The sequence below is a fragment of the Mus caroli genome, unplaced genomic scaffold, assembly GCF_978045245.1.
Source record: "Mus caroli unplaced genomic scaffold, Mus_caroli_1 scaffold_5, whole genome shotgun sequence".
Lineage (NCBI taxonomy): Eukaryota > Metazoa > Chordata > Mammalia > Rodentia > Muridae > Mus > Mus caroli.
The window spans coordinates 23731369-23803457 of NW_028227260.1; positions in this window are offsets into that span (position 1 = coordinate 23731369).

The following is a 72089-nucleotide window of genomic DNA, read 5'->3' on the forward strand; positions in this document are numbered from 1 at the left end:
AGGAAGCACAAAAATCCCTTAAAGAATTGCAGGAGAACACTGCTAAACAGGCAGAAGACATTAAAGAGGAAGTACAAAAATCCCTTAAAGAATTGCAGGAGAACACTGCTAAACAGGTAGAAGACATTAAAGAGGAAGCACAAAATAAAGCCATTAAAGAATTGCAGGAGAACACTGCTAAACAGGTAGAAGACATTAAAGAGGAAGCACAAAAATCCATTAAAGAATTGCAGGAAAACCAGACCAAACAGGGGATGGAATTGAATAAAACCATCCAAGACCTAAAAAGGGAAGTAGAAACAATGAAGAAAACACAAATTGAGGCAACAATGGAGATAGAAACACTAGGAAAGAAATCTGGAACCATAGATACGAGCATCAGCAACAGAATACAAGAGATGGAAGAGAGAATCTCAGGTGCAGAAGACTCCATAGAGAACATCGCCACGACAAAGAAAATACAAAATCCAAAAAGATCCTAACTCAAAATATCCAGGAAATCCAGGACAAAATGAGAAGACCAAACCTACGGATAATAGGAGTAGATGAGAATGAAGATTTTCAACTCAAAGGACCAGCAAATATATTCAGCAAAATTATAGAAGAAAACTTCCCAAACCTAAAGAAAGAGATGCCCAAGAACATACAAGAAGTTTACAGAACTCCAAATAGACTGGACCAGAAAAGAAATTCCTTCTGACACATAATAATCAGGACAACAAATGAACTAAATAAAGGTAGAATACTAAAAGCAGTAAGGTAAAAAGGTCAAGTAACATAAAGGCAAGCCTATCAGAATTACACCGGATTTTTCACCAGAGACTATGAAAGCCAGAAGGGCCTGGACAGATGTTATACAGAAACTAAGAGAACACAATTTCCAGCCCAGGCTACTATACCCAGCCAAACTCTCAATTACCATAGATGGAGAAACCAAAGTATTCCACGATAAAACCAAATTCACACATTATCTTTCCACGAATCCAGCACTTCAAAGGATAATAACAGAAAAAAAACAATACAAGGACAGAAACCATGTCATAGAAAAAGCAAGAAGGTAATCCCTCAACAAACCTAAAAGAAGACAGCCACAAAAACAGAACACCAACTCTAACAACAAAAACAAAAGGAAGCAACAATTACTTCTCCCTAATATCTCTTAATATCAATGGACTCAACTCCCCAATAAAAAGACATAGACTAACAGGCTGGCTACAGAAACAGGACCCAACATTTTGCTGCTTACAGGAAACTCATCTCAGAGAAAAAGATAGACACTACCTCAGAATGAAAGGCTGGAAAACAATTTTCCAAGCAAATAGTAGGAAGAAACAAGCTGGAGTAGCCATTATAATATCTGATAAGATTGACTTCCAAACCAAAGTCATCAAAAAAGACAAGGAAGGGCACTTCATTCTCATCAAAGGTAAAAGCCTCCAAGAGGAACTATCAATTCTGAATATATATGCGCCAAATACAAGGGCAGCCTCATTCATTAAAGATACTTTAGTAAAGCTCAAAGCACACATTGCACCTCACACAATAATAGTGGGAGACTTCAACACACCACTTTCACCAATGGACAGATCATGGAAACAGAAACTAAACAGGGACACAGTGAAACTAACAGAGGTTATGAAACAAATGGATCTGACAGATATCTACAGAACATTTTATCCTAAAACGAAAGGATATACCTTCTTCTCAGCACCTCACGGTACCTTCTCCAAAATTGACCACATAATTGGTCACAAAACAAGCCTCAATATATACAAAAATATTGAAATTGTCCCATGCACCCTATCAGATCACCATGGACTAAGACTGATCTTCAATAACAAAATAAATAATAGAAAGCCAACACACACATGGAAACTAAACAACACTCTTCTCAATGATACCTTGGTAAAGGAAGGAATAAAGAAAGAAATTAAGGACTTTCTGGAGTTTAATGAAAATGAAGCCACAACATACCCAAACTTATGGGACACACTGAAAGCATTTCTAAGAGGAAAACTCATAGCTCTGAGTGCCTCCAAAAAGAAACTAGAGACAGCACACATTAGCAGCTTGACAACACACCTAAAAGCTCTAGAATGAAAGGAAGCAAATTCACCCAAGAGGAGTAGACAGCAAGAAATAATCAAACTCAGGGGTGAATTCAACCAAGTGGAAACAAGAAGAACTATTCAAAGAATCAACCAATCGAGGAGCTGGTTCTTTGAGAAAATCAACAAGATAGATAAACCCTTAGCCAGACTCACTAGAGGGCATGGGGAAAGTACCCTAATTAACAAAATCAGAAATGAAAAGGGAGACATAACAAGAGACCCTGAAGAAATCCAAAACATCTTCAGATCATTCTACAAAAGGCTATACTCAACAAAACTGGATATTCTGGATGAAATGGACAAGTTTCTAGACAGATACCAGGTACCAAAGTTAAATCAAGATCAGGTTAATGATCTAAACAGTCCCATATCCCCTAAAGAAATAGAAGCAGTCATTAATAGTCTCCCAACTAAAAAAAGCCCAGGACCAGATGGATTTAGTGCAGAGTTCTATCAAACCTTCAAAGAAGAACTAATCCCAGTTCTTCACAAACTATTCCACAAAATAGAATCAGAAGGTACTCTACCCAACTCATTCTATGAAGCCACAATTACTCTGATACCTAAACCACATAAAGACCCAACAAAGATAGAAAACTTCAGAACAATTTCCCTTATGAATATTGATGCAAAAATCCTCAATAAAGTTCTCGCTAACCGAATTCAAGAACACATCAAAACAATCATCCATCCTGACCAAGTAGGATTCATCCCAGGGATGCAAGGATGGTTCAATATACGAAAATCCATCAATGTAATCCATTATATAAACAAACTCAAAGACAAAAACCACATGATCATCTCATTAGATGCTGAAAAAGCATTTGACAAAATCCAACACCCATTCATGATAAAAGTCTTGGAAAGATCAGAAATTCAAGGCCCATACCTAACCATGATAAAAGCAATCTACAGCAAACCAGTAGCCAACATCAAAGTAAATGGTGAGAAGCTTGAAGCAATCCCACTAAAATCAGGGACTAGACAAGGCTGCCCACTCTCTCCCTACCTATTCAACATTGTACTTGAAGTCCTAGCCAGAGCAATTAGACAACAAAAGGAGATCAAGGGGATACAAATCGGAAAAGAAAAAGTCAAAATATCTCTTTTTGCAGATGATATGATAGTATACATAAGTGACCCTAAAAATTCCCCCAGAGAACTCCTAAGCCTGATAAATAGCTTCGGTGAAGTAGCTGGATATAAAATTAACTCAAGCAAGTCAATGGCCTTTCTGTACACAAAGGATAAACAGGCTGAGAAAGAGATTAGGGAAACAACACCCTTCTCAATAGTCACAAACAATATAAAATACCTTGGCGTGACTCTAAATAAGGAAGTGAAAGATCTGTATGAGAAGAACTTCAAGTCCCTGAAGAAAGAAATTAAAGAAGATCTCAGAAGATGGAAAGATCTCCCATGCTCATGGATTGGCAGGATCAACATTGTAAAAATGGCTATCTTGCCAAAAGCAATCTACAGATTCAATGCAATCCCCATCAAAATTCCAACTCAATTCTTCAACGAATTAGAAAGGGCAATCTGCAAATTCATCTGGAACAACAAAATACCTAGGATATCAAAAACTCTTCTCAAGGATAAAAGAACCTCTGGAGGAATCACCATGCCTGACCTAAAGCTGTACTACAGAGCAATTGTGATAAAAACTGCATGGTACTGGTATAACGACAGACAAGTAGACCAATGGAACAGAATTGAAGACCCTGAGATCAACCCACATACCTATGGTCACTTGATCTTTGACAAGGGAGCAAAAACCATCCAGTGGAAAAAAGACAGCATTTTCAACAAATGGTGCTGGCACAACTGGTTGTTATCATGTAGAAGAATGTGAATTGATCCATTCCTATCTCCTTCTACTAAGGTCAAATCTAAGTGGATTAAGCAACTCCTCATAAAACCAGAGACACTGAAACTTATTGAGGAGAAAATAGGGAAAACCCTCGAAGATATGGGTACAGGGGAAAAATTCCTGAATAGAACAGCAAAGGCTTGCGCTGTAAGATCGAGAATCGATAAATGGGACCTCATAAGGTTGCAAAGCTATTGCAAGGCAAAAGACACCGTCAATAAGACAAAAAGACCACCAACAGATTGGGAAAGGATCTTTACCTATCCTAAATCAGATAGGGGACTAATATCCAATATATATAAGGAACTCAAGAAGGTGGACTCCAGAAAATCAAATAACCCCGTTAAAAAATGGGGCTCAGAACTGAACAAAGAATTCTCACCTGAGGAATACCGAATGGCAGAGAAGCACCTGAAAAAATGTTCAACATCCTTAATCATCAGGGAAATGCAAATCAAAACAACCCTGAGATTCCACCTCACACCAGTCAGAATGGCTAAGATCAAAAATTCAGGTGACTGCAGATGCTAGCGAGGATGTGGAGAAAGAGGAACACTCCTTCATTGTTGGTGGGATTGCAAGCTGGTACAACCACTCTGGAAATCAGTTTGGCGGGTCCTCAGAAAATTGGACATAATACTACCAGAGGATCCAGCAATACCTCTCCTGGGCATATATCCTGAAGATGTTCCAACCGGTAAGAAGGACACATGCTCCACTATGTTCATAGCAGCCTTATTTATAAAAGCCAGAAGCTGGAAAGTACCCAGATGCCCCTCAACAGAGGAATGGATACAGAAAATGTACATTTACACAATTGAATACTACTCAGCTATTAAAAGGAATGAATTTATGAAATTCCTAGGCAAATGGATGGATCTGGAGGGCATCATTCTGAGTGAGGTAACATATTCACAAAGGAACTCACACAATATGTACTCACTGATAAGTGGATATTAGCCCAAAAACTTAGGATACCCAAGATATAAGATACAATTTGTTAAACGCATGAAACTCAAGAAGAACGAAGACCAAAGTGTGGACACTGTGCTCCTTCTTGGAATTGGGAACAATACACCCATGGAAAGAGTTACAGAGATAAAGTTTGGAGCTGTGATGAAAGGATGGACCATCTAAAGACTGCCATATCCAGGGATCCATCCCATAATCAGCTTCCAAACGCTGACACCATTGCATACACTAGCAAGATTTTGCTGAAAGGACCCAGATATAGCTGTCTCTTGTGAGACAATGCCGGGGCCTAGCAAACACAGAAGTGGATACTCACAGTCAGCTATTGGATGGATCACAGGGCCCCCAATGGAGGAGCTAGAGAAAGTACCCAAGGAGCTAAAGGGAACTGCAACCCCATAGGTGGATCATTATTATGAACTAACCAGTACCCCAGAGCTCTTGTCTCTAGCTGCATTTGTATCAAAAGATGGCCTAGTAGACCATCACTGGAAAGAGAGGCCCATTGGACTTGCCAACTTTATATGCCCCAGTATAGGGGAATGCCAGGGCCAAGGGGTGGGGGTGTGTGGGTGGAAGACTGGGGGGGAGTGTATTGGGGACTTTTTGGATAGCATTGCAAATGTAATTGAGGAAATTACCTAATTAAAAAAAATAAAACTATATGCATTTTGCAAAAAAAAAAAAAAATTCTTAAATTTTGTGGGTTGTATCCTAGGTATCCTGTACTTCCTGGCTAAAATCCATTTATCAGAAATACATACCATGCATGACTTTTTGGGCCTGGGCTATCTCATTAATTTCTCTATTACTTAATTAATTAATAATTCCATTTATTTGCCTGCAATATTCATGATGTTTTCACTTTTAATAGCTAAATAGCATTTCATTGTGTAGATGCATCACATTTTCTTTATCCATTCTTCAGTTGTGGGAAAGAAATTGTGGTACATTGACACAATGAAATACTGTTCAAACTCTTTCTATGAAGTTGTATTTAAGAGTAGCTTGCTACCTAGTGTGTTTCCATAAGGCTTTTGGTAAGTCCTTACCTTTGGTTAAGGGAGCCACTATTCAATTGACTCCATCCCCCCACTTCCCCTTAATCCCTTAACTCCCAGCAATAACATGTTTTGTTTTATTTCACATGTGTTCTACTTTCCCTACAAATTATTTTTTTACATTGGATTGTGAGGCTGTAGTATTTGATAGGGATTCTTACATGATTTTCTTCAGTTTATTTCTCTCCTTCACACCCAATTTCCTCCATAATTCTGTGACTTACCCACTTAAGCATTTCTGTTTCCAAATTCCATGTTTGTACTTTCATTTGTCCTATATTCACTTATTTTCATTTACCCACCAAAGTCCCCCTTCTAGTTTCCTGGATTGCAATGGTGCTCTAATTTAAGCACACAAAACAAAAGACTTGAAGCTCGGATCTGCAAATGAGAGACAAGATATAGTGTTAGTCTTTCTCGGCCTGAGTTACTTCACCAAGTATATTTTTCCAAGTGCCTAATTTTTCAATATTTCATTTTTGTTTATAGCTGAGTAATATTCCATTGTGTGTATATGTATGTATATGTATATATATATTTTTTTCTTTCTCTGTTGATAGATACCTATGTTCCACTTTCTAGCTATTTTTAATAAAGCAACATTGAACATGGATATGTGTCTTTGTAATAAGATATTAAGCCAAATATATATATATATATATATATATATATATATATATATATATATATATATATATATCAGGGATAGTATAACTGGGTCACATGGATGTACTATTTCCAGTTTCTAATATATATTTAAGCTGATTACCAAAGTGCTTACACTAGTTTACAACACAGGCAACAATGTATAAAAATTCCCATTTTACCACATCTGTGCTAACATTTGTTGTGATTTGTGTTCTTGAAGATAGTCATTCTGACTGCCTGAGGAGGAATATTAAATTAATTTTAATTTGCATTTTCCTTATGGCTAGGGAAACTGGGGACTTCAAAAAATGTCACCCAGGCTGTTTGTGCACTCTCTCTCTCTCTCTCTCTCTCTCTCTCTCTCTCTCTCTCTCTCTCTCTCTCTCTCTCCCTCTTCTTTTCCTCTTTTTTAAAATAAATATATTTATCTGCTTTATATCCTGATAGGAGCCCCCTCTCCTCCCAGTCCACCCTCACATAGCCCCTCCTCCATTCTCCCTCTGAGCCCACCCTCCCTCCCCCTCCCTCCCTGGCACCTCAAGTCACTGAAGGGCTAGGCACATCCTGTCCCATTGAGGCCAGACAAGGTGGCCCAAGTAAGGGAGCAGGATACACAGGCAGACAACAGAGTCATGGGCAACCCCAACTCCAGTTGTTCGGGGACCCAGATGAAGACCAAGTTGCATTTCTGCCTGCATCATATGTGCCTTGCGCCTAGGTACAGCTAATATTTGCTCTTTGATTGGTGAATCAGGTTTTTGTTTAATTGATTTGTTTATGACTTTAAATTCCAATTGCAGATCTCTCCCTCTTCCTCTTTCACACAGTCTGTCCCACCATTCCCCCTCCCTCTCTCCCCTGCCAAAGTAGACCCCACTACCACCACTATCCCCCTACCCTTGCACATCAAGTCTCTGCTGGACTAGCCACATCCTTGCCCACTGAGGCCATACAAGACAGTTCATCTGGGGAACAGATTCTATAGACAGGTAACAAGTTTAGGGACCGCCCCTGCTCTGGTTGTTGGGAGACCCAATGAAGACCAAGCTGCATATCTGCTACATATGTGTGCAGGATCTAGGTGCAGCCCATATATGTTCTTTGATTGGTGGTTCAGTTTCTAAAGGTCCATAAAGTATCTAGGTTAGTTGACTCTGTTGGTCCTCTTCTAGAGATCCTAGTCCCTCCTGGTCCCTCAATGCTTTCTCCCCCTCTTTCACAAGACTCACCAAGAGCTCCATCTAATATTTGGCTGTGAGTCTCTGTATCACTTTTCATTGGCTGCTGCGTGGAGCCTCTCAGAGGACAGGTATGCTAGGTTCATGTTTGCATCCATAGCAGAGTATCATCAATAGTGTCAGGAGTTTTTGCACTGGGATGGGTCTTAATTTGGGCCAGTCCCTCAGTCTCGGCTCTATCTTTGTCCCTGCATTTTTAGTAGGCAGGACACATTTTGGGCAGAAAGTTTTGTGGGTGGGTTGCTGTCTTTATCCCTCCACTGGGAGTCCTGCCTGGGTATAGGAGGTGTCTAATTCATGTTCCATTTCTCCTACTGCTAGGAGTCTCAGCTAGAATCGCTGTCATAGATATTCACTTATAATGCCCATTTTGAGTTGAATTAATTTGCTGAGGCTTAGTTGATTTGTTCTAAGGGGAGGGAGTCATTCTGCAGTCTACATATTATTACTCTTCAAGAACAATACCACTAAATCATCTATCCAGTCCAGGATTTGAACATTTTACAAGTAAGTAATAAATATTTAAAAGACATGTTTACCTTAATTTAAGCTGTGTATACAATATATAGATCTACCAAAATATCACAAGGAAGAATAAAAAGTAACATAAATGAAAAGTAAATTTAGAATGATATCTGTTTCACAAAACTAAAACAATTGGTTCTTAAAGTTCATTGTGTATGAACATAATACAGAGACTTTAGTAAATTGCAGATAGGAATCACCATGTGCAATAGTATAGCCACCATAAATGAGTCAGCTGAGGATACATTTTCTTGAGTAAATGTGTATTTTGTTGACTCAAAATATGGAGCCTAACATCACTGAGAGAAGAGGTATACCTGAATATGCTTCTAAATATGAACACATTTAATGGGAAAGCTGAAGTAATTCAACATGTGCACCACTTTCATCTATTACAAGGACTATGAAAAAATATTTTGCAGGACAAGGCTTTTAACTTGTATTTCATTTATCAAAAGCAATGATCTGTAAATTAGATAAGATTTGCATGACATTTGCACTCTATCATTTAGAAAAATGCACCTTGGAGCTGGATTAGAATCAATGATGTGTTCTAGAGTTGTATAGTAAAAGATCAGGATAAAATAGGACATACAAAGATTAGGTCATCTCTATAGCTAATTTAGTTTCCATTTTTTATCTATTAACCTGTCAGTTTAGGAATAATAAACATTGTCTGGTGAGATATATGACTTCCAATGGAGTTTTCAGTATTCCCCTGAGACCTGAGACATTCTCTAGTATTTATGTTTTGTACTCAGTTGAGATAAAATCAAGACAAAAAAAAAAAAAAAAGAAGATTCCATGCCACCTAAAATTTGCTACAAAAATATATTCTGTAACATAATAAGGTCAATTTTATGCAAATTTCCTTTAGTTTTAAAATGTTTTGAGGTATTATTACTGGTAGATTAATAAGAAAATGGATGTTTTCAAATCCTTGGGAAAATAAAAGGGTTAAATATGATTTTGTAGTATAAAGATACTTAGAAATTTTGACTAACTTGGGATTTTTGTGACAGAATAAATTTAGAAGAAAAATCTGTGTTATTTTATTTTTAATTAATTATTTTTTTACACTTCAAATTTTATTCCCATCCCCCACATCTACTCTCCAACTGTTCCACATCCCATATCTCCTCCCCACTCCCCTGTCTCCACATGGATGTCCCCACCTCCCACCTCACCAGACCTCAAACACCCTGGGGCCTCCAATCTCTAGAGGGTTGGGTGAATATCTGAATGAACACAAACTCGGCAGTCCTCTGTTGTATATGTGTTGGGGACCTCATATCAGCTGGTGTATGCTGCCTGTTTGGTGGTCTAGTGTCTGAGAGATCTCGGGGGTCCAGGTTATTTGAAACTGCTGGTTCTCCTACGAGGTTAGTCCCTCTCCTTAGCTTCTTCCATCTTTTATATAATTCAACAATGGGGTCAGCTGCTTCTGTCCATTGGTTGGGTGCAAATATCAGTGTGTGTGTGTGTGTGTGTGTGTGTGTGTGTGTTTGGGGATGGGTTATGGATGCCTATGCCATGGATGGTCCATAGGTAGAGCTCTAATGACCACTTTGTGTAGTGTCTTTTCTCTTTCCACATTTATATGAGTTCCAGGGACTGAACTTCCATCACCAGAGTTTCCCCTTTACCCCTGATCCATCTCACTAATCCAGAATCAGAAACTTTAAGTGTAACTTGTACCTCATATGATGGATAGGAAGTCTGCCATTCCTCATGAACCTAATAACTGTTGGATAGATTTGAGGAATTTATCAAAAAGTAAAAATGCATTAGTAATTTGAATTTGATTACAGATACCTGCAATTCATAATAGAGAAGAATAACAATGATTAGTCAAAATAGTAAAGTAGATAGAAGAAAAAATTTGAATTTAATAGCTCTCTTCCAGCAAGGTTCTTCTGCTTAAAACTAGTAAATACTCTATATAAAAGGAATCTAGAAATATTAAGGTCTAACTAATCTTAAGAACTTTTTATGACCATTCTATGAAAATAGATGTTGAGAAATTATAGGCATACTATTATACATATGTGATAATGGTTGAAACTTGAAGTCAAATAGCATTATAGAATCTTATATTTGTCACAAATACATTAGTAGTTACTAAAGAGGTATAATATTTGGCTTAAGGAAAAGACCTTTCTTAATGGCTTATTCCTTACTTCATACTGACTTCTGCTCTTCACTAGGAATGAAAACAAATTTCAGTTCATCACATGGTGCTACAGCTTAAATACACCTCTACATAAAGCAAAGTGGGCTTTGTATTTCTTTATTGTTTGGTTGTCTGTTTTGTTGGTTGATTGGCTATATAGCTTTGTTGCTAAGAAAGGACCAAAGAATCTGAAGGAGCTTGCACCCCATAGGAGGAACAACAATATGAAACAACCAGTACTCTCAGAGCTCCCAGGGACTAAACCACTAATCAAAGAATACACATGGAGGGACCCATGACTCCAGTCGCATATGTATCAGAGGATGGCCTTGTTAGACATCAATGGGAAGAAAGACCCTCTGTCCTGAGAAGACTGGAAGCCCCGGTGTAGAGGAGTGCCAGGACAGGGAAGCTGAGTGGGTGACTTGGTGCAGGGGGAAGGGAAATGGGTTTTCAGAGGGGAAGCCAGGAAAGGGGATAACATTTGAAATGTAAATAAAGAAAATATCTAATTAAAAAAAAAGAGCTCATTGGTTTTGATCTTTTGGGTTCAAAGGATTCGCCTGCCTCAGCCCTGCAAGTAGGCTGTATTTTGTTTCATGCCATTATAGCTGGTAGGAGTTTTTCTTTCCTCTTATTTTTTCCATCACTTTAAAAGGTATATTTTTCATAGTGGGACATTTTAACTTAGACACATTCTCTTAGAAATCACTGCATTGACCTTGTACTCTCTGAAATTGATTTGGCTTGCCCCCTGTGCAGGTAACACAAAGGGTAGTCAATAGGCATCCTCCCTTCCATTTGAAAGTTTTATTGCTTAGTGCTAACAAATATATTGATTAAAAAAAACACTGTTTGGAGTTTAGATAAAGTCAAGTCTCCTCTAGAAAATTGGTTAGATTGAGTATCTGTCTTAGAAATTGTGAAATCTTTCCAAAGTACAGATAGTCATGGGTGGACTATCTTAACACAGTCAAATTGCTTTCTCCAACACACACACAAACACACACACACAAACACACACACAGACTGACAGATAGAGATATATCTCAACTACTTTCACTCTGACTTTGTATATAGATGTTTCTTTGAATTTATTTAAAAATAAAATTATTGGTGTTTCCTCTAACTTCTACTCTGATATTCCTTGTTTCTCTGAAGTCAATTGCCTCATCTTTAGTGTCACTCTAAGACATCCACTAACTAAAGTTCCATAATTCCAATTAGTTTACATGAATAAATACTTTCCCTTGTTATGTAGTAGATGCACTCTATCCTTTTGATTTTTGTATATTTACAATTGCAAAGCTCAGTATTTTCAGAATTTAAGGACATCATTTAATAAGAGAAGGATCACTTGATTACAAGTACCATGCAACAATGTAACAATTAGCAACAATTAGATGGCCAAGATAACTACTAAGTGACTACTAACAGGTGGCATATATAGTGTGTATGTGGTATACACTTATGTCTCAGATGAGACAAAGGAGGACAACATGAAACTTATTCACTGCACACAGAATGCCACTTTGTGATGTATGAGTTACTTTCTTCTGTAATTTTGCATTTATTGTTCAGGCCAAAGGAGAGTGAAACCATCCATGGAATTGCAGCAACTGCTCTAATATCTCCTTTCCTTACAATTCATCTTATGTTCTATTCTGTTGTTGATGTTTTTTTTTCAATCAATGTGGGAGGCAGATCGTTCCTCCTATTGTAAATTGTCCTCAGACTCATTACGATTTTTTTTTCGCTTTTTAGTTTTGGTTTCATTTTTATTTCCATGTTTTGAAATAGAGTCTTAAGAACCCTATCCTTAAATTTAAAATATAGATAAGAAACTGAGTTTGAAAACACATATACAAGGAAAATTATGTAGTGAAGAGTTAATAATTAGGAATACATGTGTATATACATGCACAGTTTTGCAAAGGATAACAACTATTTTTTTTAAAGAGGCCATGAATTTAAAGTAGAGTAAGGAAGGTGGTATGGGAGGTATTAAGGGGATCAAATAGAGGAAAATTTTTGCAATCAAATTATAATCTCAAAATTAAATAAGAAACTACTGGATTTTGTGATTTTCCTGCCTTTATATCCCAAGTGCTAGAATTACAACATGCATGCTAATGCCTAGCTATGCACACATACACACTGCTTTGGTTTTGTTTATTTGTTTGGTTGGTTGGCTTTGTTTTAGCTTTTCAAGAATGCTTCCCTTTGTAGCCCTGACTGTCTTAGAACTCACTCTGTAGACCAGGCTGGACTCAAACTCAGAGATCTGCATCCCTTTGCCTCCTGATTGTTGGGATAAAAGATGTGTCAACATTCCTGTCTGCAATTTCTTTTAAAAACACATTTCTGGTGTGTGTGTGTGTGTGTGTGTGTGTGTGTGTGTGTGTGTGTCTGTGTCTGTGTGTCTGTGTGTCTGTGTATGTCATGTATGAGAGTCCAAGGCTTGTGTGTAGGTATCAGAGGACAGCTTTTTGGAGTTGGTTCACTCCTTTCTATCGATTGGTCTTAGGGTCATCAGGCTTTGCAGCAAGTATCTTTTTTTTTTTTTTCATTTTTTTTAATTAGGTATTTTCCTCATTTACATTTCCAATGCTATCCCAAAAGTCCCCCATACCCTCCTCCCCCGACCCCACTACCCACCCACTCCCACTTTTTGGCCCTGGCTTTCCCCTGTACTGGGACATATAAAATTTGCAAGTCCAATGGACCTCTCTTTCCAGTGATGGCCAACTAGGCCATCTTTTGATACATATGCAGCTAGAGTCAAGAGCTCTGGGGTAAGTATCTTAACCCACTGATCCACTCTGATGGCTCTGTGATTTCTTTCTCTTTTTTTCCTGTTTGTTCTTTTTTTCTTTCATCAATTTGTTTATTCACTTTATATTCTGATCAAGGCCCCTGTCCCTGACTTCTTGTTCTGTGATCTGTGATTTCTTGATATACAATTCTTTAAGTATTTTGATGCTATGTCACAAACTATCTGAAGCATTTGGAACTGCTGACTGACTGGATCTATATGTGTTAGGAAGTTTTCTTGCTCTGTCCATTTCTAAGACATGGTATTATTGTTTTTTGTTCTACATCTCTAATTGCTTTTCCTTTTAATCTGTTGTTTTTAAAGTGATTGTCCCCATTTCTCTGTAGATGGGAACACTTAATATTCAGTTCATACCTTTGGAATTACTGCTTGGAACTAATTACCCGGTTGAATTCTGCCTCATACCCTTGCATTATCATCTCTATATCTGTAGACTGCATTTATCCTCTCATCATAGATCAACTTCCATAATAAAAATAATATATTGAACATTTCTCTAAATGTCTTTTAGATACTTGGTTACCTGCTTGCTTTTCCCAGAACATAGTATTTAGTTCTAATAAGAATGGAAAAATTCATTGAGTTTGTTCATATACTATTAAATGGCTCACACATATAAAGTGTTATTTTTTGTTTTCTCACATATACATTTTTGTTTAGATCTCATTTTCAAGTTCTTGCAACTTATCTGTTCTTACCTATTTCTATTTCTCCACAGTTCATGTTATGACTGTGAATTTAAATAACTATTTCTCTGTACCTGTGTACATACCATTTCCATTCATTAATTTATATGCTTTCCAAATTACAATCACCTTGTCTTGTCTCCCATGTGCATCAGAACATATTTGCACAAATAGAACTGGTTACATACTACTGTTAGATTTTATTGACTCATAAGATGTACTCATATGCTTGCACTTATTCAACTAAATGCTAAACCATTTTGCCAAGTAGATTACTTCTTGACCCACGACTCAGAAACAGTAATTGTGATGGGATGTCCATCTCAGTAAAAATAATCATGCAGAACGAAGAAGCTAAGAAGCAGCACAGAGCAATATAGTTAGAGAAGAGTTATATAGACTACCTTTAAAGAGAAATAAGGAAATATTTGAGTTTTTCAGTAAGTACATCAGTGTTCCAAAATTGTGCTTGGTCTACAATGGAGAGTACTTTGAAGGACTGTGACCCTGATTCATTTTATCCCCAAAGTTAATAGCTCTATGTAGAACCATGAATACTCACAGAGATAATGTAAATCAAGCACACAACATATACTTACATATTTAAAGGTATCTTCCAGTGGATTGTGTTTCTAGATGAATTATCACTACATGGAAGAGTAAAAGAGAATATGAATTTTCTTAGTTTTGCTGTGAATTTCTCTTTATACTAAACTATTTAGAGGAATAAAATCTAACAAACAAGAGAAGTTACTATTAACCAGATGTTCTTATCAAGTAACCCAGATATTTGCAGAAGTCAGACTGGCTTTTGACTAGTGTAGTTGTCAAGCATTTCATCATTCTCTGGATTTCAGTGCCTTCAAGATTCCTGCTATCTTGAACACTTCTTTTTCTGGTGAGCCTGACACTGAACACTGACAGTCATAAATTCAACTATTTCTTCATAATTAAGCTTTCTATAATTTTGGATTATCTGATTTCTTTCTTGCTTCCTTTACTCCCAGAAAATCCCACTTACATTACAGGTAAAGAAGCAAATTATTTCATCATTATCATGGGGGCAGTTAGAGACTGTATAAATAAATAGATCATTCTTTCTAAACTACGATAATTCTTTTCTCAGGATACTGTCACAAATAATTAAATATGTTTTTTACAGTGTTCTATGCTTCTTTTCATTGATGATCCAGAAAATCATATATCACAATCACCATTGCATGCATGAGTAAATCAATATTGAGAAAAAAGTGTGTAATTTGTGTCTCACAGCTTTATGTCAAAATTTTATTGTGATCATTTTGCCATAAACATCAAGAAGATGGGGATATATTCATCAAATACACATGTTTGAATTTAGAAAATGAAAGATCGGATGATGGAGTCTAGATCTTATCCTGAAGCCTGTAATGGTATAGAGAGGAATGATGTGTGTGTGTGTGTGTGTGTGTGTGTGTGTGTGTGTGTGTGTGTGTGTGTATGTGTGTGTGTAAGAAGTAAATTTTATTTATCAAGATGAAAGTGTCACTAGTTGTATATACAGTTGTAAGTGATTAAGTTTCGATTTTTTCCACACATGGATGTAAGGAATTATATCATCTCAGGACCACCAAACCAAGTTCTCAACACAAAAGAGATTGATTTGGCCCAGAAGTACAGAGGACAGAGAGTAAAAGAAACATAAGAGGTAGAAAAAAGAGGGAGATGGAAAAAGTGAACAAAGGAAAAATTGTCAGGGATATTTGTCCAAGAGGGGCAAAGGACTTTCTCTCCCTAGACAGGAGAAAGACATGGCATATAGAGAAATGGAAGTTATTTTCTCTCCAGTAACTGTCTAAGGCAGGACCAGCCAGAAACACACAGGGTGCACGAGCAGTAGAGCAGCTGGGACAGGGTCCTTCCATCCTTGATCTGCACCCAGGAGCTGGAGTTGCCCCACATCCCTCTGTGCATGGGTCCTGCCAGGGAAGAGCTGGTCTCCCAGGAGTGCTGTCACAGGCTTACAGGCCCATTGGAGGGAAAAGCTCAAAACAGAGACAACAAGACAAACTAGCACCAGAGATAACCAGATGGCAAAAGGCAAGAGCAAGAACCTTACCAACTGAAACCAAGGCTACGTGGCATCATTAGAACCCAATTCTCCCACAACAGCAAGTCCTGGATACCCCAAACACTGGAAAAGCAAGATTTGAATTCAAAATCACACTCAAGATGCTGATAGAGGACTTTAGGAAGGATATAAATAACTCCCTTAAAGAAATAAAGGAGAACACAGGTAAACAGAAACCATTAAAGAGGAAACAAACAAACAAACAAACAAACAAAAATCCCTTAAAGAATTACCGGAAAACTCAACCAAACAAGTGAAGGAATTGAACAAAACCATCCAGGATCTAAAAATGAAAGTAGAAAAAATAAAGAAATCACAATGGGAGACAACTCTGGAGATAGAATACCTAGGAAAGAGGTCAGGAGTTATAGATGTGAGCATGCCCTACAGAATATACGGAATAGAAGAGAAATTCTCAGGTGCAGAAGAAACCATAGAAAACATTGACACAACAATAAAAGAAAATGAAAAATGCAAAAAGCTCCTAACCTAAAATATCCAGGAAATCCAGGACACAATGAGAAGACCAAACCTAAGGATAATAGGTATAGAAGAGAGTGAATTCTCCCAAGTTAAAGGGCCAGAAAATATTTTCAACAAAATGATAGATGAAAACTTCCCTAACCTAAAGAAAGAGATGCCTATGAATATACAAGAAACCTACAGAACTCCAAATAGACTGGACCAGAAAAGAAATTCCTTGACAAAGTATCAATCTGAATATCATTACTCGCAATAACAAATTCGAACTGTCTAATTGTATTTTAAAAAGAAAGTAACATTTATGAGTGGATGATTTATAAAAACTTGATTTAAAATTTCTGCCATCATGTGACTTCTGAAGGACAGTATTAAAATAAGATGGAATTATTTCTATCATAGAATAACATAATTGAAAAAAACATACGGTAATTTTAATAGTTAGTGTATTCGTGTTCTGTGAAAACTCACCTAATATACACATACAAGATAAAGGCTTATGTTTTTGAAGTTAATACTTAATTAGGATGCACTTGAATTCATTGATTACACTACCTTCATGTCTATTGTATAATCTCTGAATTGAATATGATACAGAATGAAAAAGTTTGAAAGAGGTGGTAATATCTATTTTAACCAGAATTGGGTACAATGCATTGTAGTTAAAATTAAGATATAACTGATCAGTGCTCAGAAATTTTAATATATTTCTTCTTCATAACATTATATGATACTATAAAGCTAACCCACATGGTGATATATTTATACAAATATATTGAAATATTAATATTGGAATTTCACTAATAAAATGCTTAACAGGCTGAAAAATTACATGTATAGAATTTTGGAATTTAATGAGAAGAAAACTGAAAACAGCTAAGAGCTCACTGTATTTAAATGATATGTTGCAGATCAAATGATAAGTATATTGCAAGAATATATTCTTAGAGCTTAAAATGACTTTAAAGATAATCCATACAAATTTTTTCATTTACAGATAGAAAATGGAAAGCCAGTGAAGTTATTTGATTTGCCCCAGGCCCCAAGGCCTTTGGCTGGCAGAACTTCTACAAGAACATCACTTTCTTTTATTCAGTTTACTCCTGTTTTCAGATGATCAACATTTTTCATTTTAAAGCTCACTAATTTCATTGTAATTGATGTAGCATTAATAACTGTGTTTGTTTTATATATATGACAATTAGGAGTCATTTCTATTTCTATTTTTCTAGTACCACTCTCTATGTATTTTGTACCTATATCAGTTGAATCCATACAAGATCTCTGAGTATAAATAAAATTAGTTAATATATTCGATCAAAGATGGGGTTTGAAGTATTATAGATACAAGGGTAATTCCATTGATGAGTATCCAGGAGATTTTATGAATGAATGTATACAATACTGTTTTAATGATATATTATATATTTTATTCTATTTATCCTCTTATTTTTAATTCTATTAATAATTTCATACATGTACATTACACATTTAAGTCATTATCAGCACAATTCTCATTTCCCTGAAACCTTTTGTCTCAAAAAGTGCTTCTTTTATGTTTATGTCTTCATTGTTTGACTCAATGAGTTTAATTAAGAAGAAATTATCAATATGTATATGATAGAATAAAATGTATATTCATATTCTTAAGATGAAATGGTGATAGTATTTTTATGCAGCTATGGTATATTCTAATCTTATGTTCTAATAGCCCCTGATCGTTATTTATTATTTCATCCATTAACATACAATGACATACTTCACATTTCCATTGTCACCAACATAATACTGCCACTTTCCTCACATTCTGGATGGATGGGTGTTGTATTTTATTTTGAATTTTCTACTTCTCTATCAGGCCCTAAAGGTTTTTCTTTTCTCTTCTTCTCTTTTTTTTTCAAATTTCTTCAGATAAAAGGAGTGATGAGCTTATATGGTATCATTTTTTTTCCCTAGAAGCAAGAAAGGATGTAATCTTTGTGGCAAAAATATCTTGGGATCAGTGTAAGGAGGCATAATGCAAAACCAGTGAAAATCGCTGATGAGATAAGGAATCAAAACATTTCCGAACAGCTAGAATGAGAGGTTAAACAGAGAAGAGAGATACAGCTAATTAATAATGCCCTTTTGATTTGGTATCGAGTTAGGAACCTTTTTTGCTTAACTTTGCACATTCAAAATATAAGGGATATAAAACACTGGAATGTTTTCAAGTGTTACTTTAATGGAAACAATGACTGTAGTTGCATAAATTTATGGAGCTAAGATTTTAGCATTGATTTTAAAATGATTTATTGAGTGAATTTCAAAATTAGCATTTCAATGTTTATAAGTACTCATTTGTATAGTCAGGATCATGACATTTCACATAGTCCTATTGATTTTCTTTCATTTCTTTCCAATTTAAAATAATCATGTCATCTGTGAAAACATTCTCTGTAGGCAGAAATTGGTTTTGGATGCTTCAGTAGATGGATAAGGGAAGTATTCAGTTGTGGCAATTTGTTACCAAGTTAGTGCGTTGAGTGGCTTTATTTAGGGGAACTTATAAAATCCAGGCGATATCAAGTATAGACAGATGAACATGATTATCTTTATGAGCAAGCACTGAAGAAGTGCATTGCTTTAGAAGAACATAATGACAATGATACATTTTCTGACAGTTGGTACTTCTTAAAATTTCTTTTTTACTTTATACTTATAATCTAAGCAATTTCAGTGCTAAAATACTTCTTATTCCTGGGATAAGCTATTCTCGCTGCCTTTCCTTTCTTTGGTATCCTTCTCCAATGTGTACAAATGTAAATGTAACCTGCTGATTCCATTTCCTATTGCTTGTGAGTATATGTATTTAGGGATGGCCAGTTGGGTTTGGGTAAACTGTCAGGGGGTTCGTTTTTGGAGAAGACTGAATTGTCTTTTCTCAACAGTCATTACCTGTGTACTTCCTGATCTATGATGGGGCCTTGAGAAACAGTCCTTACAGCTCAGAAGTTTGCAAATGAAAAACAGCAAAAAGAAACATGCAACCACAACCAAGTTCTGACAGCTTATTTTCTACATAACATTTGTTTAATAAAAAAGTTGAAAATCCTATAACTTACAGTTAAATTTCCCATAAACTTGAATTCAGATTACAAAAATATGCAAATGCTTTTAATCTCATGAAAGGACAAAATATTAATGAAAATTCAAAACCATAACTGCATCTCTGGGACTTTAAACCAGATGTTGAATTGATATTAGAATCTATCTTGTTAATAAGCACCAACATAATTTTACACATAACAGATTACTTGCAGAACAAGCTCTATTTTACTTTGGGTAAAATGAATGATGCATGAAATACCTATGCTAATGAAATGATTTTCAGCTACATTTAATGAGAATATTTTTGCTTTTATGAGTTAGCTCTATTAGAAATATCTGGTACCTTAGATTTAGTTAAATATCATTTTTCTGATAGTTTCTGGAATTTAGGAGAAAGAAATGTTTTCTTTATGTAACAAAATATAAAAGAAGTCTCAAAAATGTCTTTACAAATGTGCTTTAAATGACTGGCTAGTATCTTACTAAATTTCTAGAATTAGATGATTTCATTTTCATTCTTTAAGACAGCAGCTCTTCCCCACCTACTTTCAATGACATAGATTTTCTTGTCCTTTCCTCTCCCATTTGACATTTTAAAGGGCAACATGGGATGCCTAGCAACAAAGCAGATCAGACCTTTTATTTCACACACCCACAGCTAACCAAAATAAAATGTAACTTTGAAGAGTGCAGGGACATAAACAAGTCCAGCAAGTGGCTATCTAAGGGTAATGCCTTACAACTTTTCCCTGGACCCTGTCTACATAGTTTGTTCTGACCACCTTGAGCTTGTTAGGATGACAGTTATCTCACCATTAACCACAGTTATCTCACCATTAACCATGTACTCTGTAGGAAGGCGGTTTAGCTTTTTCTGTCAGCTTAGTTTACTGAGAGAATATTGCCACAGTACTAATAATATGGAAGCATGACTTCAATATTTGTTGTACAAGAGAAGGGAACCTGTTAATATTTGCAATAATATTCTGCCAGAACCTGACAAATACTGAGGCAGATGCTCACAGCCAACCATTGGATTTTCAATGGGTATCCAATGAAAGAGTTTGAGAAAGGACTGAAGGAGCTTAAGGGGTTTGTAACCCTATAGGAAGAACAACAATATCAACCAAGCAGACCCCCAGAGCTCCAAGGTACTAAACCACCAACCAAGGAATACACATGGAGGGCCTCATGGCTCCAGCCACATATGTAGCAAAGGATGGTCTAATGCTATGCTCTCCGGTCGAGTCAAGTCTGGACAAGCTGAGAGGCTTAAAAGTCACTCATGAGGCAAAAGAGTTTCAAGGAAGCTCTCCTCCTGGAGTCTAGCGTTCCCTACCCATACAGTAATTTTTCATTCCCGCATTCCATTCCCGTGTTAGTCTAGTGTATGGATTCACGTGCTCTCTTTCAGTATCATCCTATTATAAGTGTCTTTTAAGATTGAATTCTGACATAGCTAAAGCCATCCACCAGTGTTCCAACAGTCCTAGTTTGTCCTTAGCAAGACCTTGGGCTTGGAATTCAGTACTGCCCCTAGTATTACACTATCACTTAGAATAAAAGTTAGGTCACTGCCCTTCACAGGAATTTACAATGGTTTAGGAAGTAGATCGGGCTGTGGTTTTAGAGTTTTGCATTATTCATGAGATGGTTAGCTAGAATGGAACTCCCTAGTTAGAACCATGACTTGGGTGTGAAAGCCCTTGCCCTAGGAATGAAAAGTTCTCACACCTGGCTTCTAAAACTATAGCTGACCTTAGATAGAGCTGACTTTGTCTCAATTATTTTATTGACCAGTTCCTTCTGATCTTTGAGTTTTCATTCCTCTGTTCTGTGTAAGAATCATTAAGCATCCGGTTACCTCATTTGTACCTTGTGGGTATGTCACCCAACTTCTTTATTGTCTTCTGTATAAAAAGTCTGATGCTCGATTCGAACATTACACTCAGATTCCACACGAACTCTCCTGTGTGTGTCTGTTTGTCACTTATTCATCCATGCTTTGTCCACCCGCATCAAGAGACCCGTTCCACGCAGACACAGGGACCCAGAGGGTCTACGACAGTCTTGTCAGGCATCAATGGGAGGAGAGGCCCTTGGTCCTGTGAAGGCTCCATGCCCCATTGTAGGGGAATGCTAGGGGCTGGAAGGCAGGAGTGGGTGGGTAGATGGGGGAATACCCTCAAAGAAGCAGGGGGAGAGGGAGGGGGTGGGATAGGGAGTGTCGGGGAAAACTGGAAAGGAGATAACACTTGAAATGTAAATAAAGAAAATATCCAAGGGGAAAAAAAAGAAAACAACATGAGATGATCATCCCTCTCCTCAGAATCTGGCAGGGTCTTCTTCATTACAATGACTCGATAATTTACTTATCAATATTCAAAATCCTGCTTCTTCCTGTATTCAAAGATCTTCTTGCCACTAGGTTTGTTATTCTACTTTTATAAGTGTAGAAAAAAATCCTTAACTCAAAGCCCTCATCATTAACTAAGAAATTTTACTTACATGAAAATTAACAGTGTTGTTACTCTAACATTAAGTAATATGTTTATGTAGGAAAATGTAATTTTTGCTTGTATATTTAGTTCCAAAATGAAATATTGATATGCTTACTGAATTCTGTAAGTAGCTATTCATCATCAGAAACTATACATTTATTTCAAATATATGATTTATACTGGTGGCAAAGTAGTACACAGCTTCATTTCAACTCTATACCTAAGGCTAAGAGCATTGTGAAATTTGGGGGTTGAAAGATTATTACGAGCTAGAAGATCAGGGATTTTGCTATGCCATTATGTTTGCTAGGAATGTCAGAATTAGCATGCATGATGTCCTACCAACATGACTGCCTAAACATAAGCCAAATAAGGACAATACTATATATACAGCCTTGGTTGAGATCATTCCTCTAAATCTGGGCTATTAGCATGACTTTCTTACATGAGTCTGATATCATGAAGTTGGGAAGATAAAATGTAAATCAGGTAAAATACATGAAGAGAACCATACAGTTTCTTAATTAGTAGTAGTTATATAATATTATCTGTCTTCCTACTGTATACATGTATCATCTTGTTTGTAATTGCCAAAACAATGAAACTATTGTCTAATTCACAAAGGCATGCAAATTTTAAATAAATTAACAGAAGAGATTAAAATATTATATTTTTTGAAATTATAATATAATTACATAGTTGCCCTTCTCTTTCTTTCTTTAAGCAACTTTTGTATATACCTCCCAAATCTAAAATTTATGGGCTTTTTCTTCATCAATTGTTGATACATGCATGTATGTGTGGGTGTGCGCACACACACACACACACACATATGTATATATATATATTTTTTTTTTTCCGAAACACATGAATACAAACTGTTTAGTTAGTATAATGTTACTTGGATTTAGGGTAGTGTTATATAGATGTATCTGTTGGATAAGACACATCATAATCTGTATTTTGATCAGGTGTTTTTCTATGATACTCTCTGTCTTTTGCAAAAATTCTTCTATGACTCTATTAAGATTCTTTTATGAAGGACAATAGCTAGGCTTACCAGGAAAAGATGACTAGTGAATGAATATTTCTTACTTTTAAATGAACATCTATAAAAATTTCGATTTTAATAGTTTATTCCTGTCTGCCCTATCGAATTATTAGTATTATATTGACGTTTGAGTCAATAAAGGTAAGTGTAAATGCCAAATTAATATATGATTATGAAAGTCCAATAATTCTTTTCCAAACTATGAGAAAAACATAATTGCCAGAATGTTTCACATTAAAAATACAGTACAGGTTCCTGTCAGTGCCAGCCCCATGCCACCACGGGCACAAACTTGGCAGACAGTTCCACACTCCCCAGAGGACTCTCCACATCCAAGCACCCTAGCAAACCCAGGATCTTAGGATCACTGGTGAGTAGAACTCAACGTCTGTTCAAAAACTACTGCCAGAAGGAACAGGGACACAGAAAACACATAAGACCAGAGGCTGGGGTTCATTCTGGTCAGGGCCAGACCCACACAACCTTAGATATGAACTCAGCAGATGATCCCATGGTCCTCAGAGGACTATCTACTCTACAGCTGCCCTAGCACACTCAGGATCTTAGGATCACTGAGGAAAGTCGGCCCCCAGAGAACGCTCTGACCCCAGGAATCAGGTAAGAGCACCATCTTGTATCCTGAGTCTCTCAGAGACCAGTCCACACAGGAGTGCACTAAGGCCTCCGAAGCAACAGAGTTTCTTGGACAGGGTTTCTTCTGACCTTCATCCTCAGCCAGGAGGCAGAGCTGAGACCCAGACATTTGGGCAACTTCCCTACAAGAGGAGAGCTTGCCTGCAGAGACTGCTCTGACCACTGGGAGTCAGGAGAGAGTTGGTCTCCCAGGACTGCTGACAGAGGCTAACAGAATCACAGGAGGAACAAGATCCAGCCAGAGACATCTAGAACATCTAACACCAGAGATTACAAGAGAGCAAAAGGCAAACAGTAGAATATTACTAACAAAAACAAAGACCACTCAGGAACATAAGAACCTAGTACGCCCACCACAGTGGTTCCTGGATACCCCAAAACACCCAAAAAGCAAGATGCAGATTTAAAATCATATCTCATGATGCTGGTAGAGGATTTTAAGAAAGGCATTAATAACTCACTTAAAGAAATACAGGAGAACACTGCTAAAGCAGTAAAATTTCTTAAAGGGGAAGCACAAAAGTCCCTCAAAGAGTTACAGGAAAACACTGCTAAACAGGTAAAAGTCCTTAAAGAGGAAACACAACAATTCCTTAAAGAATTAAAGGAAAACACAACCAACCAGGTGATGGAATTGAACAAAATCATCCAAGATATAAAATTGGATGTACAAACATGAAGAAAACTGAAAGGGAGAAAACTCTGGAGATAGAAATCCTAGGAAAGAAATCAGGAACCATAGATGTGAGCATCAGCAACAGAACAAAAAAGATGGAAGAGAGAATCTCAGATGTAGAAGATTCCATAAAGAACATGGACAAAACAATCAAAGAAAATGCAAAATGCAAAAAGATCCTAACTCAAAAAAATCCAGGAAATCCAGGACACAATGAGAAGACCAAACCTACGGATAATAGGAGTAGATGAGAATGAAGATTTTCAACTTAAAGGGCCAGCAAATATTTTCAACAAAATTATAGAAGAAAACTTCCCTACCCTAAAGAAAGAGATGCCCATGAACATACAAGAAGCCTGCAGAACTCCAAATAGACTGGACCAGAAAAAAGTTCCTCCCAACACTTAATAATCAGAATAACAAATGCACTAAATAAAGATAGAATATTAAAAGCAGTAAGGGGAAAAGGTCAAGTAACATATAAAGGCAGACTTATTAGATTTACACCAGACTTCTCACCAGAGACTATGGAAGCCAGATGATCCTGGACAGACATTATATGACGATAAGATAACACAAATGCTATCCCTGGCTACTATACCCAGCAAAACTCTCAATTACCATAGATGGAGAAACCAAAGTGTTCCATGACAAAACCAAATTCGCACAATATCTTTCCATGAATCCAGCCCTTCAAAGGATAATAATGGAAATACAAGGACGGAAACTACACTCTAGAAAAAGCAAGAAAGTAATCCTATAACAAACCTAAAAGAAGACAGCCACAAGAACAGAATCCTAACTCTAACAATAAAAATAACAGGAAGCAACAATTACTTTTCCTTAATATCTCTTAATATCAATGGACACAGTTCCCCAATAAAAAGACATAGACTAACAGACTGGCTACACAAACATGACCCAACATTCTGCTGCTTACAGGAAACCCATCTCAGGGAAAAAGATGGATACTACCTCAGAATGAAAGGCTGGAAAACAATTTTCCAAGCAAATGGTCTGAAGAAACAAGCTCGAGTAGCCATTCTAATATCGAACAAAATCGACTTCTAACCCAAAGTTATCAAAAAAGACAAGGAGGGACACTTCATACTCATCAAAGGTAAAATCTTCAAAGATGACCCCTCAATTCTGAATATCTAAGCTCCAAATGCAAGGTCAGCCACATTCATTAAGGAAACTTTAGTAAAGCTCAAAGCACACATTGTACCTCACACTATAATAGTGAAAGACTTCAACACCACATTCTCATCAATGGACAGATCCTGGAATCAGAAACTAAACAGAGACACATTGAAACTAACAGAAGTTATGAAACAAATGGATTTAATATCTAGAGGACATTTTATCTTAAAACAAAAGGATATACATTCTCAGCACCTTATGGTACCTTCTCCAAAACTGAACATATAATTGGTCACAAAACATGCCTCAGCAGATACAAAAATATTGAAATTATCCCATGCATCATCTCAGATCACCAACAACTAAGGCTGATCTTCAATAAAAGCATAAATCATAGAAAGCCAACATTCACATGAAAGCTGAACAACACTCTACTCAATAATACCTTGGCCAAGGAAGAAGTAAAGAAAGAAATTAAGACTTTTTAGATTTCAATGAAAACGAAGCCACAACATACCCAAATTTATGGGACACAATGAAAGCAGTCCTAAGAGGAAAACCAATTATTCTGAGTGCCTCCAAAAAGAAACTAGAGGGAGCATACACTTGTAGCTTTACAGCACAACTAAAAGCTTTAGAACAAAGGGAAGCAAATTCACCCAAAAGAAGTAGACAGCAGGAAATAAATAAACTCAGGGCTGAAATCCATCCAGTGAAAACAAAAAGAACTATTCAAAGAATCAACCAAACCAAAAGCTGGTTCTTTGAGAAAATCAACAAATTAGATTAACCTTTAGCCAGACAAACAAGAAGGCACATGGACAGTATCATAATTATCAAAATGAGAAATAGTAAAGGAGATAGAACAACAGAAGCTGAGGAAATCCAAAGCATCAAAAGATCGTACTACAAAAGGCTATACTCAACAAACTGGAAAACCTGGATGAAATGTACAATTTCCTAGACAGATAAAAGGTACCAAAGTTAAATCAGAACCAGATTAAAGATCTAAACATTCCCATTTCCCCTAAAGAAATAGAAGCAGTCATTAATCTCCCAAACAAAAGAAATGGTTTTAATGCAGAGTTCTATCAGAACTTCAAAGACCTAATTCCAATTCTCCTCAAAATATTCCACAAAATAGAAACAGAAAGTACTCTGCCCAATTCATTCTTTGAAGGCACAATTACTATGATACCTAAACCACATAAATACCCAACAAAGATAAAGACCTTCAGACTAATTTCCCTTATGAATATCGTTGCAAATATACACAATAAAATTCTCGCAAACCGAATCTTAGAACACATCAAAACGATCATCCATCATGATCCAGTAGGCTTCATCCCAGGAATGCAGGCATGGTTTAATATATGGAAATCCATCAATGTAATCTACTATATAAATAAATCAAAGACAAAAACCACATGATCATCTCATTAGATGCTGAGAATGCATTTGACAAAATCCAAGATTCCTTCATGAAAAAAGTCTTGGAAAGATCAGTAATTCAAGGCCCATTACTAAACATAATAGAAGCAATATACAGAAAACCAGTAACCAACATCAAAATAAATGGAGAGAAATTTGAAACAATCCCACTAAAATCAGTGACCAGACCAGGCTGCTCACTCTCCCTACCTATTCAATATAGTATTTGAAGTCCTAGCCAGAGCAATTCGACAACAAAAGAAGATCAACTGGATACAAATTGGAAAGGAAGAAGTCAAAATATCACTATTTGCAGATGATATAATATTATATAGAAGTTACCTTAAAATTCCACCAGAGAACTCCTAAACCTGATAAACAGCTTCAGTCCAGTAGCTGGATATAAAATTAACTCAACAAATCAATGGCCTTTCTCTAAACAAACAATAAACAGGCTGAGAAAGAAATTAGGGAAACAACACCCTTTAAAATAGTCACAAATAGTATCAAATATCTTGGTGTGACTCTAACTAAGGAAGTGGAAGATCTGTATGATAAGAGCTTCAATCTCTGAAAAAAAAATGATGAAGACCCCAGAAGATGGAAAGATGTCTCATGCTCTTCGTTTGGCTGGATTAATATAGTCAAAATGGCTATCTTGTCAAAAGCAATCTACAGATTCAATGCCATCCCCACCAAAATAACAATTCAATTCTTTACAGAGTTAGAAAGGGAAATTTGCAAATTCATCTAAAATAACAAGAAACCTAGGATGGCAAAAACTATTCTCAACAATAAAAGTACCTTTGGTAGAATCACCATGCCTAACCTCACTCAAGCTGTACTACAGAGCAATTGTGATAAAAACTGCATAGTACTGGTACAGCGACAGACAGATAGATCAATGGAATAGAATTGAAGACCCAGAGTTGAACTCACGCACCAATGGTCACTTGATCTTTGACAAAGGAGCTAAAACTATCCAGTGGAAAAATGCAAATTATCATGTAGAAGAATGTGAATTGATCTATTCTTATCTCCTTGTAAAAAGCTCTAGTCTGAGCAGATTAAGGAACTCCACATAATTTCAGAGACACTAAAACTTATAGAGGAGAAAGTATGGAAAAGCCTCGAAAATATAGGCAAAGGGGAAAAAAATCCCTGAACAGAACAGCAATGGCTTGTGCTGTAAGATCAAGAAGTGACAAATGCGACCTCATAAAATGGCAAAGATTTTGTAAGGCAAAAGACACTGTCAATAAGATGAAAATGCCACCAACAGATTGGGAAAGGGTCTTTACCAATCCTAAATGCTAAAAGGCACTATTATCTAATATATACAAAGAAGTCAAGAAGGTGGACTTTGGAAAATCAAATAACCCCTTTAAAAAATGGGGTACTGAGCTAAACAAAGAATTCTCAACGAGGAATACTGAATGGATAAGAAGCACCTGAAAAAATGTTCAACATCCTTAATCATGAGGGAAATGCAAATCAAAACAACCATGAGATTCCACCTCACACCAGTCAGAATGGCTAAGGTAAAAAATTCAGGTGACAGCAGATGCTGGCGAGGATGTGGAGAAAGAGGAACACTCATCCATTGCTGGTGGGATTGGAAATCATTCTGGAGGTTCCTCAAAAAATTGAACATAGTACCACCAGAAGATGTAGCAATTCCTCTCCTGGACATATACCTAAAAATGTTCCAACTTGTAATAAGGTCACATGCTCCACTATGTTCATAGCAGCCTTATTTATAATAGCCAGAAGCTGGAAAGAACCCAGATGTCCCTCAACAGAGGAATGGATAAAAAAAATATGGTATATTTACACAATGGAGTACTACTCAGCTATTAAAAACAATGAATTTATGAAATTCTTAGGAAAATTGATGGATCTGGAGGATATCATCCTAAGTGAGGTAACCCAATCAGAAAAGAACACACATGATATGTACTCACTGATAAGTGGATATTAACCCAGAAACTGAGACTACCCAACATAAAATTTGCAAAACACATGAAAGTCAAGAAGGAAGACCAAAGTGTGGATACTTCGAATTTTCTTAGAATGGGGAACAAAATACCCATGGAAGGAGTTACAGAGACAAAGTCCGGAGCTGAGAAGGAATGAAGGACCACCCAGCGACTGCCCCACCCGGGAATCCATCCCATAAACAACCACCAAACCCCGACACTACTGCATATGCCAGCAATCTTTTGCTGAAAGGACCCTGATATAGCTGTCTTGTTAGGCTATGCCAGTACCTGGCAAATACCGAGGTGGATGCTCATAGTAGTCTATTGGCTGGAACACAGGGTCCCCATTGGAGGAGCTAGAGAAAGTACCTACTGAGCTAAAGGAGTCTGCAGCCCTACAGGAGGAATAACAATATGAACTATCCAGTACCTCTTAGAGCTTGTGTCTCTAGCTGCATATGTAGCTGAAGATGACCTAGTTGGCCATCAATGTGAGGAGAGGCCCTTTGTCTTGTGATGGTTATGTGCCACAATACAGGGGAATGCCAGGGCCAGGAAGCAGGAGTGGGCAGGTTGCAGAGGAGGGCATGGGGGAGGGTATAGGGGTCTTTCAGATAGCATTTGGACTATAAATGAAGAAAATATCTAATAACAAAAAGAAAATTAAATTCAAACTTATACAAGTCACTTGATTGAAGAATTAAATTGATTTTGGGAAATTTGGTGTGTAAGAACCATCAACCCTGGAAATACTAAAGTTTGTATTTAAGAAAAAAATAAACTTCAAAACAAAATAAATAATTAAATAATTAAATAAGCAAGCAAACAAGCCCAGGGCAAGATTGACTTAGTGCAGAATTCTATGAGACCTTCAAAGAAGATCTGATACCAATATTCCTCAAACTATTCCACAAAATAGTAGCACTATTTAACTGGTTCTATTATGCCACAATTACTCTGATACTTAAACTACAGAAGGACCCAACCAAACAAGAGAACTTCAGACCAATTTCATTTATGAATATCAATATAAAAATACTCAATAAAATTCTTGCTAATTTTGGACCCTGAAAGGCAGTCTGTGTTTCTGCTGGAGTTAGGGTTACTCTGAAAACTCAGTAGTACATTCTACAAGGGACTGAACCTTTAGCTAGACTCCCAGATGTTAGGCTCCTGACACTACAAGCCCTCACCTCCATAATCCCCTGGCTTGTCATCCAGGCAATGTCCCAAGGTCCTGGTATTCTGGCTGGACTCTACCCCTATAGTTACCTGGCTACAGCCAGGTATTCCCCACTCCACTTTTACCTGGTAATAGTACTATAAAGAGGGTTGTTTGGCCCCCTCCTCTCTCTTTCTTCTCTTGCTTTCTCTCTAGCCCTCTTGTTCCCTCTCCCCCACCCCACCCCCGCCTTCTCCCCTGTCCTTCCTCTACTTCTTTACTCTTCTCTGTCTCTGTCTCTGTCTCTCTGTCTCTCTGTCTCTCTGTCTCTCTGTCTCTGTCTGTCTGTCTGTCTGTCTGTCTGTCTGTCTGTCTCCCTTCCTGCTTTTCTATAATAAAGGTCTAAAACCATGGGTGGACAGGCTCTGCTCATCAAGATCTGCCATGCTGGAGCAATGTAATAAGCCTTATCCTAAAGAGCCACATCTAATCTCATCTAATATCCAGCAGGAAGGCCTCCCAGCATTTCCAGCCACCAGAACAGACCAAGTACTCTCGCCCACACAGAAACCACCCAGTGCCTTTTCCCCCTGCCCTATCTCCCTTCTGCCTCTGGGCTGCTGGAGCCACCCCTGGGTCCTCCACTTAGTTCGTTCTCAACTCTTTTCCAGTGGTGTCTGGGATGTCCAAGACTGAAAATCCTGAGACTGTGCTTCCTCAAACCCCAAGAGCAGTGCCGCGCGGCCTAACACGACCCTATGTCCATCTCACACTGGTTCTTTGGGATCCTATTGCAGTCTTATGTGTCTGCTGGTCCAGTGTTCCTGAGCTCTGGAGAGACACTGGTCATATCTCCCACCCCATTTATTCCCACATGTCCAGCGCCCAACATGCAGAATGAATCCAAGAACATATCAAAACCATCACTTGCTAAGATCAAGTAGGCTTCAACCCATGGATGCAAGATTTATTCAATATATGAAAATCCATTAACATAATCCACTATATAAACAAACTCAAAGGAAAAAAACCCACATGATCATTTCCTTAGATGCAGAAAAAGCATTTGACAAAATATAACAGCCCTTCATGTTAAAAGTATTGTAAAGATCAGGAATTCAAGGCCCATACCTAGACATAATAAAAGCAATTAACAACAAACCATAATAATTCTAAATCATTTATGTAACCATTTCACCTTGAAGGAGAAAGAAACCAATCTTTTGCCATTTAGTATAGACAGCCTTTTTTCCCACAAAAGAGAAAAACAAAATAATTTACCAGGAAAATATTTGTGTTTAAAATTAATATGTGGCAGTAGATGAAGCTAAAAATTGTACTGGCATTCTGTCTCACTGAACTGACATGATGAGTAATGTTACTTTACCTTAGCAGTCTTCTTGTCATAACCGTATAATAAAGTGAGAAATGCATGCTTATTGAGGGACATTCTATAATATCTTTAACCATTACACATGAAAATTGTCACAATCATGGAGAACAAGAGAAATCCAAGAAATATCAGAACTATGAGGAATCTAAAGATGAACAACAACTAAGTCATAATTTGACCCTGGGATATCAGAAGGGCTTAATAAGTACAATAAGTCTAAATTAAGCACAGATTTCTTTCAGAACACCAAACTTTGTTTATTGATCACAACATATTTACCATACCAATGAGAGAAAGTATAGGTTCAAAAGCAACTGTTAAATATCTTTGTTATTTAGCTTTAAATCTAAAACTATTGTGCAATATATAGTTTACTTAAAATATCAAATTAATTAGCAAATATGTGAACTAATGATGTTATCATCAGCCAGGATACACATTAAGTAAAAATTATGCTGAAATAAAAGTTCAACATAAAGAAATATATGCACCCATCTTACTTTCATATAGACATGCAATTTATAGAATTAGGTAGGACATTGATAACTTTTGCAAATGTCATAATGTAGCATATTTCAAATCAAGTCAGTATGTAAGTGACAATAGAGTTGACTAGTGATTTATCAATGATATGTATTGCTACAAAAGTATGCATTCTTGAAAAAGAGGAAAATATAAGTATAAAACATTCATATAAATTGATTTTAAAGATAATAGAAAAAGAAGACAGCCACCTATACAAACAAAAGAAACCTATCAGATTAGCTACTGAAAGGCTAAATAAGAAAATAAGGAGCCTGTTCTTCCTGTCTCTCCTGAGAGGTTCTGCCTGTTTCTGACAAATACAGAAGTAGATGCTCACAGCAATCCATTGGACTGAGCATAGGGTCCCCAATGGATGAACTAGAGAAAGGATCTAAGGAGCTGTAGGGGTTTGCAGCCCCATAGGTGGAACAACAATATGAACTAACCAGTAAAACCCAGATCTCCCAGAGACTAAAGCACCAACCAAAGTGTACACATGGGAGGACTCATGCATCTAGCTGCATATGTAGCAGAGAATGGCCTAGTTGGGCATCAGCAGGAGAGGAGACCCTTGGTCCTGTGAAGGCTCTGTGCCCCAATGTGGGGGAATGCCAGGGCCAGGAAGTGGGAGTGGGTGGGTTCGTGAGCAGGGAGAGGGGGAAGTAGAGGGGTGTTTTTTGGAGGGGAATCCAGGACAGGAGATAACATTTGAATAAAGTATCCAATAAAAAAAAAGAAAAGAAAAGAAAAGAAGAGAAAAGGAAAGAAGGCACTAAACTTAATCCTTAAAATTACATATATACAAATGCTCAGTATGTTAAAACTTTAAGGAGATTTAAACATAATGACCACTTGTTAGTTTGCGGAATACTGTTGTCAGATCTTAACTTCTAAACATTGTTCCCCAATTACGGATAGTGGAGTCCATTGGATGGTTTCTCCTTTTCCAGCTATAGCAGGCAAAAAAATAAAATAAAGTAAAATAAAATAAAATAAAATAAAAATGAACTTGCAAGTCCATTCTCAAGAAATACAAACAAAAAGAAAACAAATATTCACTAAATATCCCCCTCACTGTTTTTAAAAATCAAACCTATGCAGGTAGGGATAAAAAGAACTAGTGAGAAAAACTCTGCATTTCCCAATCATCTGTAATGATTTTATATTTGTATGCAATGAGCTTTAGTCACATTTACCCCCTATAACCCTGTTCCCCTCCATGAACTCTCTCTCTCTCTCTTTTTTTTTTTTTTATCAAACTATGGCCCCTCATATCCTTGTTCCTTTTTCTTTCTTGCAAAGGAGCAGAGATTGTGCAAATGACCAGAGCTATGATGTTCAGGTTTACATTAGCCACATTTTATTCAGAAGAAAACACTGAACACCATTCCTTCAGATCAGGTACTTCCCATATTCTCCTGCAATACTCACTGGTATTTGGACATGGTCACTTATACTCAGCTTCTTGGCCAGTTATGAATCTCTGCTTTTACCAGTGCCTGCTTGTTGCAAGAACCTTCTCTGACCAACACTGAGAGATGAACTAGTCCATGAGTCTAAGCATAAATATGTATAATGCAGTTTAACTGCACATCCATTTAGTAAAACATTGGTAGTAAGTCCCCCATAGTGCTTATGACCTCTTTATCCACAAACTTTTGAGTTTATCTACCATATAATGCATGTATTTCCTATTATAGAGTGGCCCTCAATCCAATCAGGAAGTGTTCAACTACTCACAGAACATTAATATACCTCTTGCAACAGTTAACATATCTTGGCATGCATTTGAGAGTTACATCTTTTAAGGTTCAGAGCTGGGTGCAATTGCTGATAATTGTCCTATTGTGACAGTCTGCAGAGCTCCTTCTGGTACCAGGAAAGCTTGACAGCAGAGAGAAAGCTTCTAGCTCAATTCAAACTTGATTTCACTGTATCCTGAATACAAAATGTGGGATATCTTCATCAATAGGGGAGAGTACTTCCAATCAAGATCCTATTTTATAAAAACTATGCCTTTAGTATGCTTATAAAGTTGTAGGTTCTTTTATCACGTTCTCATGATCAGTTATTATTTTCAATATTAAGATAAGTGTACAAAATGAATGTTGGAAATACTGAAGTCAAATTTAGGAAAGTGCTTCTCACAGAAGCATAGGGTAACTGTTTAGAAAATTACTTCGTGTTTATTCAAGAGATGAACAAAAATTTCTTTCTGAAATGTCATTTGAATTAGTATAATGAAACAGGTGGGCAGTTTTCATCAACTTGACACAAACTAAAAACATCAAGAAAGATGAACACTCAATTGAGAATTACTTTCATCAAAAAAGTTTGTGGGAATGTTGTGATATGTCTTATTAGTTGTTGTTTGTTTTAGAAGGGCCCACCAACTTGCAAGCACTGCCATCCCTAGGCAGGTGGGCCTCTGCTGTCAAAAAAAAAAAAAAAAAAGGTATCTAAGCAATCCAGGGAGAGCAAGCTAATAATCACCATTCCTCCATGCCTTCTGCTTCAATTTCTTCCTTGAACTCCTGTTCTGATTTGTCTTGATGATGGACTGTAATGTGGAAGTGTAAGATACAATAAGCCATTTCTTCCCTCGGATTGATTTTGGTCAATGTTTATCACAGAAACTGGAACAAAAGCTAGGACACTAGGGTAGGGAAATCACAATGACTCTGGAACATTCTGTGGAGCCAGAAAGTAAGGGAATGAACAAATTATGGGGGTTAGCAAAAGGATACGAGGCCTCCATAGAAAGCTCACACAGAATGCAGAAAATTTCAAAGGAACATTATTTAAAGTAAAAAGATAGTACATAGCAGAAAAAAAAATATGCTTTCAAGAGTTAGTTACAGAAGGCATTAGTGAGAGTTCTCCACTCTTTCATGGGGTTTAAAACAAGTGTTTGCTTGCTCTAAGGAATGTCGTATGGCCAGTTCTCTGTTTGACAGTGAGTTTGGAGGGAGGACAGTACAGAAGAGGATGGTTTAGGGAAATATGGTTAATTAAAGTAACAGAAAACTTATAAGTACATACAAAAACACACAAGAATGCATTCTAGAGTATATTATATATACATTACATAAAGAATATATATGTACTGAAGTTATTTCTCCTGGGTTGATAATTCCCGAAAGAGCAATAGTGTATTAACTAAAATCCCAACAGCATGCAGAAGACAACTTCTTTTGAGTTGATCAGGGGAGTCCATCAGATCCTCAAAACAAGATAGGTCATATTGTATCCTTTGTTATCTCCCAGAAGTTGAAGGTAAGTCCCTATTGTTGAAGATAATACTCACTTTTGACATATAATGTGGAAGATGTAAGCTGGCTTATTTGGGAAATCTTTCTCCTTGAAATATAGTTTTCCTATTACTCTAAGGTCCTATTAGACCTGCCAAGGTAGGAAAGTATTCAATAGTCTTACTCAGCTTTGATGGCTATGGAACACAATAATGAGCTACATGAAATTGACATCTTGGGGGTGCAAACAGCTGTCTAATTGGGTTTAGTGTCCACTCAATCCAACAGAAATCAGGCCTGGTACTGGAAACCTAGCCTGTGCTACTAAAGCTATTGTTATCCTTTAACCTACTACTTTCAATTTCTAAACTAGTATAATTCCTAACTGCATTCTAAATGTTTATCCTCATACTCACAAATAAGTGAAACTCTCACCCTTCATTAAAAGAAGGTTTATTGGGGGGGGTTTATTTTATTTTATTTTATTTTATTTTATTTTTTCAACAAGGATAGTTGTAGAACATCACAACTGGCAAAAATGCAGAAAATAATTGTCCATGGGATTCTCAGAGGCATATTATATCAACTATCCAACACATACACAAATATTTAGGGGATAGTGTTTAAAAGAAATCAAAAAGAGTGTATGAGACAGAGGACTAGACAGCTGCTATAAGATTGTGTTTTCTTTATAACACAGGTATGCTATAGGCATGAAATCTCAAGAATATTGCTATCTAATTAAGACCTGAACAATGATAACGCCATGTTGCATTCCTGTGTGGATGGGATGGATGGGATCCCATGTAGGTCCAAACCAAATTATAGGCAATTAATGACTGTATTGCATAGCGATGGAGAATAAGTCTTACCCAGGTATGAACACCATAATTGGTTATCCAATCCCAACCATCCAGTCTATACATATCTGTGTATATCTGTTTACAGTAAACAGCTTCTGGAGATTTGTATTTGCTTCTTGTCATGCTATTTTATCACAGCAATATGTATAAAGTAGGACAGTATTTATTTTTTCAGGTGTCCCAATGACATGCCAATTTCATTCATGGATAGTTTTCTACAAAGTAGTCAGATACATCCTTAAACGAGCAAACTCTGGTTTTTTTTAAGGCACAGGATACAGTATTCAAAAATACCCTCAGCACTAGATTGAAACAGCTAGGAAGATGAACTCTGGGATATGCTCTGCCAGTTAAAAGCAACAGGTGACAGTAAAAACCATGATTCTTGGAAACTGAAACAACAAGAAGGTCCACAGTGCATTAACCTTTATTTGAATTTCAAATACATTAACGAGATAAATATAATTTTTTACTAGAATAAAATCAAAATAATATGACTTAAGTGGGTAGAATTTTGACTATGTAATAATTGATCTTAGACTACTTAAATAATTCTTAAGCCATCAAAGATTTGTGTTTACTGCAAGGATTGGAAATGTGTGATGTAAAGTTTCCCATATAGTGCCAAACAAGTAAGGAATTACGTGATTACTGATTTTTTTTTAAATTTTTCACCTATTTTTGTTTAGACATCATGTATACTTAAGTAGCATAATGGTCTAAAATACACAGGCCTTGCTTACTGCTATGGATATATATTGCTATACACATATTTCTGAGGAAAAGCTGTACCTTTTCACAGCAATTAATATTTATGAAACACTTATAACCTTACTGTGGGCACTAGAGAATAGAAAATAAAATAGAAACAACATAGGCTTTCAGGCTAAGGCAATAACCCACACCAGGAAAATAATCAATAATGTTTACATGTTTTTGTTCTCTTTGCTCTTTGTCCTGTGGCAACTGTGAGCAATTCACTGAATGTTGGTACCTGGGAAGAGAAAAATGTCATTTGTGCTGACCTTTCAAAGTTGTAATTGACTTAGCCCAGCAGCAAGGCAGTGGTTTTTGGAAACAATGTGAGAGTCAGGGGAGAACACTCGCCTGTAACCAATCTCAAGTTTTTCCCACTGTGAATCCAGGCTCTGTGCAATAACACTTTCATAAAGACACAGTCACTGTTAAGTCACTCAAGGATGTATCGATTGTAGGCATTACATGAGACAACACAGATTGAATACTCTCATTTGTTTCTGGGAAACTTTCATATCATCAAAGAGTGTGCTTTTCAGCTTCAAATGAAAGAACATCTAATCCTGATAAACAGCAAAGCTGTTATCAAAAACAGCCAAAACTGCTGGGAAGAAAAAACTAGGCTGAGCAAAGGTAAACACTCCAATTTAATTATTTTCCTTCAAAATCTTCCAAAGCTAAATGCTGCTATTGTACAACACGATCAATTCCCACAGCAGTTTGCTGAATGAAGCAGTGCAGATAAAACTATGATTGGAGGTTGTGTGTGGAAGGGGGAGGATGTAATCAACATGAAATTAGCAATCTTTCTTAACAAAATGGCATATTCTAAGATTGATCTGACTAAAGTAGAAATGAATAGCTATCCTCGAGTTTGAATACATCATAAACAGTTTAAGAGCAAGAAATTGGCAGAGCACCAAACCAAGCATCACACTCCAGCAAAATGTATAGATGATTAGTTTTGAAATTAGCATACAAAGTAATGATTTTCTTTATAGCATTTTCATACATAATACATTCTTCTTCTTTGATCTTACCGAGTGTTGTCTCCCCACTTCCTCCTAGAAGTTCTACCCTTCTGATATTCCTTTTCTGCTATGTCACAAAGAGCTAATTGTGGTGGTTAGAATGAGAATGTCCTTTTTGAGCACATGTGGTTCAATATAGGGTTTCTAGTTGAAGGTACTGTTTGAGAAGGCAGTGTAGCACTGGAAGTATACCTGGCAGGCTTTGGGACTTTGCATTCTGGTCTGACTTTCAGTTCAAACTCTGCTTCATTCTTACAGTTGAAGATGTGATAGCTCAGTTTCCTGTTCTACCTTTGCACTGCCATTCTTTCAATGCTATGGAGAATTCCTCCCCTTATATTTTTTGGTTGTGACCCTAGCCTTTCATGGCTGAGCCATCGGTTGAGTGAGTAGAGGAGCATCCTCATAGAGGCAAAAGGGAGAGGGAAGAGGAGAGATGAGATGCGGGGTTGTGGAATGGGAACTGGGAAGGGAGATATCATTTGAAATGTAAATGAATAAAATGATTAATAAAATCAAAGAGCACTTCCACTGAACCTTTAAGTCAAATAAACTTTTTATTCAAATCTTTTATTGGTCATGATCAGACTATGAAAAAGGAATGAATTCAAAAGTTTGCACCAGAGAAGTGGCTGTGAAAACCCTGATCATGATTTTCTGGTGAAATGTAGAAGACTTTGGAACTTTGGTGGGCTAAGCAGATATAGAAGACTTTCTCAAGAGGATTAGAAGGGGGAAAAGGACTTAATAGCAATGGGAACAGAAGCCATTCCTATAATATTTTGTCAAATAATTTGCCTTTTGCTTTTGCTTTGATTGCCTAAGGCTTTATTAAAGGGTAGTAGGCTAATCTCTTTGAAATTAAATCTGTGGCATAGCTATTACTGGTAACTTCTACAGGTGGACAGTAAAAATGGAAAGCAATGAGTCAGAAAAGGACACAAATGTACATTTTGAAGAGGAAAGGAGCATAATAACCTTAATGGTGCAGCCAAGCAAGTACTTAAAGAAAAAACGGTAACTGTTAAAGAGATTAAGGCAATTATGAAGAGGTTGAATGTTCTTCACTGAAACCATCATAAAAGTGTCCCAAGGCAAGCACTTACCCAACTAAGCTTCCAATTTGTGAAAGAAAAAAAATACTAATAAAGTTTCTGTTCCCTAGAAACAGCTGATTAAAATAATTTCTGCCAACCTGATTTAAGGGATCAGAATCTGTTCCCAAGCTGGAACTTGAACTTGGCAATGCCTGTCATCTCCATGATACTGGCTATACATAAAATATTAAAGTGTGAGTAGGTTTCTGTTCCCCTCCACAAACACACACACCCATGGTTTTAGAATGTCTCTGAAGCTAGGCAGTCTATGGCAGAGAAATTACCCCCAGGAAGGAGACCCAGAGAGGCAAGAGGCAGTTAGAGCCCATTGTGTAAAGGAATAAAAAAAAAAGTCAAGGATGTAGTGAAGCTCCCAGGATATTGGAGATGCCAGAGCTCTGAGACATCAATCAAGGAGATCTGGAGAGTGGGAGTAGACCCAGCCCAAGATGGAGCAGTGTGTTGTAGGCAGCAAAGCTAGTGGGCAAGAGTCATACAAACATTTAAATATTAACATCTAGAACATCAGATATTTAAGCTACAGAATTTGGTGTTTGCCCTGCTGGCTTTTGGTCTTGATAGATCTAGTAGTTCTTCACATGTTCCCATTTTCCCCCTGCCTAATGTGAATCATGATTTAACTTTCCTTATGGCTATAGGTACTATATTTTCTGTATTCATTCCTGCTGAACACCTAGGATGATTTCATCTCTTAGCTATTATGACTACAGTGACACTCAATATGAATATGTATCTTCATAGTCTGTTGAGTTATGAGTCCTTTGTGTAAACACTCAGGATTAATAAAGCCCTGTCATATGACTATTCTCCAGTGTTTTGACTAATCATTTATTTTGACTAATCATTATTAGTAGAACTTATTTGCCTAAGTTCTACTAATATACATTGCTGCCATCAGTGTTTAAAGGGTTCCTTATTACCCCTATTTCCACCAGCACTACTTGTCACTTGTTCGTGATGATAATTTTCTGAATGGAGTGAGATGTGGATTTTCAAAATATAATTTATTTTACTAGGTTGAAAATTTATATATGTATGTAATTTATTTTGATGATATTAAACCCCAGTCATCCAGAAACTTTTCTCACATGCACTTCTGGCTTCTTTTCTGGCCCTACATGTGTTTGTAACCTCCCCAACGCAGTGTGTGCTGCCTAGATATTAATGGATACAGGACCACTCATCAGAGACATGGTTGTCCTATCAGGAAGTACACTTATTACACTTATTTTATGGGGGAACAACACTTTTTTTTTTTTTTTTTTTTTTTTTTTTTTTTTTGGTTTTTGAGACAGGGTTTCTCTGTGTAGCCCTGGCTGTCCTGGCACTCACTTTGTAGACCAGGCTGGCCTCGAACTCAGAAATCCGCCTGCCTCTGCCTCCCGAGTGCTGGGATTAAAGGCGTGCGCCACCACGCCCGGCTCGGAACAACACTTTTTAATCAGCTATTTTTTCATACAGTACATTGTGATTATATTTGTTTCCTTATCATAGCTCTTCCCAGATCTTTTTGACATTCCTAATCATACAATTTCATGTTTTTTCCTCATAAAACAATCAAAACAAACACAAATCAAAATGACAAAAATTATCAACAGAAAACAGAAAAGGACTGTATAAAATAAATTTGGAGTGTATTTTGTGTTAGTCAAAAGTTCTTGAGCACAGAGAGTAGTAGATATGCGCAGTGGCACTCTGTTCTTCTATCAATTGCTAATAGCTGGGTTAAAGGTGATACATCATGCACATTTCTCCTTTGCTGTTCTCTAGTTCTGTCTGTTTTGAACTCATGAAAGTCTTGTGCATAGTATCACAATCTCTGGGAGTTTCTACAAGCATCATCAATGTTGTGTCCAAAAGATGTTATTTTCTTCGAGTCATCTACCACCTCTGGCTCTTACACTTCTTTGATGTCTTTTACACTTAAATCCTGGTGCCTTGAGTAGATACATTTGAAAAAATGATATCCTATATAGGGCTGAGTAGTCTAAAGGACTATATTTTAAAAGAAAAGTGACTCTCATTCTTCAACTGTCAATGGCTCCTCACCTTAAATTGGGAATTTGTGGGGCCCCACTCCATGTCACAATATTGACTGGTTTGATCTTGCACAGGAAACCACTGATGCTTTCATTCTCAAGTACACCAGTCCTGTTTTATACAGAAGATTCTGTTTGGTACACTTTACAGGTGACCTCTGGCTCTTGCAATTATCTCCTGCTTTGTTGATAGCCCTTGTACATTGAGATGAAAGAAGTGTGATATAGATATCCCATCTGTGGCTGAGAATCCAATGATTTTTCTCTTTGACAGTTGTTAGTTTCTGCATTAACCACCCCCCAATTCCCAGTGTATCTTCTATTAAAAGATCTGAGAGCCAAATTTACAGAGCAGTTTGACACTATGCCCATTTAGCAAAATAATACAAATATGTTCTCTTCCCTTTGGCCCATGAAATTCTAAGAACTCTAGTTGACTAAGAAACAGGACCAACAACTAGCAATTGGGACTTTATGAAATATAAAGTTTTTGTACTGAAAACTTGACTGTTAATCATTGACAAGAAAGCCTACAGAATAGGAAAGTAAATCTTTGCCAGATATATACCTGACAGAAGGTTTCTGTATAGAATAACAGAATTCAGGAAATTAAACACCAAGATCACAAACAATCTAATTGAAAAAAATGGACTATGGCTATGCAAACATGAGGACCTGCCTTTTAACCTTGAAGCCATCTGCTGAACCCCTCCAGGGTCCTCACATAACTGTCTTCTGTCAGAATTTCTTATACAGACAGAAACACTTTCTACTGACATGTGGTCTTCTATCACTACACCCCACCCACAGAAATCTTGTTTGTTCCACTTGCTATATTATGCTGCTTGTCTCTCCTCATTGACCCTGATTTATTTTCTGGTACTAAGAATTGAACCCAGGGCTTTGGGCATGCTGGGCAGGCCTTCTGTTCTAAACTACAAGTCCAATTATGGCAGGTTTTAGAGGTTCTGAAAAGGATTATGTGTAGGAAGAAGGAGATAGCAAGTTACAAAATATCTGAAAACTAAAAATCACACTATGTCAGAGGCATGCTGGTGGATTTAAATCAATTTTAATGTATTAATTGTTTAGCATAGTATTTACCATTCATCTTACAGAACAATCCTTTAGGAAGCCTGTGCTTATTTTTGAAAATAAGACATTTAAAAGAGGGAGAGGGAGAGAAAGAAAAATGATCCATGGAATGTAAAGAAAATCTCCCTATTCACATTGGTGTGCCAATCAGTGTTACCATCATGCATTCCTCCATGGTTTCTGCTTCAAGTTTCTGCTTGAGTTCCTTCACTGAGTTATGTCAATGATGGAGCAGAACCTTAAGCCAAATAAATCCTTTTTCCCCTAATTTGTGTTTGTTCAGTGCATTTCACTGCAGTAACAAATAGAAACCGAAACAAGCAACAACTGAGTGGTATTGAAAACTGTGTTCTTTTATGTAGAAAGATGTACAAATAACATGATATTGCAGTAATAGTAGGCTGAATAGCAATCTGCCAAGCTTTGATCTCTCAGTTCTATATTCTTCACAAACCCAGTGTGATTTTAAATGCCCTCATGAATTGTGCCAGATTACATAGTGAAAACATAAAATAAAGCTTAAAACAAAAAATATTGATGTGAGAATAATAAAGCAATACTGGAGTATTATGCTGATTAATATCTAGGATTTGTATGTTCCTAGCTCTTTTTTCTGTTTGTTTGTTTGTTTGTTTTTATATACATTGTTTTTCTATGTAGTCTTGGCTGTCTTGGAATTCACTCTGTCCTGGAACTCAGAGATCCACCTGCCTGTGCCTCCCAAGCACTGGGATTAAAGGCATGACATGGCCAATTTTGCTCTTTCATAGTCCAGTATTCTAATAGTTTTTATTTTAATCTTCTGGCCTGAGATTATATGGGATATTTCCACCTGAGCAGAACACTTGAAGACAAAGAACAACAGAATTCTGATGAGTTTGTTCCCATGTATAAACAAGTGATGATAATTAACTGTTCATAGAAAATGCCTAAAAATGATCTAAATATATAACATTCAACCTTACTTTATGGGGTCAATAAATGGCCAAGTCATTTTGGCACTCACTCTTTAAGAATATCACTTTGCCTCTTTTCAATCATATTTATAAATTCCATAAGTTATTTTGAAAATGCAACATCAATACGACATCATTCCTTCAATTATTCAGAAGAAACAGATACATGCCAAAAAGGAATGACATGCCAATTTGTGTTATTCTGAATAATATCCAACCACATAGATTATATAATTTATCTGAGACTGAAGTTTGGATTCTTATGAAAGCGTGCTCATATCCTCTTCAGTTTCTAATAACAAAGTCTGTGTGTGTGTGTGTGTGTGTGAGAGAGAGAGAGAGAGAGAGAGAGAGAGAGAGAGAGAGAGAGAGCTAAAGAGATCTGCAACCCTATAGGGGGAACACATGATGAACTAACCAGTACCCTGGAGCTCTTGACTCTAGCTGCATATGTATCAAAAGATGGCCTAGTTGGCCATCACTAGAAAGAGAGGCCCATAGGACACGCAAACTTTATATGCCCCAGTACAGGGGAAAGCCAGGGCCAAAAAAAGGGAATGGGTGGGTAGGGAAGTGGGGGGGGGGTATGGGGGTCTTTTGGGATAGCATCAGAAATGTAATTGAGGAAAATACGTAATAAAATAATATTAAAAAAAAAAGAAATCAAGCCATATCATAAGACACAAACTATTAACCTAAAAAAAGGCATCAATGGAGATAAAACTGTTTATAATAACTTTCCACCCAATAAAACAGTTTACAAAATTGCAGTAGTGAATTTTTGCTTCTGATTATCTAAAACAGTGTTTTGAGTTTCCCAATGGAGACATCCATTGTCTAAGTTTGTTTGGTGGCATATACCTGCAATCTCAGTGCTTACAATGGAGAGGCAAGAATCTAGAATGAGCTGAAATATGAGCGATAGTCTGTCACAGGCTACATGCTGTGGTCCAATATAAGATAAAGATAAAACAACCAAAAAAAAAAAAACCTAGGAATTTAAAAGACGTAGAGAAACAAAATAAAATAAGTATCATCCTATTATGTGCCAACTACCAAATGAGTCAGTTGTTTGCCTCCCACAAAACTTGTGAATTAAGGAATAAAAATTGGTTTCTATGTGAATGGAAATTAAAAGAAATCAAGAGTATATTTATTTTAGACAATGTCAATATTAAGTAAAGAAACAAGTAATGAAAATTCATTATGATGAAGAGATAGCAACCAATTTATCAAGAATGTAAACCAATCATGTGCATACAACATTGGGATACTAAAAAACATACCAATAGATTTTCAGAAAGATATATTGGTGAAGAAGTAGAGCAGAGGTCAATACCCAATATTTTTTCTGCATATATTTTAGTTTTCTTTAGGAATATCATACAGCAATTTTCTGACATTCTTTCCCAACCATTAATCCTGCCGTATCCTCCCCCACTCCCTAACCATCTAAATCTGTGTTCTTTTTATCTCAAAAAATAAATGAAGAATCAAATCAAATCAAACAAGCCACCAAACAATATGTAGTCCAAATTGTATTGGTCAAATACTCCCAAGGATCAACCTGTCATAGAATTTGTGACACTACTGAAGAAAACCAAATTTCCTTTCCCATTGTGTATTAGTTGCAAATAGCTTTTTGATTTGAGCTAGGCCATTGTGTCGACTTTCCTTTCTCAATGCTTAGGTTGTTTAGTTTGAACCTGTACAGGCCATTTTCATGCTGTTGTAGTCTCTGGGAGCTCATATATGCATTAGGCCTCTTGTGTCTAAAAGATTCTGTTTCCTTATAGTCATCTACATTCTTTGGATCTTACAGTTTCCCATCTTCCCTTCTGCATATATCCTCAATCCTTGAGGGGATAGATTTGATAAAGATAGTCCTGACTTTTAACAATGTAAGCCAGACAGAAAATAATTTTGTATGTTTTTTACTGTAACTACCATTTAAACCAAATGGACTTAACATACTCCCATATAGTAAAAAAAAATCCATATTATTGTCAGGTATACAGAGCACCTTCTTTACCAAAGATTTTGTTCATTTACAAAAAAAGCTTAACATCTTATAATAATTGAAATAATATCATATATTTCTTTTAATCAAAATGATTTAAATTTAGATATTAATAATAGAAAGAAATTTGTAAGTTCTGAATATGTGAAAGTTACACAAAAGAGATATAAATATCTAGAGATAAACTATAAAATATCTAGAGATAAACAAGAGTGGAAACAACACAATATTTATGGGATGCAACAAGGAGCTTTCTAAGGCAAGTTTACTGCCGGAAATGCACAATATGAAAAGGAGACATTTTCTAAATAACCTATATCTAAGCTCAAGGAAGAAAAATAAGGTAAGTCAAAAGCTAGCAGAAGAAAGGATTGTTGAGAATTAGAGAAGAAATAAGTGAAAATAACAGGAAACGTTTAGTAATATGAATAGAATTTTTTTAAAAAGCCTTTAAATTATATGTGAAAGAAAGAAAAGATAAAATAAACTCAGAAACAAATGAGTTTATATTCAAACTTGTATCATGCCTGGTGTAGTTGCACATGCCTTTAATCTGAGCACTTGGGAGGCAGAGCCAGGTGGTTATCAGAGTTGGAGGCCAGCCTGGTCTACAGAGTGAGTTCCAGGACAGCCAGGGCTACACAGAGAAATTTTGTGCACCATGCACCCCCCCAATAAAAAGGGAAAGAAAAAGCTTGTATCATAGAAATATAAAAGATAAAGGATCATCAACTTCTAGGATGGATAATTATATATTATATACATACATATATATGTGTGTGTGTGTGTGTGTGTGTGTGTGTGTGTGTGTATAAACAAATTAGAATGCATAGGTGAAATGAATAAATTCCAAAAAATCTAAATATTGAATCCCATCAAACATTTAAAAAAGAAAAAGAAAAAAAAAACACTTATTTTTGATGTTGCTGGAAATAATTACAGCGTCAGTCTCAGAGACCATATGGATTATCTTTCTTTTAAATGACTATTTACTGTGGCATTTCTTTTCTTCATTGAACATAGAGTTCTGTTCATACATTAACTTCTGACTATGATTTTTCTTTCCTCAACTCCTCTAAAATTATTCCTACATTCCCACTCACCCAAATTTATACCTCTTCTTACTGTGTCTCACTAAAAATACAAACAGACATTTAAAAGAAAAAAATGATAAAACGAAACCAAATAAGCCTTAATGGGACAAGACAAACAAGTAAACAGAACAAAAAGAACTGAAGAAAAAGCACAAAACACACAGGAAGAGACAGAGACAGAGACAGAGACAGAGACACAGAGTGAAGAACAGACAGAGACAGAGACAGAGACACAGACACAGACACAGACACAGACACAGGAACAGACACAGACACCAGACACAGACACAGAGAGACAAATAGAGAGATCCCCTAGAGATACAAAATCAGATACCTTAATATATAAGAAAGAGAGCTATAGGCTTTAAAAAAACAAACAAACAAACAAACCAAAAATCAACATTTTTGTTGGTGGGTGAAAACCAAAACCAAAACATTTTAATGCTAGGTCAGTGAAAACCTACTGGAGTAACTAATTTTTCTTTTGTGAGCAGTTGTCAATAAGAGGTAGCTTCGGGTACTTGTTTCAATTTCCCTTCTCAGTGCTGGGGCTCTATCTCCATTAGACCTCTGAAGATCCTGCCCAGTATCTGAGTTCTTAGATGTGTTGAGTTTTCTGTATCTAGAAGACTTGTTTCCTTTCTGTCTTCCATCATTATTGGCTCTACCAATATTTCTGCCTCCTATTCTGTAGGGTTTTCTGAGCCCTGAGGGGGAGAATTGATGGAGTTATCTCATTTAGGATTGAGTGTACCAAGGTTTCCTACTCACTACATTTTGTCCAGCTATGGGCCTCTGTATTTGTTACCATATAATGCAGGAGGACACTATAGTGATGATGGTTGAGCCAAATACTGATCTATGATTATAGAAAAAAAATTTTAGGAATTATTTAATTGCTATGTTCCATTAGCAGAACATTAATATTTGGTTTTCCCCTAAGTCATATTTTATCTAGTCTCAGATTTTAGGCCATAAAAGCAGTGTCAGACATAGGTCCCATCTCATGGGGTAGGCCTTAAATCCTATCATATTGGTTGGTTATACTCACAAACTCTATTAGGTCAGCATAACTTCTAAGAAATTCATCATGGTAGGATAAAAGTTTTGTAACTGGATTGGTGTTCATCGTATTACTCTGGTAGCATGCATAGTGTGTTCTAGTAACATGTACATTAGTCAGTAGGGATAAAGGTTCTGGGTAGGTACCAGCTACATGTTTCTATATTCAAGGAGATATAGAAGCATTGTCTTCAGCAATAAGGCTTTACCATCAATTTGTGTAGATAAGTGAATGTCCTTGATAATTACCTGGATGGTTTGGGGGTTTCCATTGGATCACTTTAGCTAAAATTCATGTAATCCATTCTTGACATGAGAGGTTTTGTTCAGTTTTCAGGAATTTCTAGATGAGGCTCTGTCTCCCTTATTTTGTGATTCTATTTATATTTCTCTCGTGTATCTGTATAATTATATTTTAAGAAGGATTCAATATAAACCCCTAAATGGTCTTTAGCTTTAGCTATCCTTCCCTATATTCCTTCTCTTACTCCTTCTTCCCTCCACATCTCCATTTGACCCTCCTTCCTGTTTCATTCCATACCCCCACATCCATCCATAATTGCCAATTCTACTTCCCATTGCTATGGAGATACTTTTCTCCTCCTAGTTCCTAAATCTATACCTAAAATCTGTGGTTTTATGGATTGTAGTCTGATTATTGAAACCATAGGCTCTAACAAATTCATGTAAGTAAATGCATACCATATTTCTTTTTGGGGGGTATGTTCCTTGTTACCTCATTCAGAATGACTTTTCAGTCCTATACATTTATCTATGAATTTCATGATTTCATGTTTTAAGAACTGAATAACACTTTAGTGGGTAAATGTGACATTTTTTATCTACTCATCTATTGATGGGAATTAAATATGTTTCCAATTTCTATCCATTATGAATAGAGCAGCTATGAACATGACTGTTCAATTGCCTCTATTGTCAGATTCAATGTATCTGGCCTTATGATAAGGTCTTTGATCCATTTGAGGTTTACTTTTTAAAAACAGAATGGATCTATTTGCTTCTTCTACATGAAGCCATCCAGTTTGAACAGCACCATTTTTCAGAAGGTGATGTTTGTTGGTTTTATATTCAGTGTATATTTCTGACTTTTTATTAAAACTCAGATATCCATTGATGTGTGTGGATTTATGCCTGGGTCTTCAATTCAATTCCATTGATTTATTTGTCTGGTTTTGCCAATATCTTGCTTTTTAAAAAAAATTTCTGTAGCTCTTTAGTAAAACTTGAGGTTGAGGATAGCAATACCTCCTTCAGGAAGAAAAACTTTCTTTACAAACTCTTTCTGAAATTTACATGAAGAGAATATGTCCTATCCTAGCTTATCTCACATACTTGGTGTTACCCTGTAATAGAAACAAGCATGAATGTTATGAGAAAATCAAACTGCAGGGTGATACTCTTGACTCATAGAGATGTGAACATTTTCAGTTTCCTAGTAGCAAACTATATTCAGCAATACATTAAAAGTGCTATTTCCTCTGTTTTCAGGTATCATAATTCTTTTTGTATAAAACAATATTTAAAAATGCAATATAAATTGGATAGCTTAATTATCAGTCAAGTTGAAGGTGATGAAAGTCATGTACAAAACCGAGTATTGTTTTGTAACATTACCAACAAAGTATCTTAAGAAGAAAGGATGGAAACAATGTCATAATTCCTGTAAATTATTCTCCAAAGCATTGCACATATCCATTACAATCCCTTACAAAATTTCAATGTCATTTTTCATAGCAAGCAAATGTGTGGATACTTCATTTCTCCTTAGAATAGGGAACAAAATACCCATGGAAGGAATTACAGAGACAAAGTTTGGAGCTAAGACAAAATGGTGGATCATCCAGAGATTACCCCACCCGGGGATCCAGGGATCCATACCATAATCAGCCACCAAACCCAGACACTATTACATATGCCAGCAAGATTTTGCTGAAAGGAGCCTGGTATAGCTGTCTCCTGTGAGGCTATGCCAGTGTCTGGCAAATACAGAAGTGGATACTCACAGTCATCTATAGGATGGAACACAGGGCCCTTAATGGAGGAGCTAGAGAAATTACCCAAGGAGCTGAAGGAATCTGCAACCCTATAGGTGGAACAACAATACGAACTAACCAGTACCCCCAGAGCTTGTGTCTCTAGCTGCATATGTAGCAAAAGATGGCCTAGTCAGCCATCATTGGGAAGAGAGGTCCCTAGGTCTTACAAACGTTATATGCCCCAGTACAGAGGAATGCCAGGGCCAAGAAGTGGGAGTGGATGGGTCAGAGAACAGGGCGGGGAGGATATAGGGAACTTTTGGTATAGCATTTGAAATGTAAATAAAGAAAGCATCTAATAAAGTGAATATATATATATATATATATATATATATATATATATGTATATATATATATATTACCTGGAGTCACACAAGTTCCCAAATAACCAAAACAATAAAGCTAAAGGCTGTACTTCATCCCACTTCAAAATCTCCTTAATAGCTATAGACATCTAAGCATAATGATACAGACAAAATATAAAAATGACACACATTATTACCAGGACAGAATTTATCCATAAGTAATTACACACATTCATAGTCAAAAATGATTTGAAATGAATGCCAAGAACATACAATGGGGAAATGGTACTTGGAAAACAGATACTTGTAGATATAAGAATTAAACTACATTTAAATCTCACACCATATTCAGAAATCAACTAGAATCATTTGGATTTAAGCTTTAAATGTAGTTCTTCTGCTCATATGCGCTGTCTAGTCTGGCATATTGCCAATTTATAAGAAATTAAATGCTTGGCATATTTACCATGGTTTGAAATATAGTATCTCTCTTAGATTTAAGGTCACATTTCAGGCTTGTGTTATCTCTCCAAATGTATTTCCTTTGCTGGCAATGTTTATTTTTGGATTTTCATGTATCTTGTGGGTTCTGTGGCTGAAAAATCAAACATCATTTTTCACATAATAAGAAATAAGTTAAAAGTCCTTCAAAATAAAGTTTTATGTTAATATATCTGGAAGACTGCCTTTGTTTTAGGGTTGCTCTATTCGTGCCAGAGACGTAATTTGTCTCTAGTCACTTTTATTTGGTATGCAGTTGAATATTGCATTGCAAGTACAATACTTATCATATGTAAAATGTTTATTTTGTTCATCCATATAATTATCCTGTGATTTCCCATATGTTACCAAGCATATCCATTGCTTTTTAATTCCACAAACATATTCATAGCAGTTGCTCTAAAGTTCCTGTATGCTAATTCTCACTCAGAATCTTTTTTTATTGGTATCTTTTTTGAAATTATTGTTCATAGTCATTTATTTTTCATCTGTAACAATCATAATATTCACAATATTATGAGTTGTACTCTCAAGAAGTCATCTTCCATTAAAATATTCTAACTCTCATTTAAGAAGGAAATTATATTCAGGTTTTTTCATCCTATAATTCTGGGTTCTATTTGTCTGTCTGTTTGTTTGTTAACTTGTTTATTTCTTTTCAGGGGATAGGGTGCTGTTATGTAACTCTGATTTCCTTGGTACACAATACATAGCCAAAACTGGTCTCAAATTAATAGCAGTCCTCCTGTTTCAGCCACCCAAATGCTGATTTTACAGTCATGGATTACCTTGTTGGGCTTTCATTTTGTTATTTCTCAGACTATTTTAGAATTACTCATAGTCCTAAGGCATTGTCATTAATTTAGTGGATGTATGTTACTATTAAGGTATGGCCAGTTGGGATTTTTACATATAGAATATATAATTTTATATATCTGAGAGTAAGCTTCAATTTGATCATTTTGATCCCTGACACCTATATTAAGGTAAGCATTTTTTTTCTACAAGTATGAACTTCCATGAGCCCTATTGAAGAGTGCTCCAGAATAGAGAGTGCAAAGTAACTTACGATCCCTACATTAAACTGTATTGCTTTAAGGCCTATTGTGCTTTCCTACTAACAACTCATACTTGAAAATAGTTCCATCATTTAGTATATCTAGTTTTATACTTGTTGACAAGATGATGGTAAGTCAGCTAACATTTATTTCGTTCAGGTAGACAGAAAACTGACTGTCCTTTAACAACAAGCCTGTCTTCATTTTTATGATAGCTGATATAGTTTGTTGTGGAAGAAGAGGCAAAGCATATATGATAAGAGTGGAAATTTAGGATGTTATTGTCTGGCATAGATTCTTGTCCAGAAATTCACTGCTCACTAGACCTGAGGTGAATAATGAACTCATGATGGAATAGAAAAGTAATTTAAAAATGAAACTGAATTGTTATTATTGATGTCAAATTATCAGAACTTCAGGTTTGTCAAAATTTTTGAATTGGGATATAACATTGTCTCAAGTTCATACTTGAGAACTTCACAAATCTGAATGTACTCCAGTTTATTTCTAGGATAAAACTAAGAATGGTTAGACACTGATATTTAAATTTATTTAATGTATTTGAAAATAAATTTAGAAAAAATCAGCATTACTATGATTTTGCAAAATTCACTTTATCCTTGACTCAGTATTATTCACCACAAATCCCTCAACACCCCCCCCACACACACACACACATACCTACCCCCCACACACACATTTAAAATACTTAAAGAATTCTTGGTCAGATAGACCAAAAGAGAAGAAAGGCATCGTACTTCTCACTTCTAAAGTACATTAAGAATCTAGGGCTGGTGAGATGGCTCAGTGGGTAAGAGCACCCGACTGCTCTTCCAAAGGTCCGGAGTTCAAATCCCAGCAACCACATGGTGGCTCACAACCATCCATGATGAGATTTGACTCCCACTTCTGGAGTGTCTGAGGACAGCTACAGTGTACTTACATATAATGAATAAATAAATCTTTAAAAAAAAATCTATAGTAGTGAAAGCAACATTGTAGAATCATGGGAAAAGCAGGAAGGAAGGCAATGAATAAATACAAAATTTCAGGATTTTAGGTCTGTTGACTTATAAAGATTAAATTTATTTTGAATTTATGTGTGCTGAGATTTGTATTTTCATATATGAGTACTGGTTGCCACAGAAACCAGAGGAAGGCATTAGATGCTATATAGCAAGAATTACAGGTAATTGTGATCTACTTGATGCCAGTGCTGGGAACCCCCAACATGATTCTTTTACAGAAGTAGATGCTTGTACTAGAGAAAGAGGTCTTCAATTTATATCAGTTGGTAATTAACACTGTTCTTCCAAAGGACAATGGTTTGATTCTTAGTACACATATGGCAGTTCACAACTGCCTTTAATTTCAGTTCTTGGGATTCTATGTTCTCTTGGCACCAGGGAAATGAGTGATGTCCAGAGGTGCACATAAAACATCTATAGACAGAAAACAAAATACATTTAATTTAAAAAGGGACATACACTTTTTTTTTCTAGCTTATCACTTATTTATTGTATATCCCCACTCATTTATGATAATACCATCAGTTTGGGGGAAGCTTACCACTTTATTTATTTTATTTTTTATTTTTTATTAGATATTTTCTTCATTTACATTTCAAATGCTATCCCAAAAGTCCCCTATACCCTCTCCCCGCCCTGTTCCCCTTCCCACTCACTCCCACTTCTTAGCCCTGGCTTTCCCATGTACTGGGGCATATAAAGTTTGCTAGACCAAGTGTCTTCTCTTCCCAATGATGGCCAATTAGGCCATCTTCTGCTATATATGCAGCTAGAGACACAAGCTCTGGGGGTACTGGTTAGTTCATATTGTTGTTTCACCTACAGGGTTGCAAACCCCTTCAGCTCTTGGGTACTTTCTCTAGCTCCTCCATTGGGAGCCTTGTGTTCCATCCTATAGATGACTGTGAGCATCCACTTTTGTAATTTCTGGCACTGGAAAAGCCTCACAGGAGACAGCTATATCAGGGTCCTTTCAGCAAAATCTTCCTGGGTGGCGTATGTAATACTGTCTGTGTTTGGTGGCTGATTATGGGATGGATCCCCGGGTCGGGCAATCTCTGGATGGTCCATCCTTTTTTAATATCATCCTGAGTGGAGTGTGGTAACCCAATCACAAATCAGTTGATATGCACTCACTGATAAGTGAAACCTAGAATACCCAAGATGCAACTTCTAAAACACAAGAAAATCAGGAAGGAAGATCAACTCGTGGAACATACATATCTTAAGTGCTGAGTCATCTCTCTATCCCGCAAAGTTTTTGTTTGTTTGTTTGTTTGTTTTTTGGTTTTTGGTTTTTTTAACAGACACCAAAAACATATAGTAAAGAAACTTCTCTACTAATAATTTCTGAGAAAATCAGATATCTACATATATAACAGTTAAATTGGACCCACATCTCATATGATATGTAAAACCAACTCAAAATCGATTACATACCATGGCAATATGAATGACAAATGTCCCACAGGATCACATATTTTAGCTCTTGAAACTTGATTAGTGGTACGTTTTAGGGATGTTGTGCAACCTTAAGGAGGTGCACCTCTTGGTAGAGGACATACATCACTAGGGACAGATTTTGAAGGTTTGTAGCATAAGTTATTTTGATAAAGAAGATGTGCTCCTTCTGCTTCCTCATTTGGCCACCTGCTAGCATGCCTCCCCTGCTATTATGAACTAATACTCTAGACACATAAGCTAACATAAAATCCTCCTTTTATAAGTTGCCTTGGTCATAGCATCTTATCACAACAGAAAATTTGCTAATAAAAGACTAAGTGTGAAATCCCCTAAACCATAAAGCTGCTAGAATAAATGTAGGATGAATGTTGCATGACATTGGTGTGGACAATGATACCCAAAGCATATAGACCAAAGAAAAGTAGATAATGAGAATATGATCAAGTTTAAAAGCTTTTCTGCAGTTTATGAAAAATCAATTGAGAGAAGCAATCTAAGAAATGGAATAAAATATTTTCAAACTATATATCTTATGAGTAGTAAACTTCCAAAAACAAGAGTAACACAATTTACTAAAAAAAATAGAAAGAAAAGGAACCACCAATTGATTTCCATAATGGTTGTACCAGATTGCACTCCCACTTCTTTCTCCACATCCTCTCCAACATGTGCTGTTGCTTGAGTTTTTATCTTAGCCATTCAGATTGGTGTAAGGTGGATTCTCTGGGTCGTTTTGATTTGCATTTCCCTCATGACTAAGAACTCCGAACATTTCTTTAAGTGCTACTAGGCTATATGAGGAATAGCATTGGAAATGTAATTGAGGAAAATACGTAATAAAAAATATTAAAAATTAAAAAAAAGAGAATTTCCTATTTAGCTCGGTACCTTATTTTTTAATTTTGTTATTTGTTTTGTTTGAGTCTTACATCTTGAGTTATTTATATATTTTGGATATTAGCTCTTTATCAGACAGTTAGTGAAGATCTTTTCCCAAACTCTTGGTTGTCATTTTGTCCTATTGACAGTGTTCTTTGCCTTACAAATGCTTTTCAGTTTTAAGAGATCCTACTTATCAATTATTGATCTTAGAGCCTGATACATTAATGTTCTTTTCAGAAAAATTTTCCCTGTGCCAAACTGTTCAAAGCTTTTTCCTACTTTCTCTCCCATTAGATTCAGTGTATCTGTTTTTTTCTTGAGGTCTTTTATCTACTTGGACTTAATTTTTGTTCAGGGGATTAACTATGGTTCAGTTTACATTCTTTTACATGAAAACCACCAGTTAGAGTAGCATCATTTGTTGCAAATGCTTTCTTGTTTTCCACTGTATTGGTTTGGTTTCATTTTCAAAGATCAAGTGTCCATAGATGTGTGGGTTTATTTCTGAGTCTTCACTTCTATTCTACTAATCAACATGACTTTTTCTGTACCAATACCATGCAGTTTTATCACCTATTGCTTTGTAGTACAGCTTGAGATCAGGGATGGTGATTCCTCACAATGTTCCTTTATTGTTTCAAAATGTTTGACTACCATGGGTTTTTGTTATATGAAGTTAAGAATTGTTCTTTCCATGTGTCCAATTTTCTGAGGAACCGCCAGACTGATTTCCAGAGTGGTTGTACAAGCTTGCAATCCCACCAACAATGGAGGAGTGTTCCTCTTTCTCCACATCCCCGCCAGCATCTGCTGTCACCTGAATTTTTGATCTTAGCCATTCTGACTGGTGTGAGGTGGAATCTCAGGGTTGTTTTGATTTGCATTTCCCTGATGATTAAGGATGTTGAACATTTTTTCAGGTGCTTCTCTGCCATTTTGTATTCTTCAGGTGAGAATTCTTTGTTCAATTCTGAGCCCCATTTTTTAATGGGGTTATTTGACTTTCTGGAGTCCACCTTCTTGAGTTCCTTATATATATTGGATATTAGACCCTTATCTGATTTAGGATAGGTAAAGATCCTTTCCCAATCTGTTGGTGGTTTTTTTGTCTTATTGATGGTGTCTTTTGCCTTGCAGAAGCTTTGCAGTTTCATGAGGTCCCACTTGTCAATTCTCGATCTTACAGCACAAGCCATTGCTGTTCTATTCAAGGATTTTTCCCCTGTGCCCATATCTTCAAGGCTTTTCCCCACTTTCTTCTCTATAAGTTTCAGTGTCTCTGGTTTTATCTGAAGTTCCTTGATCCACTTAGACTTGACCTTAGTACAAGGAGATAGGAATGGATCGATTAATGTACATGTATTCCTTATCTGTACAACTTAACATATGTACAATGATACTTTATAAGTGATCAGAAAATATATTTAATAAAATAACAAGATACAGCTATACCTCACCTTAGAATGGACAGATTCTGAAATCTGATAACATCAAATGGTAAAACGGTTATGAGACCATAGAAATTCTTTTTTATTGCTAGTATCAATGGTAAATAGTACAACCATACTAGAAGACATTTTGGCAGTTGTTTAACAAACTTATAAAGAGAATTTCAATATTATCCACCTTTCTGACATTTACCTAACATTTCTGAAAATGTACATTCAGTCTAAAGCCGTCACAAAGATTGTTACAGTAGCTTTGTCTATAATTATAATATTCAGAAGCAATCTCTTAGATAAAATATTTCCCAAACATGAAATATTATTGGATGCTGAAATTAGTTTTAAGGATGTGAGAATATTCACAGTTCACATTTCATTTTAAATACACATCAATAAATTAATCAAGAAATCTGAAGAGGCTAGATGCTATATAATGCTAAAAATAAGTCATTCTGAAAAGGGTGAGACTGGAAATTGTGAAGATATCACTGATTTTTTTTTTAATGATTACCTAGCAGAAGATAACTGTGTGTTGCACAACAAATTAGAAAGGCAGGGAAAATATAATGATAGATATGGGTTATTATCATTAATTTGTCCAAGTCATAGAGACTCTAATGTAGAGAATAAACCTTCAAGTAACTTCTGATCTTTGGACAGTCGCATGTCAATAAATGCCCAAGAATGAAGCTAACATGCTGTTCTTGTAGAAGCTTTTGTGCCAATGACCATATTTGACTAAGAGAGAATTTCTGCGTAAAGGATGTCTGGAAACAGTGAAACAAAAGACCCAAAGTCAAATTGTTGGTTCAAGTTGATGGCCTGTGTTCTGCTTCTCCAATTGTAATCAAAGTGTTGATCATTATTGTTTATCAACATATTTGTTGTGGGGCAAAAAATGGAGTCCTGTGTCTGTTTGGGGCAGGGCCACTGGGCAGACACGGGGAGTTTGACTGCAAGCAACTCCACAGAACCATCAGGTGGGTGTTGGACTGTTGGTAGCCTTGGGATCCCGCTCTGGGGGTGAGGAAAGGGGGTCTGGGACCCCCGTGGAACTGCAAGAGCCACTCTTGGGCACCACAGACTGCTGGGCACCACAGAAGAGCTGGTTCTGGGGTCCCTGGGACACACGGAGACCAGGGACATCAGGTTCTCACTCTCATATACCCCAGGTGCCTCTTTATGTCACAGAAGAGCTGAGAACAAAGTCGGGACCCTTAGGTGGACTCTGGCCCAGGGGCAGAAGGGAAAAGGTTTGAAGAAGAACTCCAGCTGGTTACAGTGGGATCAAGTGTCTGGCTAGCTCAGGCTGCTTGCTCAACTGGCGACTAGGGTTGGTGGTGGCCTTGGCTGGAGCACAGGGAGGCTTCCTGGCTGGAGGTTAGAGGTGAGGTTCCTTAGAGGGAAACCTGCTCCATTGCTCCAGCAGTGTGGATCTGATAAGAAGAGATGGTCCATAGTTTTAAGGTGTTTATTATAGAAAGACAGAGAGAGGGAGAAGTGTACAGAAGTAGAGGCTGGCCATGACCACTTGGAAAGAGGGGGAAAGGGAAGGCAGAGTGAGGGGGAGCAATGAACAAGAGAATAAGAGGTAAGGGAGTGAGAGGGTACAAGCAGCTCCTTTTATAGCGGGCTGGGGCTGGACTACCTTGCTGTTGCCAGGTAATTGTGGGGTTGGAGTTCAGACAGAATACCAGGAGCTTGGGGTATTGCCTATGTGACTGATGGCCACACACCTCTCTGCAGGGGGTTGTGGAGAGCTGTAGCAGGGGCAGGATCCAGGGTCCCAGGAGGTACGGCCAAATTCCTACTGTCCCATGAAGGCAGAAGTCACCACTTACCAGGTTTCAAGGGTTTCAGGCCTGTGCTCAACTGGAGGCCAGACTATCTGTGCACAGTTCACTGCCCCACAATTTGTTATGTAACTTCGATAATATTTAACAAAATTATTATAATTTACTTAAGAACATCATCATTTCCTTTCCTAGTGATATATGAAATTAGCAGAAGTATAATGGATGTCTTTATGAGAGTTTCAAGTGACGTCTATATATCTTTTATCATTTTAAATATATGGAAAATTTGAATACATTATATTTCTTTTTCTTATACTCCAAACAAAATATTGAATGAAATTTAATTTATATAGCTCAGATCCTTGATTTTATAGAAGAGATGCTGCTCTTTTGTGTCTATTTTCGTTGGTTTATTTTTGTTTTTGTTTTGCTTTGAAATAAGTTGTTATTTATCCCAGATTTGAGTAAATTCAAAAATAAGCCCAGACTGACACTGAGCTCAGCGTAATATGCCTATATCAAGTGCATGAGAGTTTGGATTACAGGTGTAAGCTACTACTCTTGATTCACTCCTTCTTCATATGTGTTTGATTATAAGACTATGGCATAGTTATGGAAAACCTCTATAATATCATAGGGACTAAGACAAACCTGCCATTAAAATAGTTGACATGCATTATGTCTTTAAGGAGCATAATTCTTAGTCCAAGTGTGGTAACACATACATAACTCCAGAACATGAGACTGATTGTATTGATTTCTTCTATCATATCTTTTATGCCTGAGATTCTCTCTTTCATCTCTTGTATTCTGTTGGTGATCCTTTCAACTATAGTTCTTGTTTTCTTTCCTAGGTTTTCTATCTCCAAGATTGCCTCAGTTTGTGTTTTCTTTATTGTTTTTATTTGTCTTTTTCCTTTCTTAAACAGTTTTATTCATATTCTTCACCTATTTTTATTTTTCTGTATTTTTAATATTTATTTACTTTCTCTTTTAAGGCTTCTATGTATATTAACATGTATTTTCCTGCATTTCTTTAATGAATTTATTCAAGGTCTCTGTAGTCCTCATAAGATTGGATTAAAGATCATCATCTCATGCTTCAGTTTCATTAGGATATACAGGGCTTCTTGTAGCAGGATAGCTGTGCTCTGCTTGTGCCATATTTCCTGGCTTCTGTTGATTGAGTTCTAATGCTGTCTTTTAGACATCTGTTTTCCCCTAGTATTGGCTGGAAGATCCTGAAGAAAGCAGGACTCCTCAATCAGGGGGAGCCATGGGCCAGACAGTGGATTTCAGGGGAACCTACTTTGTTGACTATGTCTCAGATTGGCAAGGATTAATGGAACAACATTACAAACTGTTTGTTATTGTGTCTCTGCATGCCTCCACTGGGAAACAGGACACTCTTGGGTTCCTGCAAAGCTCCTCAGGACTGTGGGGTGAGCCTAGAGACAGACAATGGAGATCAGGAGCTCCCATTTCTAAATGGGAATAGTCTCACAGATTAATTTGGAAAGAATGACATAATTTTTAAATCATATATTTCTATAAAACACAATATAACCCTCCTCATTTACTGCATCATTCATTGACATCTGAGATAGATAAATGTTATTTAATTTTATTTCTATTTCTAGATACAATATAGTGCTTATGAAAAAATATAATTTTAGTTTTATTTTTCTGGTTAGTGAATTTTATCTGATTATTTTTTTATATTTCTATACTTAATTTTAAACCAGTCACATTACAGTATTCAATTTTTAGTTACTTTGATTTGAATTTCTAACTAAACACATTTCTAATTGTATTTTTCTGTAATTCTTTAAGGAATATTTGTGTTTCCTCTTTAGGGTCTTCTACCTGTTTACTTGTGTTCTCTCGTATTCTTTTTTGTCCTTTTTTTATTAGATATTTTCTTTACTTACATTTCAAATGCTATCCCCTTTCCTAGTTTCCTCTCCAAAAATCCCTTATTCCCCCCCCACCTCACTTGGTTCCCCAACCCATCCACTCCACTTCTTGCCACTGGCACTCCTCTATACTGCACATAGAATCTTCACAAGACCAAAGACCTCTCCTCCCATTGATGGCTAACTAGGCTATCCTCTGCTACATATGCAGCTAGAGACAAGAGTCCCACTCTGTGTTTTCTTTGATTAGTAGTTTAGTCCCAGAAAACCCTCGGGGTACTGCTTAGTTCATATTATTGGTCCTCCCATAGGGCTGCAGACCCCTTCAGTTCCTTGGATACTTTCTCTAGCTCCTTCATTGGTGATCCTTTACTCTGTCCAATTGATGACTGTGAGCATCCACTTCTGTATTTGCCAGGCATTGGCAGAGCCTCTCAGGAGACAGCTATATCAGGCTCCTGTCAGCAAAATCTTGTTGGCATCTGCCATACTGTCTGGGCTTGGTGGTTGTTTATGGGATGGATTCCCAGGTGGGGCAGTCTCTGGATGGTCATTTCTTCAGTCTCTGCTTCTAAATTTGTCTCTGTAACTCCTTCCATGGGTATTTTGTTCCCCCTTATAAGAAGGATCAAAGTATCCACATTTTGGTCTTCCTTCTTCTTGAATCTCATGTGTTTTACAAATTGTATTTTGGGTAGTCTCAGTTTCTTGGCTAATATCCACTTATTAGTGAGTGCATATCATGTGTGTTCTTTTGTGATTGGGTTACCTCACTTAGGATGATATCCTCCAGATACATCCATTTGCCTATGAATTTCATAAATTCATTGTTTTTAATAGCTTAATAGTACTCCATTGTGTAAATGTACCACATTTTCTGTATCCATTCCTCTCTTGAGTGACATTTGGGTTCTTTCCAGCTTCTGGCTATTACAAATATGGCTGCAATGAACATAGTGGAGCCCGTATCCTTATTACAAATTGTCCTTCTTAAGGTCCTCTATCATCATCCTGAGATGTGATTTTAAATCAGAGTCTTGATTTTCTGGTGTGTTGGGGTAACCAGGGCTCACTGTGGTGGGAGAACTGAATTCTAATGATGCCAAGTAGCCTTGGTTTCTGTTGCTTATGTTCTTGTGCTTGCCTTTCACCATCTGGTTATCTCTGGTGTTAGCTGGTCTTGCTGTCTCTGACTGTGGCTTGTCTTTTCTGCAAGCCTGTATGTTAGTATTTCTGGGAGACCAGTTCTCTCTGTGAGAAATTTGAGTATGGAGAGCTGTGGTACGGGGTCAGCTCTGGGGTGCAGACAGAAACCAGAACCATCCTGTCCCCAGCTGATCGTTGGCTCCTGTGTCCTGATGGCTCTTGGAAGGTTCACTCTTGATCCAGCAATTTGAAAGGAAGTTGTGGTCTTACCTGTGCTCACAGGCCTGTCTGCACTACTGGGAGACTTGCTCTCTCATGGTGCTATTTGCATACGGAGCCTGGTGGCAGAGAACTAGCTCCAGGCTGTAATTGTATTTTCTTTCTTCTATTCCAAAAATAAAAGTTTTATATTAATCAATTTCTAATTAATTAAATAGTCTCCTTACAGATTAAAGGAAAATAACAATACTCATAAAAAGATGGATGTATTTTTTAATGTGGTCAGAACTTCAATGATATGTATATGCAGTATGTTAATTGTTAATATACTGCTACTAGCATATAAAGGAAGATTTCTATATCAATATCTCCAAGGTTTTTTTCCCTTAGTAGTAATAAATCTTGACTGTTTAACCTGTTCTTTCTGAATTGTTTGTATCAAAGTTATCTCTTGTTTGATATATCTCTGTAGTGTTTTTATAAATATATTTACTTAAATAGAATCATTGTTCTGTTCCTGGAATAAAACTTCTGGGTTATAGAACATTAATTTTTAACAATATACTGCCAGACTCTATTATCTAATATTTTATTTAGAATTTTTATGACTATATAATTTATATTAGTCAGTACTATATTGTGATGTTAGTGATAACCTTTATTTTAGTAATGAATCTTCAATTTTATCACTTTAAAAATTGTCTAATGAGATGATGTCACATTTTTTGAAATACAACTTGATTAAAAGAGTTAGTACTCTTAGTTATATATATACCTAAATGATTCTAAGTCAACATACTGTATACATGTTTAGCTATAAACGTCATAAAGGTCAAGAAATAAAGACATTCTAGATGTCCATCAGTATGTAAATGGATACATGATGTGTTGTACAGATATATGCACAATGGAATTGTATATAGCTGTGAAAAATAAAATTATGACATTTGCAAAAAAAACTATGTATGTAACTGGAAGTAATTAGGTTATATGAAATAATCCAGTCTTAAAAAAATACAAATAATATGTTTTCACATATAGAACCTAAAGTTAAATTTTAAAATTATACATTGTTCTCTATATGTATATGTTGTTTTGTGTGTATGTGTGTGTGTGATGAAATTTAAAAAAGGATCATGAATGCAAAAGCAGAGATTATAAAAAGGGAAAGAAATACATGTGATAAGAGAGACTAAGTGGGATTATTTGGGTAAAGAAGAGAGTAAGCAAGAGAACATAGTATATGTCAATGAAGGACAGGAAAGAATCCAAACAAATTTATATGACACATATATGTAATGAGGTAATGTAGATATCCACTACATTTTATTCTAACCTGAACAAAACAAGTTATGATGTTGAATGTGAACTGCTATAAGGCAATTGTGAGGTTTTCCTAGATGTTCATGTTATTTTCTTTACATTTGTGACCTAAAACCAGTTCCCAAATAGGTATTCTGTGATTTTTTTTCATTTCACTTTTGCAAATATTGATGCCTAATATTTGATTTCTAAATATGCTTGATAATTTCTTTTATATTTCTTTCTAAGAAACACTCTACTTTTGAGATTGCAAAACAATTCTCTGCCCTTTAAATTTCTCCTAGTCTTAATCTTTATTACTATCTCTTATTGCCTGTAGCTGTTTACTATCATTTTTATAAAAGGCTGACCTATTTTTGGTGGTCTTACGTTTGTTCTGTGATTCAACCTGAATGTGAATTCTATTCTCTTATCATTATTATTATTATTATTATTATTATTATTATTATTATTATTGGGACTCATTCATTTCATCCATTTTCTTCTTAACATCTGAATTTGATTTTCATATAATTTGAAAGAGCATACTTCCTTGCAATTAGTTAAGGATAAGAAATATTTTCCTCAGAATAATTCAGAGAACATTTAAAATAATTCCTTTGAAGTTATGTATTTTCATTTTCACTCTTAGCTTTGGAATGTATGTAATAAACCTGAATACTGATGGTTTAATGACTTTTTTCTCTAGGTATTTTTCTAAGGATGCACTAGTCTTTACTTGGATGTGCCTGAAAAGCTCAGTGTTGATTTTCATATATATCAATTATAAATAAATCCAATTTCAACAACGATCACTTCAATTTTGATTTTCTGAAATGGAGTAAGTTTCTATCATTTAGTTTGATTTTGGCAGAGAATCAATTTAATTTCCTGTTCCTAGGACCATTTCTCTCTGTGTATTTCTCATTATTTCTTAACAACCATACAGAATACAATGTTTTCTACAAACCAAATTTCCTTGTTCTGCATAATGTGTATTTTGACTAAGGCTTTTCAATACTTCTAATGTTGGGAATATATGTCATTTGCCTCCTAGTTTCTTCCTGTCTTTTTAGAGAAAGTCTGGCTTATGACATAAAATTCATCAGGCAAGTTCTGAAGGCCTTTATTTAATCCATTTGCACATAATTCTATATAATGGAAACTCCTTCCTGAGTCTAGCATTAGGTCAGTATTAGTCTTCACTGGGGCCATGAGATGTGATATTAATCAGCACTTAACTTAGCTTTTATAAGGAAGCTGGAAATATTTGAATTATAAGCCACTAATCAGACATTAGGTTAACAAGAAATGCTTCTGGGCATATTATTGATGCATTATTTTCTTATGATTAAGATTTAATTCACAGATCCTAATAGATAGATATTAGGAAGTAAGATGGTCTCTTAAGGAACACATATTTCCATAATTCTACTCCTGTTTCTATTTACCAATGTTCTCAGCATTTCCATGTCCTTTTATTTATAACGTTATCCATTTTCACCAGTCATTAGACTGGATAGAGAATATTCTCAAACTTCTATATCAACATCAGTATCAAGTTTATTCCTACAAACTAAAGAAATCTTATTATCAGTCACCTTAGAGATACCCAAAGCATTACTTCATAGCATGTGTTTATTAATAAATAATTTTTGTTTCTTGCATCATATTTGTACTATTAAATTCATGATACACTTCTGAGAGTTTTTAATCTGGAATAATCTCAACAATTTAAAAATATCTCTGTATAAACACAAGATAGCTGCTTTCTGCAGTTGCAAAACTGTTATCATTTCCACATAATTTTATAAAAACTTGAAGATAATGAATATAGCATAAAATAAATTATAATACCTTGCAAGTATTTTCCATCCACTGCCAAAAGTAAAATTGAGAGAATTTTATATTTAGAATTGGTTACATGTGGATAGACATATTAAAATATAGAGATGGTGATTTTTGAAATTATAAATTCCAGAAAATTATAGTCAATTATTTATTGTATAATCATTTAACAGAATCACTGCATTTAAAATGTCAATCTAAATTAAGACATATAATCATCACTCAAAAATTTTAATAGAGCAAATTATAATTTTGTTTATACCATTCACAAAATAATGATTTTAATAGAAATAGTAGGATAGTGCAGAGAGAAATAAAACCACCATAAGCTAATTTCACCTATATTGAAATAATATCATATAAATTCAATAAAAATAATAAGTCTGCTACAAGTATCTTTTTCCAACTAAAGTGATAGAAAGTCAGTTTAACTTTTAGTAACTGCACATTTGCTTTATGAATGCAATTCTTCTTAAAAGTGAATGTATTTGTGGGAGATAATGTGACAGTTTGATATATGTATACACAATAAAGTAATTAAATCGAGTAAATTAACAAATCTATCACCTCACAGACTTAGCAGTTTTTCTAGTGAGAGCATTTAAAATATACTTTAAAGCAAAAACAGTTGGGAAATAGAGGCTATTTTAATATAAGACCAGAACTGCCTCAGAATACCAAAGAAAAGCATGTCCTTTGTAACAGATTCTTCTGTGTGCCAGTTTAAACTCTCTAATATTAGGTTGCACATATGTGAGTTCTTGCTTAAATTGGAAGAGCTCTCAGTCAGTGTTGAATCCTACCACCTTCTATTCTGCATTCCTAAACACCTTTTAATTAGTTAATAAATAATTAATTGCCTACCAACTGTTGCTCCTTCCTTGCAAAGTTCCTCCCCTCATCCTTCCTCCCCTTCACCTCTGAGAGGGCAGAGTTCCTCTGGTATCCTCCCACCCTGGTGCATTAAGTCTCTGCAGGATTAAGTACATCCTCCTTTCCCACTGAGACCAGACGTGGCAGCCCTCTGAGACAATATGTGCCAGGGGCCTTGGACCAGAGAGTGTATGCTTTTTGGTTGGTGACTCAGTCTCTGGGAGCTCCCAGAGGTCCAGGTTACTTGACACTGTTGGTTTTCCTGTGGGGTTGCCAACTCCTTGAGGTCCTTCAATCTTTCCCCTAACTCTTCCACAGGGTTCTCAGACCTCCTTCCTATGTTTGTCTGTGAGTATCTGCATCTGTCTCAGTCAACAGCTAGATAGAGACTCTTAGAAGGCTGCTATGCTAGGCTCCAGTCTGTAAGCATAATCCAGCATCATTAATAGTATGAATTATTGGTGCCTGCCCATGGGATGGGTCTCAAAATGCGACAGTTGTTGGTTGGCAATTTCTTCAGTTTCTGTTTTGTTTTGTTTTGTTTTGTTTTGTTTTGTTTTGTTTTGTTTTGGCTTTTTTTGCTTTGTTTTGGTTTTGTCCCTGTATTTCTTTTAGACAGAAGTGATTTTGGTTCAAAAGTTTTTTAGGTGGATGGGTGTCCCCATCTCTCCCCTGACGGTCCTGTCTGACTACTGGGTGTGGTCTCTTCGGGCTCCATATGAACTGTGGGACAGTTCTGCTACAGTCATCTTCATTGACTCCTTGGAGTCTTCTTCATCCTGTGTCTGGGACTCCCTAAAGAATCCTCCTGCCCCTGACCCCTGGCAGCTATATATTTCCAGTCATTCTCTGGCCCTCTGGAATTCTCTTCTCTCTCTCCCCATCCATGATCCTTCCTCCTATTCCCATATCCCTCCCCTCACCCACCCAGGTCCTTCCCTCCCTGTGACTTCAATGATAATTTTGTTCCCCTTCTAAGTGGAATTTAAGCATCCTCACTTGGGTCCTCCTTCTGGTTTTACTTATTTGGGTCTGTTGAGTGTATCATGGGAATTCGGAAATTTTTGGCACATTTCCACTCATCAGTGAGTATATACTATGCATGTCCTTTTGCGGCTGGGTTACCACACTCAGGATGATATTTTCTAGTTCCAACCATTTGCAAGCAAAATTCACGAAGTTCTTGTTTTTAATAGTGGAATAGTATTCCTTTGTGTAAATTAACACATATTTCTATATCCATTTTTTGTTGTTGTTGAGGAACATCTGGGTTGCTTCCAGATTCTAACTTTTACAAGTAAAGCTGCTATGAACAAAGTGGAGCACATGTCCTTGGAGGTATATACCCAAGTGGCATAGCTTGGTCTTCAGGTAGAAGTATTTCTACTTTTCTGAGTAACCACCAGATTGGTTTTCAGAGTGATTTTACAAGTGTGTACTCCCATCAGCAATGGAGGAGTGTTACCCTTTCACCACATCCTTGCCAGCATGTGCTGTCTCTTGAGGTTTTGATCTTACCCATTATAATGGGTATAAGGTGGAATCTCAGGGTCATTGGGATGACCCTGATGACTAAGGAATTTGAACATTTCTTTAAATGTGACTTTGGCCCTATTCAGAAACACCTAACCCTTGAGATCCTTTTCTATACCAGAGACTTTCCACTTCTCTTTTACTTCTACTTAAGTTTGCCTTCAACCCCTCCAACTACCAGTGTATATTGAAAGGCAGAACATTTATATTAGTGTCATACATTTCTGTGAGTAGGTAACCCGATTTTATTTATGTTTGCTAACTTAAATTTGTACCAAGCTTCTAACTACTTAATGTAGGGAAAACTCACATTTCTCAGAGATGAGGTTTTCACATTTAATTTCATGCATCCTTGACACTGGGTCAAATAGCACACAGATCTCAAATGAATTTAAAATAGATACCAGAAACTTCCCATTTTCTGTTTGCTTCAAAAATTCATTACACCTACAGCACCAAGATATTTTCATAGTCATCAAGCTTAAAAATATGATTTGTGTTTTTGTTTGTTTGTTGTTATTTTTTTTAGACTATGCCAGCCTGCAGAATATTGGGGTGAATCAATTTTGACCTTTCCTTGCAGTGTGAGATAAATGCTGATTCCATCAACAAAATGTCACCAACTAAAAAGATCTTCACACATCCTTTTGTCAAGCTGAAGTACCAAAGCCAGGCTACTTACAATTCCCTGTAACTCCAATTCCAGGGGATTTTTATGTCCTTTTCTGGTCTCCATGAGCACCTGAACTCAAATACACATAGTCAAAAAAATAAATAAATAAACCACACACCCATAAGTAATAAGTAAATACAAAAATAAAATTATTTGGTAAATTACTGAATTTTTGAGTAGTTGTCTTCTTTGGTCCTAAATAAGATATAAAACTTTCTCACTCTGACTCTCCTCTAAATTTGGCAAAACATCTTGAAATGTCTGTGCTATTTATTCCTTAGTCTCCTAGGTTTATCTCATACTAGTACTCCTCTTACTGTCCATAATACAGTGACAGTCACCCCCTAATCTGTCTATTGTGAAACCCATTGAATATAATCTTCTCTGCTACCTCATCTTCAAAATCCTTTCATATGTTTCAAATTTCTTATTATTCATGGTTAATGCATTTTTAATATTTTATTTATCTTGAAACACTATTTATTTATTTATTTATTTATTTATTTATTTATTTATTTATTTATTTTAAATCTGAGATTTTATTCCTCTCCCAGTTCCACATCCCATACCTCCTCCCTGCTCCCTGTTTCCACAAGGATGTCTCTACCCCACCAGACCTTTAAACTCCCTGGGACCTTCAGTCTCTTGAGGGTTAGGTGCATCTTCTCTGTCTAAACCCAGACCTGGCAGTCATCTGCTTTATATGTGTTGGGGCACTCATATTAGCTGGTGGTTGGTGGTCCAATGTCTGAGAGCTCTCCGGGGTCCAGGTAAATTGAGACTGCTGGTTCTCCTACAGGGTCATCCTACTCCTCAGCTTCTCCCAGCTTCCTGCTAATTGAACCACATGGGTCAACAGCTTCTGTCCATTGCTTGGGTGCAAATATCTGCATCTGACTCAGCTGCTTGTTGAGTTTTTTTCAGAAGGCAGTAATGATAGGTCCCATTTTGTGAGCGCTCCATAGCTTCAGTAATAGTGTCAGGTCTTAGGACCTCCCCTTGACCTGGATCCCACTTAGGGCCTATTTCTGAATCTTCTTTACCTCAGGCTCCTCTCTATTTCCATCCCTGCAATTCTTTCAGACAGGAACAATTATGAAGTCAGAGATTGCCTGCTGGAGGTAAACTCTACAAGTTTCCTCTCCCCCATGTAGGGCATTTCACCTAAGGTTCCCCCTCCCTTTGAGCCCTGAGAGTCTCTCACCTTTCAGGACTTTGGTACATTCTAGAAGGTCCCCACATCCTCCTAACCCCCGCCCCCCCCTGCCTGTTTACATTCTTTCTGCTGGCCCTCAGGGCTTCAGTTCTTTTCTCCTGCCCAATACCAGATCATGTTCCCCTCTCCCCCGCCCCATTCCCTTTCCTTCCAAGTTTCTCCCTCTCTTCTACCTTGTGGTTGCTTTTATATATAATCCTTTTCTTCAATATTTCATATAGTAATATATTGCATTCTAATATGTCTTTCCAAAAGGACTCTTATTTCCCTGGTACCTTGGGTTTTCTATTCCTATGACTAAACGCTATGACCAAAAAGGAAATAGTTTATTTGGCTTTCTCTTTCAGATCACTGTTTATCATCAAAGGAATAAATAAAGGAACTCAAACATGACAGGAAATTGGAATCAAGAGCTATTGCAGAAGTCATGGACAGGGTGCTGGTTACTGGCTTGCTTTCCATGGCTTTCTTATTGAACTCAGGACCACCTGCCTAGGGATGGTACCATCCACAATTGGCTAGGCGGTCTTCATTCAATTATTAAGAAAACTTCGGAACTGGAGAGATGGCTCAGTGGTTAAAAGTACCTACTGCTCTTCCAGAGGTCCTGAGTTCAATTTCTAGCAACCACATGGTGACTCATAACCATGTGTAACAGGTTCTGATGCCCTCTTCTGGTGTGTCTGAAGACAGCTACAGTATACTCATATAAATAAATAAATCTAAAAATAAATAAATAAATAAATAAATAAATAAATAAATAAATAAAGGTACCTCTAGATGTAGAATCCTGATAAAGAGGGAGAAAAAGGATTATAGGAGCCAGATGGGTCAAAGGCTCCAGAGAAAATCTCAAGAATTAAATAACCTGGAATTATAGGGGCTCACAGAGACTAAACAACCAAACAAATAATATGCATGGCACTGACCTAAGTCCATATATTAGAGTTATGTAACTTGGTTTTCAAGTAGAACTTCTAACAGTGGGAGCAGAGGCTGGTTCTCACACTGTTTTCTGCCTTTGGGACCCTTTCTCCCTACTGGTCTGCCTTATCTAACCTCCATAGCAAAGGATACATATATTCCTACTGTACCTTGTATGCTTGGGCTGGTTGATATCCATGGGAAGCCTCCCATTTTCTAAGAGAAACAGGGGAGGAATGGATAAAAAAGAGTGAAGGGAGAAGAGGGGAGGGAAGTGGGAAAATTAGGAGAGGGAACCGTAGAATGGGTGTACAGTAATAAGTAATTTGATTGAAGTATTAATCCTATTTTTAGAATATATTCACAGTAAAATATAAATAATATTTCATCAAATACCTGGATAGGTATATCATGGTGTAGGTACATCAATGAATGGATTCAAATTGTTATTACATTAAGAGAAAAACAGTTCTTGCACTGTCACCTAAATCTAAAATGATATTAAATTGCCTTTATGTCTTTCTATTTGATTTTGGGAAATTAACATTGTTTACATATATGTTGAGGAAAAAAGAAGAAGAAAAAGAAGGAGGAAGAAGAGGAGGAGACAGAGGAGGAGACTGAGATGGAGATGGAGAAGAAGAATTAAGTTAATGAAATAATAGGAGTATTGAATTAGTGGGGAAGCGAGAGTCTGAATTCGAATACTAGAGAAATCAGAATCCAAAAGTAATTCTCTAGGGAATCTATGTCCTTCAAAGAAGATCTAGGAAATTTTTTTTTGTTTTGTTTTTGTTTTGTTTTTTTTTGTTGTTGTTTTTTGTTTGAAAGCTATTAAAATTTATTTCTCCAAACCTCAGAGAACATTTTTTTTAATTTTTAATATTTTTATTACATATTTTCCTCAGTTACATTTCCAATGCTATCCCAAAAGTCCCCCATAGCGCCCCCCACTTCCCTACCCACCCATTCCCATTCTTTTGGCCCTGGCATTCCCCTATATTGGGGCATATAAAGTTTGCAAGTCCAATGGGCCTCTCTTTCCAGTGATGGCCGACTAGGCCATCTTTCGATACATATGCAGCTAGAGACAAGAGCTCCGGGATTCTGGTTAGTACATCATGTTGTTCCGACAATAGGGTTGCAGATCCCTTTAGCACCTTGGGTACTTTCTCTAGCTTCTCCATTGGGAGCCCTGTGATACATCCAATAGCTGACTGTGAGCATCCACTCCTGTGTTTGCTAGGCCCTGGCATCATCTCACAAGGGACAGCTATATTTGGGTCCTTTCAGCAAAATCTTGCTAGTGTATGCAATGGTGTCAGAGTTTAGAAGCTGCTTATGGGATGGATCCCTGGATACGGCAGTCTCTAAATGGTCCATCCTTTCATCACAGCTACGAACTTTGTCTCTGTAACTCCTTCCCTGGGTGTTTTGTTCCCAATTCTAAGAAGGGGCACAGTGTCCACATTTTGGTCTTCAATCTTCTTGAGTTTCATGCGTTTAGTAAATTGTATCTTATATCTTGGGTATCCTAAGTTTTGGGCTAATATCCACTTATCAGTGAGTACATATTGTGTGAGTTCTTTTGTGATTGTGTTACTTCACTCAAGATGATGCCCTCCAGGTCCATCCATTTGGCTAGGAATTTCATAAATTCATTCTTTTTAATAGCTGAGTAGTACTCCATTGTGTAAATGTACCATAATTTCTGTATCCATTCCTCTGTTGAGGGACATCTGGGTTCTTTCCAGCTTCTGGCTATTATAAATAGGGCTGCTATGAACATAGTGGAGCATGTGTCCTTTTTACCGGTTGGGACATCTTCTGGATATATGCCCAGGAGAGGTATTGCTGGACTGATTTCCAGAGTGGTTGTACAAGCTTGCAATCCCACCAACAATGGAGGAGTGTTCCTCTTTCTCCACATCCTCGCCAGCATCTGTTGTCACCTGAATTTTTGATCTTAGCCATTCTGACTGGTGTGAGGTGGGATCTCAGGGTTGTTTTGATTTGCATTTCCCTGATGATTAAGGATGTTGAACATTTTATCAGGTGCTTCTCTGCCATTCGTTATTCCTCAGGTGAGAATTCTTTGTTCAGTTCTGAGCCCCATTTTTAATGGGGTTATTTGACTTTCTGGAGTCCACCTTCTTGAGTTCTTTATATATAATAGATATTAGTCCCTTATCTGATTTAGGATAGGTGAAGATCCTTTCCCAATCTGTTGGTGGTTTTTTTGTCTTATTGATGGTGTCTTTTGCATTGCAGAAGCTTTGCGGTTTCATGAGGTCCCA